This window comes from Coccinella septempunctata, chromosome X, assembly GCF_907165205.1.
Source record: "Coccinella septempunctata chromosome X, icCocSept1.1, whole genome shotgun sequence".
In the NCBI taxonomy this organism is placed as follows: Eukaryota; Metazoa; Arthropoda; class Insecta; order Coleoptera; family Coccinellidae; genus Coccinella; species Coccinella septempunctata.
In genome coordinates, this window is record NC_058198.1 from 21,212,506 (window position 1) to 21,284,594 (window position 72,089).

General features: G+C 38.1%; 3 protein-coding genes and 1 pseudogene across 3 annotated transcripts; all 4 read right to left on the bottom strand.

Moving 5' to 3' along the window:
* Positions 1-2,509: 2,509 nt before the first annotated feature.
* LOC123321293 lies at positions 2,510-5,432 on the bottom strand (annotated as a pseudogene).
* Positions 5,433-18,527: 13,095 nt separating this feature from the next.
* LOC123322357 (uncharacterized protein K02A2.6-like) lies at positions 18,528-23,530 on the bottom strand. The gene is made up of 3 exons (XM_044910301.1): positions 23,470-23,530; positions 22,285-22,377; positions 18,528-19,871 (listed from the first exon to the last, which is right to left on the bottom strand). The coding sequence occupies exons 1-3, from the start codon at positions 23,528-23,530 to the stop codon at positions 19,528-19,530; spliced, it is 498 nt and encodes a 165-aa protein (XP_044766236.1). The 3' UTR covers positions 18,528-19,527.
* A 3,145-nt stretch (positions 23,531-26,675) lies between these two features.
* Positions 26,676-28,564, bottom strand: LOC123322358. Its single transcript, XM_044910302.1, has 2 exons — positions 28,504-28,564; positions 26,676-27,415 (listed from the first exon to the last, which is right to left on the bottom strand). The coding sequence occupies exons 1-2, from the start codon at positions 28,562-28,564 to the stop codon at positions 26,988-26,990; spliced, it is 489 nt and encodes a 162-aa protein (XP_044766237.1). The 3' UTR covers positions 26,676-26,987.
* Positions 28,565-45,025: 16,461 nt separating this feature from the next.
* On the bottom strand, positions 45,026-45,424 carry LOC123322359 (calcium/calmodulin-dependent protein kinase type II delta 1 chain-like). The gene has a single exon (XM_044910303.1). The coding sequence runs from the start codon at positions 45,422-45,424 to the stop codon at positions 45,026-45,028; it is 399 nt and encodes a 132-aa protein (XP_044766238.1).
* Positions 45,425-72,089: the final 26,665 nt, after the last annotated feature.

The window sequence follows — 72,089 nt, forward strand, 5'->3', positions numbered from 1 at the left end:
AAGTTTCTTCCGACTTTTCGAATGAATTATTGTCTCTTTTCCGGCTATAATTGCTTTTATATCCCCTCAGGCGTTCTGCATACAGACTTAACTTTAGCTTCAGAGTGTCGAGGCAGTGGTGAGCTATAACATTCTTCGTCTCTCGTTCTGTGTGTGTCCTGTTTCTATCCATGATCTCTTTGGCAGCTTTCACAACCTTTCTTCCTCGATTCCCGTTCAAGTACTCCGTCAGTCGTCCAATGTCTCTTCTTAGCCTTTCTGTTTTGTGTTGAAGACATTTCTGCCATGGTGGCGCGTGCAATTTGTGTAATTTTGGACCATCATTGTTCGTTCGGCGAATTTTCGGTTTTCGATGTTGTTAGCGTTACACAGTAAAAAGCTAGATGCAGATATTCCAATGAACTTCCGTTCTGAAGGTACTCAGGTAAAACGTCCTTATTCAAGATGTCAATTATAAGTGACAGTTTCTTGGATGTATTGAGTCGGGGAGGTGCTATTCGATGAAGAGGATCTGTTCCTTCCAGTTCGACAAAGTATCTCCTCATGTCAGAGTCTACTTGTCGGTGGAGTTCTTCCCTATCGTCTTGGTGTTCTGGCTCACTTGGGTTGCAAGATGGACATTTCAGCGTCAATTTCTTCTGGGTGTTGTTGCCCAGGCATGTGAATTTCATCAGAGGTGTTGGTGTTGCTTTCTATTGCTGGCGGACGCTGAATTCCTTGTTTAATTGCGTCGATTCGGGCCATTGGTATTAGCTCATTTCTCAGAATTACGCGGTACTGGTCTGCCACTCGTTGTTTAGTGACATTGAGATTTGGGTAGGCGTTGCAGAATTCCTCATGGAGCCTTTTCCTATAGTTGTTCGTGTTCTGCCCTAGTCCCGTGATGGAGTTATATATGTGCAAAATAGTTTCATTCAAGGACGTTGTCCACTTCATGAGCTTTCTAACTAAGCCCGCGTGGGTGATCACTGGCTGAATATCCTGCGCAGCACCTACAGCGGTTCGAGTCGGCAATTGAATTGTACTCGTTGGTTGCTGTTGTTGCTTTGGAACTCTAGCTTCTTTCGCAGCAGGAGCCTGCTTCCTCAACATCCTACCACCGACGTCCCGCATGCTGTCATGTCCAGCGCCGGCTCCAGACATGCCCTGACGATCCCCAGGCAGCGACTTTTTGCTGAGGCTTCTCGTTATCACCATTTTCATGGGGTTGCGCTCCCCTTCCTCGGTTTGAGTAAGGTGTAGAGAAATTGAAGCGGAAAGAGCACCCCTATAAAGGATGTGAAAGAGAGAGGAGAAAGGAATGGGACTGCGGACAGCAGGCGTGGATGGCTGCACCGTCTACGTCGTTAGGATGGCTACCCGACAGGCCATCTACGAGATAGCTGCCACTCAGGCCAGACATAATTATTATTATTATTATTTTTATTATCATTATGTAAAGACAGAATAGACCAACGAAGAATAATTCAAAGTTTGTTGGATTCATTCAAGTTTTAATATTTTCAATATTATCTCTGAATTTTTTCCTGATTCATTTTTTTATTCAGCCCTGAATAAGTGCTTCGATTCACATGTTTCATGATGAAGAGACCGTACATTGAATAGAATCGGACAGAACTTACCGAAGGATCTGCTGCCCAAAGTTTTATTATCTTATGCAACAAATATCTTTAAATAAATTTGATGTTTGTTTTCGTTTTTTGCGGGTCGGAATGTATTCTGAAGTCAATGACATACACTTTTTGATTGATAGGTGTTGTTATACATTTTCTTATACCGGGTGTCCCAGAGCTTTTAGGCCAGCAAGTATCTCAATTACCTGCGAAAAAAAAAAATTGAAAAAAATACTTGTCGTAGGAGACCATACGCTCTTTCATGCAGCATAGCAAAATCCACCCCCTGACAAACAACCCCCGAGAAACCACCCCTAACTTTTGTTTTTCAAATGGCACCCCCATGTTTGTTGTGCTTCAACTTACAGTTTTTTTCATTTCTCATTCAATGATGTATCATGGTAGCTAGAATGGCATGCAGAATTATGGAAAATAAAAATATGAAGGTAAAAGGCATTTTGATATACAACAACAATATCACGACTGATACCAATTTGTTATCCAGATACCGTAGGAATAAAACAAAGCACAAAAAGTTCTAACATTTTATTGACTCTTTTTTTCCAACATCCACTTTTTCTTGTCTCTACAATGTGGACTAATTCGATCAGTCCAATTAACAGTACCCACTAACGAATTCAATTTTATCGAGTGACTATCTTTACAACTACATATTATGATATATCATTGATTGAGAATTAAAAAGAGCTGTCAGTTAAAGCCAAACAAACATGGGGGTGCCATTTGAAAAACAAAAGTTAGGGGTTGTTTCTCAGGGGTTGTTTGTCAGGGGGTGGATTTTGCTATGCTGCATGAAAGAGCGTATGGTCTCCTACGACAAGTATTTTTTTCAATTTTTTTTTTTCCGCAGGTAACTGAGATATCTGCTGGCCTAAAAGCTCTGGGACACCCGGTATATCATTTCGCTAATATTTCTTCTATATAGGTGTTTTTCTCTGACCAAAATGGTAGTATTAAGGAAGTCAAATGTGTGTTCCTCTGTGTGTGCGTGTGTTGTCAGTGCAATCTTGTTTTGTTTCATGTCATATCTATGTTTTCTAAGTCTCTCTTTAAGGTGTTGTCTGGTCTGTCTAATGTATGTGTTATTACAATTTTCACAAGGGATCTGATATACTACTTCTGATTGCCATTCTGTTGAGATTTTGTCCTTGATTTTTCATTAGATGAATCATTATAAAATGCGCATGTGCAGTCCAACTCATTAAAGATCTTTACAATTCTGTATGATAAGTTGGGTATACTTTTATTAATGATGAAAAATCTTTTTTTTCTATCAGGATGGCGGTTAATTTATATTACGATTGATGCTTTTTAATTCAAAAGAACTTATCTTTGTTGAAGGATGAAATAATATAATAATAATATCGAATCAATAGAGTCACAAAAAATAATAAATGCAAAAAATATTCAATTGTCACAAATTAATTTGAAGGACTGAAAATAACTTCATTCTCAAAAAATTCTACTCTGAATTCAATAGAACTAATAACAAAATATACATACAAGAATTATGCGAAAGTGCAATAAATACCCACATTTTTTTTTCTTCTCTGACTTGTTCCCCAATGGAGTGGATACATTTTTTAAATTTTCTCAAACCATTTTATTACCGTAAATGAGGTTCGCTAGCTTTCTCTGAAAAAACTACAGTAACCGGTTGACCGTTCGGCAAATACTGTACTACCAGAATAATGATGAATTACCCCTGAAAATTCTGAGTAATCCTGTAGCAGGTAGCCAAAATTTTGTTGCTCAAATTCAACTCATTATTTATGCACTATGCACAACCTCATTATATTTGGGGAATGACGGATGACGTAGATAATAAAATATCAAAAAAATTTCAAAATTTTCAGTTACTTATTTCCTCGATTATAATTTCTTTGACCATTGGAACAATGTCGTAAGCTCAAATTTTTGAGCTTACGACATTGTCTCCGAATACATTTGTATTCGGAGATCACAAATTCTCACTCACCAAATTAAATTTCTCATTCAATCGAAGAGCACAGTCCTTTAAGAAGCGTTAATAGCATTGTACATACTACATATATTGTACAACCTGTAGATGTATATCATAAACGTGTCCTGATTAAAAGTAGTACAGCAGTATTACTCAACGATAACGTCATCTATTCTATCGAGCTCGCTATTCTCTGAATGTGGATCATTCAATTGTTTTTGGTACAAGAAAGTGTGAATTGATAATAATAATAATAATATAATTTATTGATCCTTTCATACATAACAACTTTATGTGTAGGACAAGTCATTAACAAAAACAATTTATAAATTTTTCCCTAAATCATCACTTGAATATTCATCGATGGTATAATAACATTTTCTTAATAGTAAGGAATTAATTACTAATATAATAATGATTCAAATATAGAATCTCAATGGAAACAGTACCACAGTTAGTAACTTTCACAATGGGTGAAACTTATTAGAATAGTTGTCTACTAAATAAGAAATGGGATCTTCGACCTCGAAGGACACAAAACAAGAGGTCCATGCAATATACTTTCCGACACTTTTTGTTCTCACCCCTAACTCTACGCGGCGATGCAGGGTGAGTCTTAGGGCTGCGCGTTCTCGGCGAGAGCTTCATGATCTTATGGGGCCGTTGCGGTATCATGGGGACGGTGCCGAAAAGTAGATTTTGGCGAATAGTTCCTACGAGCTGCCTCTGGTACTCCAGAACTTCATATGGCGGCCATATCCCGATGGGGTAAAGTGGGAGGGGGACTTGTCAGACAGTGTTCAATCTACGTGCAATAGAAATCTTCCTCACCTGGCACAAGAACTCTGTCCGGGATGTGCTCTATCCTGATGTGAGCCATTATCGCTTCCAAAGAGTTGGTGATCTTTGAGCAGCTCGGCCAAGAACATTGGTGTACGATCCTAGTTATGTTTTTCTTATTTCTCGGCTGTTCATCGAAAAAGAAGTCCATAACAATACCTTCGTCCGACACATTGCTCAAGGACAATTCGGATTTGGGGGGTATCTCTCGAGCGTTGCCGGTGTCGGTTATGATGGGGGAATTGGTGGATCTGTACGAGGCAGAGCTTCTGCAGCTTCCTGGAGAAGAACTTAGCCATTGAAATCCGTTGAAGTTCGGCGAATGTGGAAAACATGAGAGGCTCATCAGGACCAAGGCCGCACTGCACTCATCCATCGTTGAATCCTTTGAGCTGTCGTCGTAGGTACTGCTAGTTCGACGTTTTCGCGATCCTTGATGGTAATTAGATCGAGACACATCTATGGACTGCGATGCGGGTCACCAGCCATAGCTGCCAACCGAGCGAAATCGGTGTCTGTATCTGCCAAACGGGCATACTTCCTTGTCTCCAGCAGCCTTACTTCTTCGAGAGTCGAACTTAACATTATAAAGGGTGTTGGGGGTGAGATTGATACAATTATTGTTCGAAGAGCCGTTAGCCGGAGTCTTCACCGCGTGTATCACCCCCTGTATTTAACGGTAATCATTCACTACAACGGGGTGAAAAAGAGAAAGACAGAACGGATGTATCTCATTTATTATCATCTGTGCCTATAGTCTATCCAAATCCGAGAGGCCAGCGTTAACAAACTGACTAACGCGTGATCTTATTTGAGGTACTCCTCTTATTGGTCAAAGCTTCAGGAACGCCATGTTTGCAGGCGGGAGTAAGAAGCACATTCCGCAGAACCGCATTACGTTTGATTCATTGATTGTATGCGAATTGTTGTGCAGAACTGCAGAGGTCATTCATTGTTTTTTCTTTCGTAAATTTGTTTACAGTTGTAGCAAGTTATTCAAGTTACAAGCATTTGAGATAATGTCAAGTACTGATACTGCTGAGGAATCGCGTGTTGACTTAAGTCCTCCAAAAAAGAGACGTCTGAAACGACACTTGAGTGCCGAGATAAAAGAAATGATACTTATAAAATTGCGATTATTCAAAATGTAGGAATGTGTTGCTGAGAGACTTGGCATTGGAGCTCGAAGTGTTAGGAGAATTATTTCCGAATACATGAATTCCGGTGTTCTATCACAGCCGGAAACAAATCAAAATCGGACCACCAAATGGGAGTCCTTATCAGATTTCGATAAACATGTAATACGGCGAAAAGTTCACGAGTTTTTCTTTCACTGTAGAGAAAGTATTGAAAATAGTTAATAAAGACTCGAACTTGCCAAATTTTAAGAAGAGTACCTTCTCTAATATATTGAAAAAACTGAATTTCAAATATGGACGTCGCCAACGCAACAGTTTTTTAATGGACCGTGACGACATTAAATGTTGAAGAAGAAACTATCTCACGAAAATTAGGGCCTTCCGTGATGAAAACAGGAAGATTTACTACTTGGATGAAACTTGGGTAAATGCCGGTCATACTAAATCCAAAATGTGGACCGATGAAACAGTTACATCTTCTCGGCAAGCGTTACTTGCTGGACTATCTACTGGATAAAAGAATCCGTCTGGTAAGGTCTTGAATTTTGAGTTCAACCCTCGGTTTCATAAAGCTTGATCAGAGAATCAACGATCGATTCACGGATGAACGTCAATTAGTTTTCAGTCGATAAGTTGGTCATAAGCATTCTGAATATCATTCTTGCACCAAATAATAATCTTTTTAATGATTCCTATTTAATGATTCTCAACTGCTACTCCTCCAATATATTCGGAAATATGAAAGTTTCAATGATTTCCTTCGGGAAATCGAATGCCAAATCGTTGATCGAGCAATCAAAGTTTTGTGAAACTTGATGTTAGTACCTTTTTGGTGGCAAACAATTTCAACATTCTTTTTCAAATGAAGTGAATATATTTTTCCAGGCAAAGGGCAAAGAATTATAGTATGTCATATTGACAGTGACACTGGTTTTTTAACTGGAGGACTCTGGACTTTCCAATCCAAAAAAACTGGTTACTACCATGAAGAAATGGATGGTCAGTCCTTCGAGAAGTGTTTCAAGGGTATACTTCCTAAATTGGAGAAAAATCCTGTAGTAGTTTTAGATAATGCTCCTTACCATTCAAGGAAAATGGAAAAAATTCCTAACTCACAATTCAGAAAGAGTGATATCCAACAATGGTTGAGGGAGAAAAATATTGATTTCACCCCTGATCTCATAAAAGCGCAATTTTCGCAGATTGTCAGGCAGAAAAAAAAAACTTTGAAAAATACATCGTGGATGAAACCGCAAAGGCCCAAAATATTACTGTACTTAGATTACCGCCCTACCACTGCGAACTGAACCCTATTGAATTGATTTGGGCCGATGTCAAGAATTTTGTGGCAGATAAAAACACCACATTTAAAATGGCTGACGTCCAAAATCTTTTTCAAAAAGGCTCTATCACGGGTTACTTCCGAAAGATGGAGAAAGTGCGTGGAACATGTCAAACAAAAAGTTGAGGTGGACGTGGACATGTGGAAATTGGATAATATTATGGATGATATAACACCAGTCATCGTCAACTTAAAAGAAAGTTCTGCACCTTCTGACGACACTACGGACTAGTCACTTTTACAAAAAATATTGTTACACATTTATATACATAGTATGTATTAAAGGGGGAACTTTAGATTAATTTTTCATTACTGAGACTCGTACATACATATTTTTCACCGGACCTGGAACACTTAAAAAGTTTCAAAATGTAACGCTCTCGGAATAAAATTTATTAATACACCTCTGCGTTATCACGTTCTTGACGCGTGATCACTGCATGCTGCAATGTTTACGGCTGGCCTCTTGAATTTGGATATACTATAGTACAGAATGACGGTACGGTTTGTATGTTTGTTATTAACGGGACTTCCTATCACAGGTCTTTGACACATAATGGCAGCTTGGGCAGGCCTGGGACGGCTTCCTCCACATTTTCCGGCAGAGTGGTTATTTCTTCGGGGTTGGAGCGGTTCGAAGTTTCTTGTTCATTGGACCCGTTGGAGACAGTGCAGGATCTTTCCTCGTTGTATTGACACATAAACAGTTACGGGAAAGTGTACCCAGTAGGCCGCAACGGCTTCAGAACAGGATGGGCGTTCCCTTTTTTTTTGTTTTTTTTTGTGTAGCAGGGGGAAAATCTGCAAGACAGACGAACCACTCTCATCTCCTGAGGGGAAACAGTGTGGGGTTTCTCACTCTCCTGAGCTCGAGACCCACTAGAAACCCTACTGCTTCTTGAATTTTGGTTCCGGGCATTTGCCTATAAACCGTTCATCTCTTGGTCGGTTTTCTTCTCGCACACTATCGTGCTGGGATTTATGTGTATCCTGTAATTTATTCTCGATTCTCGTTCGATCGAGTCCGCCAATGCATCTGCCTTATCAGTATTGGTATAAGCCATTCCCCTTTCTCCGTGTAGGGGTGGAATTTTAGTCTTTTCACCTCGTAGGTGTTTTTGCATTCTCCATGCAGAATAATCGATTGTATTCAGTTCTTGAACCCTTTTGTTCCATCTGCTTGTTCTTAGATCTTTCAGGGCATTTTTCAAAACTTGGCTATATCGGTTGAGGTTCCTTCTATTTAGATCATTTCTGTTCATCCTATATTTTCTTCTGAGTCTTGGATTTTCTTGTATAAGATCTTTTACTTCCTTAGGCGTATCGCCATGCGGATCACTTGGTGCTGGTCTCTTTACTCTTCTCGTGCTTTTTTCGTAAGCTTTCAATATAATCTCTTCCAGTTTATCAACCGCACATTCCAGATCGTCTGGAGTGCTTATTGTTGGAATTTCTGTTATTTCCGATTGTATTAAATGGCTGTATTTAGTCCAATTGGTATATTCTCTTATTTCCAGCAGTTTTTCTCTTGGTTCTTCTCCAATTGTCAATTCCACGGGATTGTGGTTTGAGGTTCCATCTTCCAAAGTTTCAATCGAGAATTCTTGAGTTATATTTTTCAATATCGCGATATATATTACATCTGGTATTCCTCTTCCAAAAGCAAGATATGTCGGTAGCTCTGGTCCAATAACTATGGCATTTTGTTTTTCGGCGAAATCCTTGAGTTTTTTGCCATTTCTATTCTCTGTTATGCTATTCCATAATGGGGATTTACAGTTGAAATCTCCGATGGAGATTTTCGGGTTTGATCCTTCCAACATTTTAATGGTGAGGCAGAGGATATTTGGATAGTGATTAACGGTAACAAACGTAAAATATATATTTGTTGTGTATATATTGCACCTGGTGACGATATGGCTTATTTGTCGTTTGCGAGGAACCTGGAGTCAAATAGAGACAAGATGGGGGAACAGGATTTGATTCTGATCTGTGGTGATTTTAATTGCCCATCTGTAAAATGGGTAAATCAGTCATTTTCAATCGTGCTTAAGCCTACTGAGGTGGAAAGTAAATTTGCAAATATTGTTGATACCTTCAATTTTCTAGAATTCAAGCAGTTCAATAACATTTTAAATAAAAATAACAGAATATTAGACTTAATTTTGTGCAATAAAAATAGAGTGAATAACATAAGTCATTGTGATACTACACTAGTTAATGAGGATGACCACCATCCAGCTGTTGAGTTTTTATTCGATGTCAATAATTACGAGTATTTAAAAGATACTCCAAGGTATCATTATAATTTTAGAAAGGGCAATTATGATGCTTTAAACTCGGAGCTGTCAAAGATAGATTGGAATGTGGTTTTGGGGGATTCTGATGTTGATGCTAGTGTGGATGTTCTTTACGATATTCTGGATAAATTAATTGTCGAGTATGTACCTAAAACAAAAATAAATAAAAAATTTCCTTCATATTATTCAGAGGAGACAATAAAAGTTATTCATCAAAAAAATAAAATTCATAGAAAATATAAAATTTATAAGGATAAATATGATTATGACCGTTTCAGGCACCTTAGAACTCTTTCAAAAAAACTTATTTCAATAGATTTTTGTCGATATGTAGATACTATTGAACAAGAGCTTCCAAATAACTCAAAAGAATTTTTCAAGTATATTTCGCATAAAAAGGGTCATAGTAGTTTTCCCTCAGTTATGAAATATGGTGACGTTGAAGCCTCAACATCAGAAGATATTTCAGATCTTTTTGCGGATTTTTTTGGTTCCGTTTTTGAACCTTTTTCAGACAATGATGAAAACCGGGATGTTGTGGGGGGCGTCTACACTAGTAATTATTTGTCGAGTGTTTTACTCTCTAGAGCGAATGTAGAAGAATCCCTGAAGTCTTTAAATTGTAATAAAGGTCCAGGCCCTGATGGTATTCCGCCTGTGTTTCTGAATCGGTGCCATGGGTCTATTTCATTGCCGTTGACTATTATCTTCAATCATTCGCTCAGAAGTGGTGTTTTTCCTACTCGTTGGAAGCTCTCAAAGATTGTCCCGATTCACAAGGGTGGCCAAAAAAATTTTGTTCAGAATTACCGACCTATATCTATTTTGTCGACAATTCCTAAGATGTTTGAGTCGTTGGTATATAAATCCATCGCTTATCATGTTAAAAACTTGATTATAGAGAATCAACATGGCTTCATCAAGGGTCGTAGTCTGGAAACCAATCTTGTGAGCTTTCTTGATCACCTTCATGAGGGGATTGAATGCCAAAGTCAAATCGACGTAGTATATACTGATTTCAAGAAGGCGTTTGACAAGGTTAATCATTCAGTATTGTTGCGTCGCTTGGCCGAGGTAGGTGTATGCGGCAGCCTGTTCAGATGGACGAAATCCTACATATTAAATAGATCTCAATTTGTGTGTATAAATGGTCAAAAATCTAGGCAGTTTGTTAGTACATCGGGTGTGCCCCAAGGTTCTCACCTTGGACCCCTCTTTTTCATTGTTTATGTGAACAATATATCATCCTGTTTTCGTTACGCTCAATTTTTACTATATGCAGATGATTTGAAGATATATCTGAGAATAAATAGTGTTGAGGACTGTATTCGGTTTCAGGAGGATCTGGATAGACTATGTGACTTCTGCAGAAAAAATTTTCTATTTTTAAATCTAAAGAAATGTTTTAAAATAACTTTCACAAGGAATAGAAATATCATTGATTTCTTTTATTCGATTGACCAAATTCAGCTGCAGCAGTTTAGTAGTATCCGAGATTTGGGGGTAACGCTAGATAGTAAATTAAATTTCATTGAGCACATAGAAAACATCATCTCATCATCAAATAAAATGCTGGGATTTGTCCTTCGACATGGTAGATCATTTAGGAGAAATAGATCACTACTAACGTTGTTTCATGCCTTTGTGGTGAGTAAGCTCAATTTCGCATCTCCAATCTGGAACCCTCATTACAAATACTACATAAAAAGGTTAGAAAGCGTGCAGCATAAATTTTTGAAACACCTTGCTTTCCGTAATTACTTTCAAATTGATAACCATAATTATGTAGAAGCTCAACAAAGGTTTAATTTGATCAGCTTGGAAGATCGTAGAAAATTAAATGATTTATGTTTGTTGTACAAAATTTCGAATGGTGTCCTCTCGGTCCCTAGCCTTCTGCAGCTGGTGTCATTTAGGGTCCCTGAGAAAAAGTTAAGATCTAAAGAATTGTTTGCAATACCTTTTCGTAGATTGAATGTAACACAGAATTCACCACTATGTAGAGCTATGTCAACTTTTAATTCATTGTCTTTTGATGTCGATATTTTCAATATTTCTCTTGTTCAACTAAAAAATTGTTTGAAGAATAAGTTCATTATGTGTACCTATTAGCTTATTATTGTGTTTTCTCTGCATTCTTCTGGAGTGCGGGAAAACTGTTTTCTTTTCGTGTTACTGGGTTGAGTACTATATATGTAGAATGAGTTAGGTTTATATATTACTGGGACTGTATGATGATCGAATTTTTTTCATTTTTTTTTTGAATTGTGAATACTGTATTGGGTTGAAATACCTGTTTGTATTCTTCTTTTGCATAAATAAATAAACATGTTGTTTATCTCTTCTTCCAATAGATTGTTTTGTGGTGGCTTATACGAAGAGGTTATTTCGACTCTTTGCCGATTTAATTCGGCAACAATCGTCACTTTTTCTGTTTTTCCTTGTGTTTCGTCGGATCTACTTTTAAAGTAGTGTTTCAGATCTGTTCTCACCAATATTGCTACTCCTCCTCCGGTGTTTGTAATTCTGTCACATCTATATGTTTCATAATTCATGAAATTCAGTCTTCTGTTCCGGTTTATTCTTGTTTCCTGTAGGGCTATAATATCAGGTTGTCTTTCTGATATTAGTTGTTCTATCTCGGCTTTCCGAGTGTTGATCCCGTTTATGTTCCACGAGATTATCTTGAGGGATTTCTTCCTAATATCCGTAAGGTCCATTAATTCAGTTTACTAAATAATGCTTGGAGTTTTTTCTCCATTTCCCTCTCAATTTTCAACATTATCTTGTTGAAAATTTTTTCCGTGAAGATATCTAAATCATCGGCTGATTCATATATCTTTTTCTTCTCCTGTTGACTGTTCACAGCCTGTTTCATTGTAAGCTTTTTCTGTCCTTCTATTTTCTGGACGGGTTTTGGAGTCTCCCTCTTCTTTTCCTGCTCTGTAGGTTGGGTCTTCGCTACTTCCTGAATTTTTTCAGAAGTTGTTGTTTTTGTTACCTTCTTTTTCTGTTCAACTGATTTTCGGGAATTTTTCTTTCTGGTCACCAACTTGAACTCGCTACATCCTTTGTAGCTAGCTGGATGGCCCTCTTCTCCACATAAGACGCATGTGGCATTTCTCTCTTCACCTTTTCTGGTGAGTGTGCAGTCATTGCTGCTATGACTTCCTGAGCACTTCACCCATCTCCACGGGAAGGAGCATTTGTTTTGTGCATGTCCGTACCTTTGGCACCTAAAGCACTGGCTTGGACTTTCAGGCCTCTTTTTATGTTCAACCACAATACAGAGGTTGTAGAGTCGCTTCACTTCGAAGATTTCCTTTTTCTGGGTTTTAACCAGGTAGAGAGGTATTGGCTTCTTTGTCTTGTTCGATTCTGGACACCGCAGCGTCTGATATTCCCTGGAATATCAGGTCGTCCTTAATCAACGCAAGATCAGCGTCGATTGGTAAATGCCTAATAACGGCATATATCTCCTTCTCCTCCTCCATCTGGTAGGTTAAAAATTCTTTACCATGCTGCACGAAGAATGTTGTGATTTTTCTAAAATCATCTACGGTTGACGCGATGATTTTTATACCGTCTTTAACTGTAGTTGCACGGTTGTAGTTTATCCTTTTTGTGTAGAGAGCTTTAGATATCTCTACCCAATCTGAGGTGCCCATCATCGTGATGGGTGGAATTTTATCTCTTTTAGGCACTTCCGTTGCCTTCTTGACAGTCTCCTCATCAGAAGAGGAGTTTTTTTTCGCGCGCGTTTAGTTGGGGGCGCGTTCTGGGTTTTAGCAACTTGAGTTGCAAAATTTTTCTTCTTTTCCGGTTCTAGAGCTACTTCCTGTTTGGAGGAATTTTTGGGGACCGCTACCGGCTTGGCAATTTATGCAAATGTGGGGGATTTCTGTGCCGTAATCTGTTTTGCAATTTCAGCAAAACTAGGGGATTGAGGCGCTTCATTCTTGTTAACTTCCTCTCTCAAGAGGCGTATCTCCCCGACCAACTGAGACACGGTTTCAGTCAGTTTATTTATTTGAGCCTTCAACTGCCCATTCTCTTCTTTGAGCCTTACAAGCTCCTCTGCATTTCCATCGCTGAATTCTTCGGTGTCCGTAGCTTCCATGTAGGAGCTCTCATTGTCTGAGACCTCCGACATGGCTTTTTGTCCGTATTGAACTATATGAGATATTTCGGAATAATAATGAATATTGGAAATCCTTTCTACTATGTTACTATTAAGCTATGTGGCTAAATCAAATATTTTTTATACTATCAGAAAAATGAATCGACTCACCAGTGATATCCGTGGAACTAGCGATCTTGGGATCTGGACTCAATACTGAATACACTGAATTTGAACGAATTTCCGCTCTATAACACATACACTTATAGAACTTACAAAAAACTTCGGAAGTTTCGTAGACGAAATCATAAATTCCGCAGCTTCGCCAGTGTACACTTTCACTTTTACGGCGGTTTCACTTTTACGGCACTGTGACACTTCGACTTTCTCGTCCGCTTTCTCTTTTATAGCACTAGGAGCACTGTAGCACGTCTTCTCTTGTCAAGAGATTGACTCGGAATGGTGATGGGCGTTCCGGTACAGGTAGATCGGCTATGTTTCCCTTGGCCACACCTCCAACATATACCTGAGCGGACATCGAGGTATTCCTGTTGGCCCATAGTTCTAACAGTTCTTCTGGACGGTGGTAAGTACTTGTTTTGGGACTGTTGTGTCTGTTCCTTTTTCTGCGCTCCTTCCTTATTGCTGAGGTATCTCTTATTCATCCCTGAATTTCCCCAGGATTCGACGGTGCTGGATTGGGTCCTCTCCCCGGATAGTGTTGTCCTCTGAAATCTTACCGGTTCGGGAGCAGCGAAAGGCCTTTGCTGCTCCCAACGGCAAGGGAACCGGTCTGGGCAATCCTCGGACATCTGGGTGTCCTCTACTTCGGGATCCACAAATCCCAGCTCTTAATCCAGGCGGTGCAGAATCTCCATCTCTATGCTATCCTCCGCCAATGCGGTGGCAGATGGGGAATGATTCGGGGCCTCAACGGTTGGTTACTTCTGGAAAAAGAGATGGGTGAGTGTGGCACTATTTTTGCATGATCGTTATGTGTATCCGTCTCCATCTGTTGCCGCGTTTTCCTCCGAAAATAGAGACCTCGGGCGCCACCTCTAGTTTGAAGTATTGAGGACACTTGGAACCTGTAGGTGGTATCCTACAGGTGTCCAGGAGCTACAGTTAGAGAAGGTTTTGTCCAGGGGTCAGATGTTCGTAACTATCGGAGATGTCCACTATCTCTGAACATGTAAAATCCTTCGGGGACAATAAAATACACAATAATATTGTACAAAACAAGTGTGCGTGATGAGCTGTTTCAAGGTCACATACACACCCCTGCGGTCTCGGAAATCTGGGAAGTCATGCACGCCGTTCCAAGCTCTTACACAACCTCCAAGAATTCGAGCGGAAAAGTAAGGATGTCCAGAGATGCATAATGCGCCGTTTCAAGCTCACACTGTATACTCAGAAACCCATGAAGTTATGCACAACCTCCAAAGATCTCGAGCGGTACAGGATAGGGAAAAATACAGGAATGAGAAAAATTAGACAGAGGTCAATACATTAGTTAACAAGAAAATAAATCAAACCTGAAAGTCCTGCCCATGCGAAACACCCCTGATATTATTAATTACTCAAATGGTCGGTACAACAGTAGCGGTCGGAAGTCGGGTGCGAACACTTTTGCTTCATTGAGCCAGTGTACTAAATCTCTCGAATTTATACCCCACATGGCCTTTTTTTGCCTAATTGTCTAATGAGCAATAATTAACGAATTCCGGGATCCACCATCCCCACCTGTCTTCACGTCGAAGACATCGCGATCTAGGGCCATATGGGTTCACGCTGCCTGCAACCGGTCGGTTTAATCAATTCACTCCGTGGAAATGAGCAAATAATGCACTCAGGAACGAACAAATTTACAGTTTCGTTACAGTTAGTATTTTCTTGACTTCTCTCCATCCTATGTATAGGGTGGGCAAATTTCGATGTTTTAGCACTACAGCTTTTGAACCAGAAGAGATAGACAAAATCTGATCCATTCTCGTTCTCTTTTTCTGAGAAACTAACAAGAGTAGTTGTAATTTTTGGCCACCTTCTTTTGTTTTCGAGTTATAAGCGAAAATTGGAAAAATGGCGATTTTGGAATAAATTTATATCTCCGCTAATACTGATGATAGAGCTCTGAAATTAAAACATTATACAGGCACTTTTTTAAATGGAATCCAGTGGCGTGCTTGCCTTTTTATCAGGATTTTTAATTACGAAGCTATGACCCAAAGTTATGTTTTTTTAAATGGAAACACTAGATTTCTCGGCAATTTTTGGAAAGCTCAATTTTTACTGATTTCAAAAATATATAACATCATATGGTTTGCATCAATATAAATAATAAAAAATGGTCAAAAACCTTTTTTCTCAATATTTCTATGGTTTCAACTTTTGATGAGCACAAAAAAATGTAGCATCTTATTATTACCACAGTCTCGTTCTATTAGTCCTTTCATTTCTATGCTTCTTACTCAATTTCTCCAAGATTCAAATTTTGTGAAAATTGGTAAAAAGCATAGAAAGAATGACATTGCCGGAAGGAGACTGCTCTTATTATAGGAATCTCTATTTTTCTGTGCTCGTCAAAAGTTGAAACCATAGAAATATTGAGAAAAAAAGTTTTTGACCATTTTCTATTATTTATATTGATGCAAACCATATGATGTTATATATTTTTGAAATCAGTAAAAATTAAGTTTTCAAAAAATTGCACAAAAATCTAGTGTTCCAATTTAAAAAAACATAACTTTGGGTCATAGCTTCATAATTGAAAATCCTGCTAAAAAGGCAAACACGCCACTGGATTCTACTTAAAAAAGTGCCTGTAAAATGTTTTAATTTCAGAGCTCTATCATCAGTATTAGCGGAGATATAAATTTATTTGGAAATCGCCAATTTTCCAATTTTTGCTTATAACTCGAAAACAAAAGGAGGTGGCCAAAAATGACAAATACTCTTGTCAGTTTCTCAGAAAAAGAGAACGAGAATGGGGTATCAGATTTTGTCTATCTCCTCTGGTTCAAAAGCTGTAGTGCTAAAACATCGAAATTTGCCCACCCTGTACAGAGAGACGGAGTACCTCATGGCTTGTCGAAGTCTGGCTTCACCCAGATGCGGCGGACGGGAACCTAAAGCGGTGACGAGCTCATGGATCGCCCCTGCCTTCCGGCAAGAGCGCCCTCGCTTTCCGCTCTGGGTCCACTCTGGCCACGTCCATGGCCACGAGCCCTAAGGCCCACAGGTCCACCGCGGTGTTGTACTCCAATACATCGGAGTGCCAGCCAACTCTGTCAGGAGTGGTCGGCACGGTGTTATTTGCTCGGCCACTCCAAAGTCGGCTCGCATAAACCGAGCCCCCTGTCTCAGCACATTGCCGGCTTTCAGATCCCGGTGGACCACGCTCCGCCGATGGCATTCTGCGAGGCCCACAGCGATTTGGCGGACCACCCGGAAGAAGGACGAGGGGCTCCTCCTCGGACCCTCGCGGGCGAGGAAGGTCCCCAAATCCTCCTCACATAACGGCAAGACCAGATACATGTGTGGGGGCTCCACCAACGTCTCGATGAGCGGCAGTATGTTGCGGTGGTCAAAGAGGCCCATGAATTTAGCTTACCTGGCGGCTTCCGGATCCAGGCGGACCTCTTTCACGCCTCGACATTGGCCCTCTTGGCCACGTTCCCTGGCACTTTTAACGCTGCCGAAGCCACCTTCCCCCAGAATGGTCTCGCAGCGGTATTTCTCCATCTGCAACGGTAATCAATATTAATATCAAATATCGACAGAAAACACCGTTCTGGCTGGTCCAGGTGCCGCATCCTCGTTTAGTTAAAAAAAAAAATTTTCTTGGGGCCGGGCAACTTGCGATGCACCGAGACGAACAAATTTACAACCCGGCATGGGACCACTTCCAACGTCTTCTTTAACGGGTGAGTCAACGGTAAAACGACATCGGAAAAGTTCTTTATAAAACGGCGGTACCAGCTAGCAACTTCCGGAAAACGACGCAATTCACAGATGGTTTTCGGCGCTGGGAATGCTACTTTAGAGGAAACTTTATCCGGGTCCAAAAAAAAAAGGTGCTTGGGGGCACGTTTATTCCAAGAAAGAGCATTAAATTGGGTGCTTGAGATACAGGCAATTCATGATTACAGAAAACATAATATAAAATAATATAAAGAAAATAATTAAATATAAAAGTGATTACAGAGCACTATATGCAACAACATCCAACATTTTGTTGTTTACGGAATTACAATCATAATTTATAAGTATCAAGGGAAGGATTAACACATTGAGTAAACCTCATAAACAGGGTTATCGACTGTGAACACTTCAATTGGTCGCACTGAATGGGTCATTATCACTCGTAGGCGCCACAGTACACTGCCACTAGTGGACTACGACCCAGAGGAAGACAAAAGGAGAATGCGAATTTACCGAAGGAGACCAAGAGATCAATTAAAAAGAGATTAAAATAACAACAGAAACTTATTGAAAATTTCAATAAAGTGTCAATCCAATAGAAGATAAACACATAAATCCCAGCACGATAGTGTGCGAGAAGAAAACCGACCAAGAGATGAACGGTTTATAGGCAAATGCCCGGAACCAAAATTCAAGAAGCAGTAGGGTTTTTAGTGGGTCTCGAGCTCAGGAGAGTGAGAAACCCCACACTGTTCCCCTCAGGAGATGAGGGTGGTTCGTCTGTCTTGCAGATTTTCCCCCTGCTACACCAAAAAAAAAGAAAAAAAAAAAAAAAGTACACTGCCACTTGGCACACTTCTCTACCTGCTCGAGCCGCTTCTGTCTCCGTCGATACGCATGTTAGGATTCCATGCCGGTTCATTGTTCACACGACACTCACTTACTGTCTATTGTCCGAAAACACAGTTTGTCACAGATTGAGAGTTTATAGATTATGTAGAACCATGTGATCTTGAATTGGAAAAGGGCAGGGGCGTTTTTTCTCACATAAGTAGCCACAGATATCCTATGTCCAGAGGTCATTTGACGGATTGGCATCTGATAAGATGTTAAAGATTTCTGGGTTTCCTAGAAAGGGAATATCCTTCAAGTTTTGCGGCCAGGTGTACACTTCTTCATGTATGAGTTCTTGGGCACCGGGACAAACGTCACACTCGTCATTGTAATATTCTCCTATATTAGATGCGGGTTCATATTAAAACTGCTTGATGCTTTTATACGTTTATTCTAATTCGTCTCACAATCGACTGACTCCTCTCGACAAGACGACAGGAGTCTTCAAACTCAATACGCATGTACAATATATGACATCTTCCTTTTTCAATTATTTTCATATAATATTTACATTACATACAGTTTTATTGATAATTCAGTATTTAATATCATTCAGGTTTTCTAACCTTCCTACCAAACTTGCTTTTATATATCGTTCGTCTTGTTACCTTCTGACTAGATATATCATCTGGACCTGAGACGAGTTCATGTTCAGAAATATTTTCATTTATTTTACTACTGTGATAACTTGCGGTTAATTTGCAAATAATGATACGAGATTCGATTCAATACTGATTTATTGTGGAACAACGAATACATAGGGAAAACAAATGTCAGAATTTTCATGCGCATCACAACATCTTTACATATACAGGCTGGGCAGTATAACACCCCTGTTCTTATTTCCTAGCTTCATAATTTAAATAAACAAATATTCATACAATTATATCAACATGGATAAATATACACATATATAACATCAATATCCATATATAACCTGTTTCATCACGAAAATAACCATGAAACAACAATATCATGTTTTCATTCCTCATTATTAACTTTTCTAAATCTCAAATTATATCTTTTGACCTCAGAATTTGAATACCCCCCAGTATTCGCTGTTTCTAAAGTGTTACCAGATTCCGGTATACTTTCCTCAACTTGCCCGGTTGAATTATTTTCTAGAACAGTTTCGCCATTGAATTCCCTATTAAAAGAATCATCTTCGCCAGAAGGGCGTATTGGATAGGAATTCAGTGACGATCTAGGAAAAATTTGATCAGAATGTCGTTTAACGTCAGGAGATTTAACCTCATACACAAAATTTCCTTCTTTTTGGACAATTTTACCTTCACGCCAAGTAGGTTTATTTGGTACAGAATAATCCCTAAAATTCACTTCATCTCCTACATCAAAGTCCCTACTTCTACCACCCTATTGCTCTATCTGTTTTAACTTTTTATCATCATATTGTTCATTCCTTTTTGGCAATAATAAATCAAGTCTACGTTTGAGTTTACGACCAAACATTAATTGAGAAGGACTAGAACCAGTTGTGCAATGTTCTGTGTTGCGGTAATCGAATAGAAAACGAGAAATAAACACATTGACATCCAAACCTTCAGAAAATGCCTTAACTAACGCTCTTTTGAAAGTTTTTACTGAGTTTTCGGCCGCTCCATTACTGGATGGATGGTTAGGTGGTGAAAATAGATGTCTAATTCCATTGTTTTTCGTGAAAGTGTTGAACTCAACTGAATCAAAAGATGGACCATTATCTGAAACAATAACATCTAACATCAGGCAACCCGAAGCGTGAAAAAAAGATCTCTAAGCATATTTATAGTTTTGTCAGCAGTGGTCGATGTCATTTCGAATACTTCTAACCATTTACTATAAGAATCAGTTACAATAAAATATTTTCTATTCCTGATTGGACCCAAAAAATCGATATGTAAACGAGACCATGCTTTTCTGTTATTTTGCCAGGGAAACAAAATCGATTTATTAGGACTTTCTCTGAATTTACTGCATATCTTGCATTCCGCGCATAATTTACAAATATCCGCATCTATATTAGGCCAGTAAACATACGATCTCGCTAGAGATTTGCATTTATTCACCCCCATAGTAGTGTGAATTTCATCAAGGATATTTTTACGTAAACATTCAGGAATAATCACACGATATCCCCAAAGGATACATTTATTTTCAATATGTATTTGATCTCTTTTATTCCAGTACGGTAGTAATTCGTTATCATTCACAATGTCCGGCCATCCATGCAAACAAAAACCAAATACTCTGTTCAGAATTGAATCCAACCTAGTTTTCTTCGCTATTTCTTTAAAATTTACCGGTAAATTCTCTTAAATATAGCACAAGTAACCAATTTCATTTACTTTAGTATTTTCAACATTAATTTTTATTGGAAGCTGCGAAAGAGCATCGGCAATTGAGTTATCTTTGGTATTTATAAATTTAATTTTATAATCATAGGCCGATGAAATAACACTCCATCGTTGCATTCTACTTCTGCGAAAATGGGAATACCCTTTTTATCACCAAAAATAGAAATGAGAGGTTTATGGTCTGTGAGTAATGTGAAATGACGACCAAAAAGGTATTGGTGGAATTTTTTCACTCCAAAAATTATTGCCAGTGCCTCTTTGTCAATTTGACTATATTTGCTCTCCGATAGAGACAAAGTTCTTGAAGTGAACGTTATGGGTTTAGTTTAACCATTGGGTAAAATGTGTGAAAGAACAGCCCCTATTCCATAACAGTGATCAGGATGGCTGTTTGAAGTTCCGCATCCGTTTTATTGGCCTTGAAGTACTGTTTAATACGTGTTATATACGTATTCCAGTTCTTCTCCGACACTTTAAATTCCTCGATTTTTCCAAAAGACATGATTTGATATTCACTAGTCCGATTTTACTCAATAATTATTATGATTCAATAAATTTCTTTTTTTTTAATCCTCGTCGCCACTGTGATAACTTGCGGTTAATTTGCAAATAATGATACGAGATTCGATTTAATACTGATTTATTGTGGAACAACGAATACATAGGGAAAACACATGTCAGAATTTTCATGCGCATCACAACATCTTTACATATACAGGCTGGGCAGTATAACAACTACAACTAGGTTCATTGCTTGAACTCGTCCCATCAGTGTGTAAGTTTTCAATAGTTTCTTCCCTTTTTTCCTTTTTACAATTGCCAAAATCTTCATCATCAGTAATATCTAAGTTATAATCAGTGGTGTTTTGTTTCATTGGTTTCAAAAATATTCGGTTTCTTCTTTTTAAACCATTATTGCCAGAGTATTTCACTAGGTAGGAATTATCACCAAAATCTTCAATTACAATAACAGGGGTCCAGATATCCTCCCTGATAAATACCTCCTGATCTGGCAACAATGGTTCCAGTTGTTTTGCACTGGAATCATGATGATATTTCTGATATATTTGTCTTTCCAATAAGTTTTTGCTCTGATTACTATAATTAATATGCATAGGATTGAGCTTTTTTTGCATTATTGGTATAATTCCTCTAGTTTTTCTTCCAAAAAATAGTTCAGATGGAGATAAAATATTGTGACTAATAGGATAATTTCTTATTTCTAAAAATGCTAAATTTAAGTCTGTTTTACTACTGATACATTTCTTCAATGTATTTTTTATTGTCTGAATGGCCCTATCGACCATACCATTTGATTTGGGATAAAGCGGACTAGATGACTAGAGAAGCCAGCAACAAGTTAATATAGATAAAGAATTCTTGAGTCAGAAGTTACCGGTGATTTTGAAGATCTTGAGACTGAAGAGAAGCTTGCTTCTCAGCCTAAAGCTAAAAAACGGAAAAGAGATGAATCTGAAACTGACGATAAGGAATACAGATTGAAATTGTGGGAATATAAAAATATTCTCTACGGCCTTGTTCAATTCAGAGGGATCCATGCAAATTCTAAAATCACCTCCTTTTTTACCTACTAAAACGAGAGAATTAACCCATTCTGTTGGACATTCCTCTTTAATAATTATTTTTTCCTTCTCTAATTTATTTAACCTTTCTTTAAATTTTTTCACAATTGCATTTGGAATCTTACGTGCTGCATGTACAGCAGGAGAAACATTCCTGTCTATCTTAATATTATATTTTCCAGGCATTTTTCCGATACCTTGAAACGAATCAGCAAACTCTTCCGTTGACTCTTCTTTCTCCACACCAGCGACCAACTTAGCAATACCCATTTTTTCTATCGCCTCCAAACCTATAATACAAGGGACATTACATTTTGTAATAAAGAACTTTAATCAATATGAATTGTTTCTGTATAAACAACTCAAATTAACACTAGTATTTCACTAGGTAGGAATTAGCACCAAAATCTTCAATTAATATACCAGGGGTCCAGATATCCTCCCTGATAAATACCTCTTGATCTGGCAACAATGGTTCCAGTTGTTTTGCACTGAAATCATGATGATATTTTTGATATATTTGTCTTTCCAATAAGTTTTTTCTCTGATTACTATAATTAATATGCATAGGATTGAGCTTTTTTTGCATTATTGGTAAAATTCCTCTAGTTTTTCTTCCAAAAAATAGTTCAGATGGAGATAAAATATTGTGACTAATAGGATAATTTCTTATTTCTAAAAGTGCTAAATTTAAGTCTGTTTTGCTATTGATACATTTCTTCATTGTATTTTTTATTGTCTGAATGGCCCTATCGACCATACCATTTGATTTGGGATAAAGCGGACTAGATGTATCGTGGTGAAAATCATAACTTTCTGAAAATTCTCTGAACAATGAATTCTTGAACTGAGGTCCATTATCACTATATACAATCAATGGAATTCCGTATTTTGAAAATACATTCTTTAAGATATTCACAATGGTAATTGATTTCGTAGAAAACAGTTGATGCACTTCAAAAAATTTCGAAAAATAATTTATATGAGCTGGGAAGTCTGCTGAAAGCAGTATCGAGTAGCCAGCAACAAGTTAATATAGATAAAGAATTCTTGAGTCAGAAATTACCGGTGATTTTGAAGATCTTGAGACTGGAGAGAAGCATGCTTCTCAGCCTAAAGCTAAAAAACGGAAAAGAGATTAATCTGAAACTGACGATAAGGAATACAGATTGAAATTGTGGGAATATAAAAATGTTCTCTACGAATGGCCTTGTTCAATTCAGAGGGATCCATGCAAGTTCTAAAATCACCTCCTTTTTTACCTACTACAACGAGAGAATTAACCCATTCTGTTGGACCTTCCTCTTTAATAATTATTTCTTCCTTCTCTAATTTATTTAACCTTTCTTTAAATTTTTTCATAATTGCATTTGGAAACTTACGTGCTGCATGTACAGCAGGAGAAACATTCCTGTCTATCTTAATATTATATTTTTCAGGCATTTTTCCGATACCTTGAAACGAATCAGCAAACTCTTCCGTTGACTCTTCTTTCTCCACACCAGCGACCAACTAAGCAATACCCATTTTTTCTATCGCCTCCAAACCTATAATACAAGGGGCATTACATTTTGTAATAAAGAACTTTAATCAATATGAATTGTTTCTGTATAAACAACTCAAATTAACACTAGTATTTCACTAGGTAGGAATTATCACCAAAATCTTCAATTAAAATACCAGGGGTCCAGATATCCTCCCTGATAAATACCTCTTGATCTGGCAACAATGGTTCCAGTTGTTTTGCACTGAAATCATGATAATATTTTTGACATATTTGTCTTTCCAATAAGTTTTTTCTCTGATTACTATAATTAATATGCATAGGATTGAGCTTTTTTTGCATTATTGGTAAAATTCCTCTAGTTTTTCTTCCAAAAAATAGTTCAGATGGAGATAAAATATTGTGACTAATAGGATAATTTCTTATTTCTAAAAGTGCTAAATTTAGGTCTGTTTTGCTATTGATACATTTCTTCATTGTATTTTTTTATTGTCTGAATGGCCCTATCGACCATACCATTTTATTTAGGATAAAGCGGACTAGATGTATCGTGGTGAAAATCATAACTTTCTGAAAATTCTCTGAACAATGAATTCTTGAACTGAGGTCCATTATCACTATATACAATCAATGGAATTCCGTATTTGGAAAATACATACTTTAATATATTAACAATGGTAATTGATTTCGTAGAAAACAGTTGATGCACTTCAAAAAATTTCGAAAAATAATTTATATGAGCTGGGAAGTCTGCTGAAAGCAGTATCGAGAAGCCAGCAACAAGTTAATATAGATAAAGAATTCTTGAGTCAGAAGTTACCGGTGATTTTGAAGATCTTAAGACTAAAGAGAAGCATGCTTCTCAGCCTAAAGCTAAGAAACGGAAAAGAGACTAATCTGAAACTGACGATAAGGAATACAGATTGAAATTGTGGGAATATAAAAATGTTCTCTACGAACGGCCTTGTTCAATTCAGAGGGATCCATGCAAATTCTAAAATCACCTCCTTTTTTACCTACTACAACGAGAGAATTAACCCATTTTGTTGGACCTTCCTCTTTAATAATTATTTTTTCCTTCTCTAATTTATTTAACCTTTCTTTAAATATTTTCATAATTGCATTTGGAAACTTACGTGCTGCATGTACAGCAGGAGAAATATTCCAGTCTATCTTAATATTATATTTTCCAGGCATTTTTCCGATACCTTGAAACGAATCAGCAAACTCTTCCGTTGACTCTTCTTACTCCACACCAGCGACCAACTTAGCAATACCAATTTTTTCTATCGCCTCCAAACCTATAATACAAGGGGCATCACATTTTGTTATAAAGAACTCAAATCAATATGAATTGTTTCTGTATAAACAACTCAAATTAACACTAGTATTTCACTAGGTAGGAATTATCACCAAAATCCTCAATTAAAATACCAGGGGTCCAGATATCCTCCCTGATAAATACCTCTTGATCTGGCAACAATGGTTCCAGTTGTTTTGCACTGAAATCATGATGATATTTTTGATATATAATATTTGTCTTTCCAATAAGTTTTTTCTCTGATTACTATAATTATTATAATATGCATAGGATTGAGCTTTTTTCGCATTATTGGTAAAATTCCTCTAGTTTTTCTTCCATAAAATAGTTCAGATGGAGATAAAATATTGTGACTAATAGGATAATTTCTTATTTCTAAAAGTGCTAAATTCAAGTCTGTTTTGCTATTGATAAATTTGTTCATTGTATTTTTTATTGTCTGAATGGCCCTATCGACCATACCATTTTATTTAGGATAAAGCGGACTAGATGTATCGTGGTGAAAATCATAACTTTCTGAAAATTCTCTGAACAATGAATTCTTGAACTGAGGTCCATTATCACTATATACAATCAATGGAATTCCGTATTTGGAAAATACATACTTTAATATATTAACAATGGTAATTGATTTCGTAGAAAACAGTTGATGCACTTCAAAAAATTTCGAAAAATAATTTATATGAGCTGGGAAGTCTGCTGAAAGCAGTATCGAGAAGCCAGCAACAAGTTAATATAGATAAAGAATTCTTGAGTCAGAAGTTACCGGTGATTTTGAAGATCTTAAGACTAAAGAGAAGCATGCTTCTCAGCCTAAAGCTAAGAAACGGAAAAGAGACTAATCTGAAACTGACGATAAGGAATACAGATTGAAATTGTGGGAATATAAAAATGTTCTCTACGAACGGCCTTGTTCAATTCAGAGGGATCCATGCAAATTCTAAAATCACCTCCTTTTTTACCTACTACAACGAGAGAATTAACCCATTCTGTTGGACATTCCTCTTTAATAATTATTTTTTCCTTCTCTAATTTATTTAACCTTTCTTTAAATATTTTCATAATTGCATTTGGAAACTTACGTGCTGCATGTACAGCAGGAGAAACATTCCTGTCTATCTTAATATTATATTTTTCAGGCATTTTTCCGATACCTTGAAACGAATCAGCAAACTCTTCCGTTGACTCTTCTTTCTCCACACCAGCGACCAACTTAGCAATACCCATTTTTTCTATCGCCTCCAAACCTATAATACAAGGGGCATTACATTTTGTAATAAAGATCGTTAATCAATATGAATTGTTTCTGTATAAACAACTCAAATTAACACTAGTATTTCACTAGGTAGGAATTATCACCGAAATCTTCAATAAAAATACCAGGGGTCCAGATATCCTCCTTGATAAATACCTCTTGATCTGGCAACAATGGTTCCAGTTGTTTTGCACTGAAATCATGATAATATTTTTGATATATTTGTCTTTCCAATAAGTTTTTCTCTGATTACTATAATTAATATGCATAGGATTGAGCTTTTTTTGCATTATTGGTAAAATTCCTCTAGTTTTTCTTCCAAAAAATAGTTCAGATGGAGATAAAATATTGTGACTAATAGGATAATTTCTTATTTCTAAAAGTGCTAAATTCAAGTCTGTTTTGCTATTGATAAATTTGTTCATTGTATTTTTTATTGTCTGAATGGCCCTATCGACCATACCATTTGATTTGGGATCAAGCGGACTAGATGTATCGTGGTGAAAATCATAACTTTCTGAAAATTCTCTGAACAATGAATTCTGGAACTGAGGTCCATTATCACTATATACAATCAATGGAATTCCGTATTTGGAAAATACATTCTTCAAGATATTAACAATGGTAATTGATTTCGTGGAAAACAGTTGATGCACTTCAAAAAATTTCCAAAAATAATTTATATGAGCTGGGAAGTCTGCTGAAAGCAGTATCGAGAAGCCAGCAACAAGTTAATATAGATAAAGAATTCTTGAGTCAGAAGTTACCGGTGATTTTGAAGATCTTGAGACTGGAGAGAAGCATGCTTCTCAGCTTAAAGCTAAAAAACGGAAAAGAGATGAATCTGAAACTGACGATAAGGAATACAGATTGAAATTGTGGGAATATAAAAATGTTCTCTACGAATGGCCTTGTTCAATTCAGAGGGATCCATGCAAATTCTAAAATCACCTCCTTTTTTACCTACTACAACGAGAGAATTAACCCATTCTGTTGGACCTTCCTCTTTAATAATTATTTTTTCCTTCTCTAATTTATATAACCTTTCATTAAATATTTTCATAATTGCATTTGGAAACTTACGTGCTGCATATACAGCAGGAGAAACATTCCTGTCTATCCTAATATTATATTTTCCAGGCATTTTTCCGATACCTTGAAACGAATCAGCAAACTCTTCCGTTGACTCTTCTTTCTCCACACCAGCGACCAACTTAGCAATACCCATTTTTTCTATCGCCTCCAAACCTATAATACAAGGGACATTACATTTTGTAATAAAGAACTTTAATCAATATGAATTGTTTCTGTATAAACAACTCAAATTAACACTAGTATTTCACTAGGTAGGAATTAGCACCAAAATCTTCAATTAATATACCAGGGGTCCAGATATCCTCCCTGATAAATACCTCTTGATCTGGCAACAATGGTTCCAGTTGTTTTGCACTGAAATCATGATAATATTTTTGATATATTTGTCTTTCCAATAAGTTTTTTCTCTGATTACTATAATTAATATGCATAGGATTGAGCTTTTTTTGCATTATTGGTAAAATTCCTCTAGTTTTTCTTCCAAAAAATAGTTCAGATGGAGATAAAATATTGTGACTAATAGGATAATTTCTTATTTCTAAAAGTGCTAAATTTAAGTCTGTTTTGCTATTGATACATTTCTTCATTGTATTTTTTATTGTCTGAATGGCCCTATCGACCATACCATTTGATTTGGGATAAAGCGGACTAGATGTATCGTGGTGAAAATCATAACTTTCTGAAAATTCTCTGAACAATTCTTGAACTGAGGTCCATTATCACTATATACAATCAATGGAATTCCGTATTTGGAAAATACATTCTTTAAGATATTAACAATGGTAATTGATTTCGTAGAAAACAGTTGATGCACTTCAAAAAATTTCGAAAAATAATTTATATGAGCTGGGAAGTCTGCTGAAAGCAGTATCGAGTAGCCAGCAACAAGTTAATATAGATAAAGAATTCTTGAGTCAGAAATTACCGGTGATTTTGAAGATCTTGAGACTGGAGAGAAGCATGCTTCTCAGCCTAAAGCTAAAAAACGGAAAAGAGATTAATCTGAAACTGACGATAAGGAATACAGATTGAAATTGTGGGAATATAAAAATGTTCTCTACGAATGGCCTTGTTCAATTCAGAGGGATCCATGCAAGTTCTAAAATCACCTCCTTTTTTACCTACTACAACGAGAGAATTAACCCATTCTGTTGGACCTTCCTCTTTAATAATTATTTCTTCCTTCTCTAATTTATTTAACCTTTCTTTAAATTTTTTCATAATTGCATTTGGAAACTTACGTGCTGCATGTACAGCAGGAGAAACATTCCTGTCTATCTTAATATTATATTTTTCAGGCATTTTTCCGATACCTTGAAACGAATCAGCAAACTCTTCCGTTGACTCTTCTTTCTCCACACCAGCGACCAACTAAGCAATACCCATTTTTTCTATCGCCTCCAAACCTATAATACAAGGGGCATTACATTTTGTAATAAAGAACTTTAATCAATATGAATTGTTTCTGTATAAACAACTCAAATTAACACTAGTATTTCACTAGGTAGGAATTATCACCAAAATCTTCAATTAAAATACCAGGGGTCCAGATATCCTCCCTGATAAATACCTCTTGATCTGGCAACAATGGTTCCAGTTGTTTTGCACTGAAATCATGATAATATTTTTGACATATTTGTCTTTCCAATAAGTTTTTTCTCTGATTACTATAATTAATATGCATAGGATTGAGCTTTTTTTGCATTATTGGTAAAATTCCTCTAGTTTTTCTTCCAAAAAATAGTTCAGATGGAGATAAAATATTGTGACTAATAGGATAATTTCTTATTTCTAAAAGTGCTAAATTTAGGTCTGTTTTGCTATTGATACATTTCTTCATTGTATTTTTTATTGTCTGAATGGCCCTATCGACCATACCATTTGATTTGTGATAAAGCGGACTAGATGTATCGTGGTGAAAATCATAACTTTCTGAAAATTCTCTGAACAATGAATTCTTGAACTGAGGTCCATTATCACTATATACAATCAATGGAATTCCGTATTTGGAAAATACATACTTTAATATATTAACAATGGTAATTGATTTCGTAGAAAACAGTTGATGCACTTCAAAAAATTTCGAAAAATAATTTATATGAGCTGGGAAGTCTGCTGAAAGCAGTATCGAGAAGCCAGCAACAAGTTAATATAGATAAAGAATTCTTGAGTCAGAAGTTACCGGTGATTTTGAAGATCTTGAGACTGGAGAGAAGCATGCTTTTCAGCTTAAAGCTAAAAAACGGAAAAGAGATGAATCTGAAACTGACGATAAGGAATACAGATTGAAATTGTGGGAATATAAAAATGTTCTCTACGAATGGCCTTGTTCAATTCAGAGGGATCCATGCAAATTCTAAAATCACCTCCTTTTTTACCTACTACAACGAGAGAATTAACCCATTCTGTTGGACCTTCCTCTTTAATAATTATTTTTTCCTTCTCTAATTTATATAACCTTTCATTAAATATTTTCATAATTGCATTCGGAAACTTACGTGCTGCATATACAGCAGGAGAAACATTCCTGTCTATCCTAATATTATATTTTCCAGGCATTTTTCCGATACCTTGAAACGAATCAGCAAACTCTTCCGTTGACTCTTCTTACTCCACACCAGCGACCAACTTAGCAATACCCATTTTTTCTATCGCCTCCAAACCTATAATACAAGGGGCATTACATTTTGTAATAAAGAACTTTAATCAATATGAATTGTTTCTGTATAAACAACTCAAATTAACACTAGTATTTCACTAGGTAAGAATTATCACCGAAATCTTCAATTAAAATACCAGGGGTCCAGATATCCTCCCTGATAAATACCTCTTGATCTGGCAACAATGGTTCCAGTTGTTTTGCACTGAAATCATGATAATATTTTTGATATATTTGTCTTTCCAATAAGTTTTTTCTCTGATTACTATAATTAATATGCATAGGATTGAGCTTTTTTTGCATTATTGGTAAAATTCCTCTAGTTTTTCTTCCAAAAAATAGTTCAGATGGAGATAAAATATTGTGACTAATAGGATAATTTCTTATTTCTAAAAGTGCTAAATTTAAGTCTGTTTTGCTATTGATACATTTGTTCATTGTATTTTTTATTGTCTGAATGGCCCTATCGACCATACCATTTGATTTGGGATAAAGCGGACTAGATGTATCGTGGTGAAAATCATAACTTTCTGAAAATTCTCTGAACAATGAATTCTTGAACTGAGGTCCATTATCACTATATACAATCAATGGAATTCCGTATTTGGAAAATACATTCTTTAACCCTCTAATACCCAAGTCCGCCTTGAGACTGGTTGCATATAAGTGGATACAAAATTATTCTGCCCATGTCCGCCTTCAGTATAGGTTCATTTTGTGAGAACAGGTGTTAATGTAAATCAGTTAACTATTTGCGAAAAAAAGATGTAGATTACTTAAGCTAATTTGAAACTATACGGAAATAATTATAAAAAAGGAAAAAAAACTTGGGCATTAGAGGGTTAAGATATTAACAATGGTAATTGATTTCGTGGAAAACAGTTGATGCACTTCAAAAAATTTCGAAAAATAATTCATATGAGCTGGGAAGTCTGCTGAAAGCAGTATCGAGAAGCCAGCAACAAGTTAATATAGATAAAGAATTCTTGAGTCAGAAGTTACAGGTGATTTTGAAGATCTTGAGACTGGAGAGAAGCATGCTTCTCAGTTTAAAGCTAAAAAACGGAAAAGAGATGAATCTGAAACTGACGATAAGGAATACAGATTGAAATTGTGGGAATATAAAAATGTTCTCTACGAATGGCCTTGTTCAATTCAGAGGGATCCATGCAAATTCTAAAATCACCTGCTTTTTTACCTACTACAACGAGAGAATCAACCCATTCTGTTGGACCTTCCTCTTTAATGATTATTTTTTCCTTCTCTAATTTATTTAACCTTTCTTCAAATATTTTCATAATTGCATTTGGAAACTTACGTGCTGCATGTACAGCAGGAGAAACATTCCTGTCTATCTTAATATTATATTTTCCAGGTATTTTTCCGATACCTTGAAACGAATCAGCAAACTCTTCCGTTGACTCTTCTTTCTCCACACCAGCGACCAACTTAGCAATACCCATTTTTTCTGTCTCCTCCAAACCTATAATACAAGGGGCATTACATTTTGTAATAAAGAACTTTAATGAATATGAATTGTTTCTGTATAAACAACTCAAATTAACACTAGTATTTCACCAGGTAGGAATTATCACCAAAATCTTCAATTAAAATACCAGGGGTCCAGATATCCTCCCTGATAAATACCTCTTGATCTGGCAACAATGGTTCCAGTTGTTTTGCACTGAAATCATGCTAATATTTTTGATATATAATATTTGTCTTTCCAATAAGTTTTTTCTCTGATTACTATAATTAATATGCATAGGATTGAGCTTTTTTTGCATTATTGGTAAAATTCCTCTAGTTTTTTTTCCAAAAAATAGTTCAGATGGAGATAAAATATTGTGACTAATAGGATAATTTCTTATTTCTAAAAGTGCTAAATTTAAGTCTGTTTTGCTATTGATACATTTGTTCATTGTATTTTTTATTGTCTGAATGACCCTATCGACCATACCATTTGATTTGGGATAAAGCAGACTAGATGTATCGTGGTGGAAATCATAACTTTCTGAAAATTCTCTGAACAATGAATTCTTTTATTTATTTATTTAATACATAAGACTACAAATCATCATTAGAGTGATGTTCTAGTAGAATCATTAAATTTTGAATAAAATCAAATGAAATAAACAAACATTAGGCAAAATGTGTCATTGCAAAATCTTTAACAAATTTATTGAACAATTTGAGAGATTGTTTCCGTTTTACATGTTCAGGTATGTTGTTATATACCATTGCAGCCTGGTAGTAAGGTGAATTTCTGGCTCTATTTGTTCTGATATTATCTAGATGGAAATTGTTAATTTGTCTGGTATGGTAGTTGTGAATATTTAGTCTTTTTTTCGTTTCAGTGTTGAATTTTAGTAGGCCATGCTCGATTTTGTACATTAGTTTGCACTGCTCCACGAATTTTGTGATCTTCATGTTGGGTATCTTCAAGGTGTTATGTAACTCAGTTGTTGGGGTGTCATTTGGTAAATTGTATAGAGCCTTCAAAGCTCGATTTTGCAGTCTTTGAATTCTCTGTAAGTTATTGATTGATGTGTTGGACCATATACTAATCAGGTATGTAAGCACTGAATGAATATTCGAGTAATAAATGGACCTTCTTGCTTTTTCGCTGAGATAGGGACTGACTCTTCTCAATGCTCCAATCAAAGGTGTGAGTTTTCGTGACAAATAATCTATGTGCCCAGTCCATTCCAGTTTTGTATCGATTTTCAATCCAAGGTATGTGTGCAAATTTTTTTGGTTGATTTTTATTCCATTAAGTGTGATGTCAAGTGGCTTTGTGGGCTTATTTTTCTGACAGAAAAGGAGAGCAACTGTTTTGTCCACATTCAAGATGAGTCTATTGTCAGTCAGCCAATCCTGGAATTTCTTTAGATCAGTCTCGATGCGTTGCTGTAAATTGTCTAGATCCCTACCCTCGTAAAACAACGCAGTGTCATCAGCAAACATGTAGTAAAGTGCCTCCAATCCCACGGCTGCGAGATCTTCCACATACAAAAGATACAAAAGTGGACCGATCACTGATCCCTGGGGTACCCCTTTTAAAACCCTTTCCTCTGAGCTTCTTGTTGTTCCTAAGACTGTGTGATGTCTTCTGTTTTTCAAAAATGTTTTTATGAGGGAAAAGGCTTCTCTATTTATTCCCATGTTTTCAAGTTTTCTCAGCAGTAAATCGTGGTCAACCATGTCAAAAGCTTTTCGTAAGTCTATAAACACTACAACTACATAATTTCTACTATCTATGCTAGTACTTATTTTTTGGACTAGATCTGTTGTTGCTCCAAGGGTTGAGCTATTACTCTGAAAGCCATACTGATAGTCAGAGAAATTGAGGTATGAGCAAATTCTTTTTTTAATTACTGTTTCTATAAGTTTGGAGAATATTGAAGTGAGTGCTATAGGGCGGTAGTTGTTAGGGTTGGTCCTTTCTCCCTTTTTGAATATTGGTATTATTTTGCTTTCAAGACATTGTGACGGCATTGTCCCTGTTTTTAGAGAGTTGTTTATGAAATACAAGAGGTATTTGCTTATTACTGGATATAAAAATATCAAATCATTTGCTGTAATCAGGTCGTTCCCAGGAGAAGCATTTTTCTTAAAATTATGTAAAATTCCCTTCAGTTCGTCCTCTGTGCATTTTTTCAGATATATGGACCTATCAGAGCAGTTCAGCTCGATTTCATCTTCAATTGGGCCCCAGCTAGTGTCGGATTCGACATTTATGAAAAATTTATTCAATGTATCCGAAATTTCATTTGGATCTGTGTATTCTTCCCCATCGATTATCAATTTTTGGACGTTATTTTGTCTTTTATTACGTGTGTTAATTAATTCCTTTATAGTGCTCCATAGCTTTGTTGTACATGAGCTTGCATTCATAAATCTTTTACGAAAATATATTTGTTTTGATCTTCTGATTATTTTGAATACTGCCTTCTTGAGTTCAATGAATTTTTCCTTCAAGTTCATGTTTGTAGGGTGTTTTTTAAATTTTACATAAGCTTTATCCCTTTTCCGAACAATCTTCGCTATACTTCTATTGTACCATTGCTTATTTTCAATTTTTTTAAACGTTTTAAGGGTTGTTGCTTCTGTTTTAGCTTGCTTGATTATGCTTATAAAAGTTTCCCCATTGAATTCAGAGTCTAATTTTAAAGTTTTCATATTTTCTTCCACGATATTTTTGAATTTCGATTTATCCAATATTCTTGTAGTAACGGAATTTTTGCAATTTGTGGGTTTTGTGTTAGTTTCCAGTTTCACAACAATTTTTTTATGGTCAGATATAGGGGTGTCGTAAAGTTTATATGATCCGGTTAATTTTTGAGATAAAATAATATGATCAATATTTGTCTTTGATTTTTTTTGTACCCTAGTATAGTGTTTGGTATTTAAAAATTTGTAAGAATTAGATTTAACGATTTCTTTGTAATTAGTTGTCATATTATTATGCTTCTTGATATCTATGTTTATATCCCCTATGATGATGCTATTTCTTCCACTCAGAAGTTGTTCAATCAAGGGAAAGAAATGTTCAATCCGATTTTTTTGGGATCTGTATATTGAGTATAGATTCAGTTTATATCTATTCATTCTTACGCCTACAAAGTTCATAAAACGGTCTTGGTAACTATATATCTCTTCATGTTCAATATTATTTCTTATGAATATTGCTGTGCCTCCTCCCCTAGTATTCCTACAACTGAAGTGTCCTGTATAACCCCCAAATTTAAAAAATCTACAATCGTCTTCGTACAGCCAGGTTTCTGTTAGTATTAGAATTTCTGGATAGTTTTTTTTTTTTATTTAAAGTTTATTGTGCTTCGATTTCTCAGATCATTAGCACTATACGGAACAGTTACATTTCATTTACATATATGTGAAATATATATATAATAGAGTATTCAACAAAAGAGAACTATAAGATAGAATAAAAGATCTAGATTGAATCGATCAAATTTGTATATTGAAGAAATTTGATTGTAGCTTCCAGTTTGTCAGCTTCTGGTCCTAGTGCCTGTTGTAGGGAGTTCATCATACCAGCTTGTTCTCGTTGGAGTTCATAATTGGGGCAGTCTATCAGAATATGGTCGACGGTAATAATTTGATCACATTCGGTGCATACTGGAGCATTCTCTCTGTTAAGCTTATAAGCGTGTGTGAGCCTGGTATAGCCTAGTCGTAATCGTGATATTTTGACTTGGTCAAGGCGGTTATTGGGAAGAGTCATCATTTTGAGTGGATTAGGTTTAATCTGTTTCAGGAACGTACTTTTTTGCTGCCATTCTGATCTCCACAAGCCTTCAACACTACATGTTGCGGTAATTTTTAGATCTTCCTTGGTTTGGGCGCTAAGCATTCTATCTACATTCCTTGATGACCATTTTGCTGCTGCGTCTGCTTGTGTATTTCCATCAATTCCAGTATGCGATGGAGTGTAAATGAAAGTGATATTTATACTTAGATTCTCTAGTTGTTGACGTTGGTGATTTATTTCATTTACCAGAGCATTGTCTGTATATATTTTCTGAAGGGAGCGTATCGCTGATAGAGAATCAGTACAGAGACAGTAGTACCTAGCAGGGGTTTCTTCTTTCAAAATAAAGAGGAGAGCTTGATTTATAGCCATCAGTTCACCAGTGAATATTGAAGTTTCTCCAATACAGAACATCTTCACTATAGTTGGGGTAACCACTGATAGGCCAATATTGTTATTGGCACCATTTTTGGAAGCATCAGTATATAAAAAGATGTTTTCCTTGTATTTGTCTAAGTATCCTGCGAATGTTTTCTGTATTATAGAAAAGTGTATTTCATTCTTTTTGAATTCAGAAAGTTCCAGTTCAACTTTGGGGTTTCTTATCGTCCAAGGTGTTGTATAAGAAACTGACTTCATTATGTCAGGGATTTCATAATATAAATTCGTCACAATTTTTTTGAGTCTTTCGTGAAATGGTGGAATTATGTTCGGGTTTGCAGCATATAACGATGTAAAACGAGTTGACTTTATGATAGAATTATTGCAGTGTTTTGGGTTAGATAGTATTTTCCCTGCATACACGATGGAGGCTATTTGTATCCTGTAGTTAAGAGGCATTTCACCTAGTAGGGCCCAAAGAGGGAAGGTGGGGGTTGTAGGGAATGCACCTACGACGATCCGCAAAGCTTTGCTCTGTATAATCTCAAGAGATTTGAAGTAACTTTTTCTTGCTGTAGAGTGGGCCAATATTCCGTATTCGATTTTAGTACGTATTAAGCATCTATATATTCTTAAAAGACAATTAAGGTCTGCTCCCCAATGTTGTTTTCCCAGGATTTTCAGTAAGTTTAGGTCCTTGTTACAACTTTTCTTGATACTTTCAAAGTGATTCCTCCAGTTCAATTTGCTATCAAAATGGACTCCAAGGTATTTAATATTGTCGGTAAATTGAAGTTCTTTCTCTCCCAAGGTGAGAATTGGATAGGGTATTTTTTTTCGAGTGAATACAATGCATTGAGTTTTTTCTGGTGAAAACTGGAATCCACTTGTGTCAGTCCAAGAAAGTAGAGAGTCCAAAGATTCTTGCAGAAATTTAATAAGCAGATTTATATCAGGTCCTTTTGAGAAGAATGCCAGATCGTCTGCAAATATCAGCGCTTTTACAGGTAACTTGAAGAAGGTCATTATGTCGTTGACTGCTATTAAAAAAGTGTCGTGCTGAGTACGCTTCCTTGGGGGACTCCATTCGCTTGTACCCTTGGGGTTGATATACAGCCACCCAAGCAGACTCTGAATATACGGTCTTTCAGAAAATTTTCGATGAAGCTCAGAATATTTCCTTTTATTTTCCATTCGCGTAGAGTCTTCACTATTTTGTGCTTCCAAACCATTTCAAATGCTTTGTGTAGATCCATGAAGACGGCAACTAAAAGATGTTTGTTCGCGAATGCTTCATGTATCTCAGATTCTAAATAAACGATATTATCTAATGTTGATCTTTGTTTTCTGAATCCATTTTGAAATGGTGATAACAAATCGTGTTTTTCTAAATACCACTGTAGACGTTTATTGATGATTCTTTCCAGTATTTTGCACATAGTACAGGTTAGTGAAATCGGTCTGAATGATTTAGGATCATTTTTATTCTTATTCGGTTTTAGAATTGGGATGATTGTAGCTTCTCTCCAAGTTTCTGGAAACACCTTTTCTTGAAAGATTTTATTATATATATCAAGTAATAATGATTTTCCTATTTTCGGTAAATTTCTAAGGAAAGCATAAGGTAAATTATCATGTCCGGGGCTGGAATCAGGGGTTTGTCCTAATGTGTCTTCTAGTTCCTCATATGTGATTTGCGAGTTCAATTGATTATCCACATCATCTTCACAATTATATGGTTGGTGTTCCTCTTTTTGTTTATGTTCTAGAAATGCCTCCCTGTAGTTGGAGTCGCTAGAGTTACTTTCATAGATGTCTGCAAATTTTTCCGCAATTTCTTCTTTGTTGGATATGACTTTATCGTCAGATATTATATAGGGAATGTCATTGGATACAGCGTTGCTCCTTAATTGTTTGACTTTCCTCCATACCTCCGATGATTTGGTATTAGTAGTGATAGAGGAAACATAGTTTTTCCAGGAGTTTTTTTTGCTTTCTTTAATTATATGGCGAGCTTTAGCTCGTAATTTTTTATATTCTATAAGGTTCTCTACTGTAAAATATCTCTTCAGTTTGTTGAAAGCATGCTTGCTATCCTTAGTTGCTGATTTACATCTTTCGTTCCACCAGGGAACTCTGCGTTTTCTGTTACCTGACCAAGATAGCTTCGGAATCGACTCGTTTGCTGCTTGATTTAGGAGCATAGTGAATTGAGTGATGACATCTTTGATGTTTGCCTTGGGATCAACTGAAGTTATGTGAGCCTCAATGTAGTAAGCATACCTGGTCCAGTCCGCAGAACTCAGATTCCACTTATTAAAGCTCTGTGGTGGTGCGTCAGGAATATTTTTCTGGATTCCAATTTTTAGAGGGATATGATCACTACCGTGTAAGTCATCGAAGGGTTCCCAACTCAGAATGTGTTCTATCGTTGGTTCGCACATTGTAATGTCAATTGCAGAGAATTCGGCAGTGATAGGATTGAACCTTGTACCTATTCCAGTGTTCAAAAGAATGAAGTTATTGTTATCTATGAAAGACTCCAGCTGATTACCTCTTTTGTCTGTTGCAGTGGAGCCCCATATAATATTATGGGCGTTGAAGTCGCCAAGCATTATATGAGGTTTTTTGTTTGTTATCAGATTTTGTAGATCTGCTGACGAAAATGCTTGGCTGTTTGGTATATATAGGTTCATAATTCTGAGTTTCCTCTCGTAATATTGTATTTCAACGTGAACAGCCTCAAGTCTAGTCGTGAGGGGGATATCTGCTGATGTGAAAGACTCCTTGACATATACGGCCACCCCACCGCTAGCACGAGTTGATACTCTATTTTTGTAAAAGCACTGATATCCTTTAAGAGTGAAGTGATAATCGTTTTTAAAGTTGGTCTCTTGTAAGCAAATCACATCTGGAGAGACATTTTTAACAATAAGTTGTAGTTCTTCATATTGGGTTTTAAACCCATTAAGGTTCCACTGAAGGATGAATTGTTTTTATAGAGTGGTGTTGAGATCTGATAAGTTGCTGTCACTGTCCGAGCTTGTAGGCTGTGTCAGTTGGGGGATATTTAGCTGTGTTCTGATTTTCCGTTGTATCCTTGTTATTCGATTTTTGAGACTTCTATGTGTACAATGAGGGTATATTGACGCTAACATTTCAAGTAGTGCTGGTATATCATTCGTAAACTCTTGAGCTATACTCACTGGGTCACTGGATCCAAAGGAGTTTCGCAGGAAGCTGCAGATTTGATTGAAATTTAAAATAAACTGTGAGCTGCTGTCATCTAAGAGTTTCTGGATAGGTTCCATTTGATCTTCGAAGGTTGCTTTTTCGCTACATACTTTGTTTCTCTTATGCTTGTTTGGTTTAGTAAAATCTACTTGATGGATATTCTGGTCCGGTGTACTGGGTGTAATTGGTGTGGATGGGGGTCTCTTGTAACTTTTGGAGTGGTGAGAGGGCTGCTCTTCTTGTGTCATATCTAGGTTTAGTTCAGCAGGGTCTTCGTTAGTGTGGTATGGTGTATGGAACGTTTCTGTCAAGTCCATTGTTTCTTCCCTCGTCTGTTGATTTGATGTCGTGAGGAGGTCATCGTCAGCTGTATCTGTATTTGGTTGGCTTGAAATGGGGCAGTTTTTAGCTATATGGCCAGGCTGTTTGCAGTTAAAACATGTTACTGCGTCAAAACTTAGAAAAATACGTTGCGATATATCATCGTGGTTTATATCTATGAAATCAGGAAGTTCGATAGCATCATTAGGGAATACATATAATTGGCGGCGAAAACTTAAGATGTGTGAAAATTCCTCCCCTGGTATGCCTGCTCTCAAGAAGTTCATAGGTGAGGCGAGTTTATATCCAATTCTCTGTATTTCCGTTTCAAGAACATCATGTGGAATGCACAGATTAACATTGGAGAGTATTATACGTTTTGCTGGGGTGACCAATCTTCTTACTCCTACGTCATTGCCTTGGATTTCAAGAGTATCGTTTGCTGTTATTTTATCAACTAATTCTTTGCTGCTTAGATAAACGCATATTCTGTTATTAGATATCTTAGATATGGCTATAATATTTTTTGCATCCACTATATTTGCAACAGCTCTTGCGTAATCCACTTTATTCAACTCATTTATATGATTCAGGATGATTGCTTGGTCTTTTTTAGGGAACTGAGAATTTTTTAAGACTTGTGAAAATTTTTTACTTGTTTCTACATTTTTCGATGCACCCCTGTACTCAGAAGTGGACATCGTGTTATTCGCCATCGGATGACTCATCAATGTGATGAGATAACGTTGTATCAGGTGTGATCAGATAAGAAGATTGAATTCAACATCTTAAGAATTCCAGATGTTATATAGATAAGACGGTTTATTGATTTTCCACCTATTCAAAGAGTGAAAAATATAAAATAAACTCAGATACTTTTCCAAATTATACAATCAGGAGGTAGAGGAATACTTTTCAATCTTCCCACGCCTTGGAGGTTCAGTTTTAGCACTAGGCACTCAAAACTGCGAAGAGATTTGTTGATTTATTAAGTGAACACTTCAACACACATGTGTACCCTATGAACGCTTGCGATTTACTGATTCTGGATAGTTGTGCTTGCAAATGTAATAATTTAAGTTTTCGTGTTTGTATTTGGTTTTTAAAGATCTTATGTTTAGATAGAGAATTGTAATTAGTTTTTTGTTCCAGTACCATTTAATGATTTTTTCTTTGTTTCTTGGGTTCTCAGTTCATTCAATTGTGACTCTTTATTGATAGGAAGAATTTTACTCGTTTCGGTTTTTCTAAGGTAAACTTTTTCTTCATTAGTCCAAACGAATTTATAATTGAATTGCTTCCGGAACTCTCTAGCTTCTTTAAAAAGGTATTGATTTTCCCTGGTTAGTTCATGATTGATATATAGAGTATTGTCTTCTAGTAAACCAATTTTTTTTGTATTCAAAGTTGTTTTACGTTTTTCACTCATCACAGTTTTTTTGTCTTCGTAATTTTTGAAAGTTATCTTAATCCTAGGTTTTTCTTTATGACCAATTTTTCTACATTCGACATCATCCCTGCTTATATCCTTCTTGAGGAGTTGAATTGTTTTCAATGCTAGTGTTCTCATTTCTTCGTCTGTTTCAATTTTCTTCTCGAATCCGGATATGATTATATTGTTTTTCAGTAATTTTTGTTTCTCATCACTTTTCTCAATTTTGAAATTTTCGAGTTGTTTTTTGAATTCAATATTTTGTTTTTTCAATTCTTCAACTTCCTGTTTAATTTTTGTGACCTCTTGTGTTTGATTGTTTATAGTGCGCCAGATTAAATCCAATTTTTCGGCAATATCCTCAAGTGTTGTGCTTTTTTTACGATTTTTCCTTGCACTCGCCGTATCGTCGGATTCTTCATCATCTTCAGAGTCTGAGTCCAAACCTGTCGATGTTTCCTCCCCTGTTTCACAGTCTTGACACCTGGTACAGTACCAATCCAATTTACCATCTTTCACCTCTTTCAGTTCTTCCTTTTCTAATTTAGTGCATTGTTCATGGAAATATTGCTGGCATATGCCCACACATGGAATTTTGAATTTTGATTTGGGAATTCCCTTCTTGCATTCGCCACATTGGAGTTCCCTTTTTATCGTTGTCTTCTTGTGTTTGGTTTTTTTCTTGGTATTTTTATCTCCCATGTTTACTCTTTTTCCAAGGTAATGAAATTACGCAGGAAACTCGCGTGAACTATTATAATTCTCTTGAATATCGTTTTTGTTTGATTGTTAGATTGTTGAAGTGTGGGATACTATATCCTATTTTTACTTATGAAACGATTTTCGGATTTGATTCACTCGAATTTTCAGAATTTTTACTCTCTAATCTGCTGACACATTCAAACCACATGCGTTCACTTCGAAGGATCGCGTTCTTGAACTGAGGTCCATTATCACTATATACAATCAATGGAATTCCGTATTTGGAAAATACATTCTTCAAGATATTAACAATGGTAATTGATTTCGTGGAAAACAGTTGATGCACTTCAAAAAATTTCCAAAAATAATTTATATGAGCTGGGAAGTCTGCTGAAAGCAGTATCGAGAAGCCAGCAACAAGTTAATATAGATAAAGAATTCTTGAGTCAGAAGTTACCGGTGATTTTGAAGATCTTGAGACTGGAGAGAAGCATGCTTCTCAGCTTAAAGCTAAAAAACGGAAAAGAGATGAATCTGAAACTGACGATAAGGAATACAGATTGAAATTGTGGGAATATAAAAATGTTCTCTACGAATGGCCTTGTTCAATTCAGAGGGATCCATGCAAATTCTAAAATCACCTCCTTTTTTACCTACTACAACGAGAGAATCAACCCATTCTGTTGGACCTTCCTCTTTAATAATTATTTTTTCCTTCTCTAATTTATTTAACCTTTCTTTAAATATTTTCATAATTGCATTTGGAAACTTACGTGCTGCATGTACAGCAGGAGAAACATTCCTGTCTATCTAAATATTATATTTTCCAGGCATTTTTCCGATACCTTGAAACGAATCAGCAAACTCTTCCGTTGACTCTTCTTTCTCCACACCAGCGACCAACTTAGCAATACCCATTTTTTCTGTCGCCTCCAAAGCTATAATACAAGGGGCATTACATTTTGTGATAAAGAACTTTAATGAATATGAATTGTTTCTGTATAAACAACTCAAATTAACACTAGTATTTCACTAGGTAGGAATTATCACCAAATTCTTCAATTAAAATACCAGGGGTCCAGATATCCTCCCTGATAAATACCTCTTGATCTGGCAACAATGGTTCCAGTTGTTTTGCACTGAAATCATGATAATATTTTTGATATATAATATTTGTCTTTCCAATAAGTTTTTTCTCTGATTACTATAATAAATATGCATAGGATTGAGCTTTTTTTGCATTATTGGTAAAATTCCTCTAGTTTTTCTTCCAAAAAATAGTTCAGATGAAGATAAAATATTGTGACTAATAGGATAATTTCTTATTTCTAAAAGTGTTAAATTTAAGTCTGTTTTGCTATTGATACATTTCTTCATTGTATTTTTTATTGTCTGAATGGCCCTATCGACCATACCATTTGATTTGTGATAAAGCGGACTAGATGTATCGTGGTGAAAATCATAACTTTCTGAAAATTCTCTGAACAATGAATTCTTGAAATGAGGTCCATTATCACTATATACAATCAATGGAAATCCGTATTTGGAAAATACATTCTTTAAGATATTAACAATGGTAATTGATTTCGTAGAAAACAGTTGATGCACTTCAAAAAATTTCGAAAAATAATTTATATGAGCTGGGAAGTCTGCTGAAAGCAGTATCGAGAAGCCAGCAACAAGTTAATATAGATAAAGAATTCTTGAGTCAGAAGTTACCGGTGATTTTGAAGATCTTGAGACTGGAGAGAAGCATGCTTTTCAGCTTAAAGCTAAAAAACGGTGAAGAGATGAATCTGAAACTGACGATAAGGAATACAGATTGAAATTGTGGGAATATAAAAATGTTCTCTACGAATGGCCTTGTTCAATTCAGAGGGATCCATGCAAATTCTAAAATCACCTCCTTTTTTACCTACTACAACGAGAGAATTAACCCATTCTGTTGGACCTTCCTCTTTAATAATTATTTTTTCCTTCTCTAATTTATTTAACCTTTCTTTAAATTTTTTCATAATTGCATTTGGAAACTTACGTGCTGCATGTACAGCAGGAGAAACATTCCTGTCTATCTTAATATTATATTTTCCAGGCATTTTTTCGATACCTTGAAACGAATCAGCAAACTCTTCCGTTGACTCTTCTTTCTCCACACCAGCGACCAACTTAGCAATACCCATTTTTTCTATCGCCTCCAAACCTATAATACAAGGGGCATTACATTTTGTAATAAAGAACTTTAATGAATATGAATTGTTTCTGTATAAACAACTCAAATTAACACTAGTATTTCACTAGGTAGGAATTATCACCAAAATCTTCAATTAAAATACCAGGGGTCCAGATATCCTCCCTGATAATTACCTCTTGATATGGTAACAATGGTTCCAGTTGTTTTGCACTGAAATCATGATAATATTTTTGATATATTTGTCTTTCCAATAAGTTTTGTTCTCTGATTACTATAATTATTATAATATGCATAGGATTGAGCTTTTTTCGCATTATTGGTAAAATTCCTCTAGTTTTTCTTCCAAAAAATATAATAGTTCAGATGGAGATAAAATATTGTGACTAATAGGATAATTTCTTATTTCTAAAAGTGCTAAATTTAAATCTGTTTTGCTCTTGATACATTCCTTCATTGTATTTTCTATTGTCTGAATGGCCCTATCGACCATACCATTTGATTTGGGATAAAGCGGACTAGATGTATCGTAGTGAAAATCATAACTTTCTGAAAATTCTCTGAACAATGAATTCTTGAACTGAGGTCCATTATCACTATATACAATCAATGGAATTCCGTATTTGGAAAATACATTCTTTAAGATATTAACAATGGTAATTGATTTCGTAGAAAACAGTTGATGCACTTCAAAAAATTTCGAAAAATAATCTATTAATATAAGATATGATGTATCATTCAAGTCAAACAAATCCAATCCTATTTTCTCCCAAGGAAATGCTGGAACCTGGTGTGGAGAAAGTGGCTGCTTCTGATTATTCCTTGAATAACGCATGCATGTTTCACAAGATCCGACAAGATTTTCTATATCGCGATTAATTCCGATCCAATATACAACATCTTTTGCTCTCAATCTCTATCAAAGATAAGGGCAAAGGAAATGGATGAAGAGGGTGTGTCTGAAGAGGAAGAAGATGAAACAGAAGTGAATATGGGGAATGACTCTGATTCGAATCTGGACTCTTCAGATGAATCAGATGCAGATAAACATTCAGGCTGAAATGGAAAGAAAATCTTGCTAAAAAGGCACAAGAGGCTTTCTTAGAGAGACAAAGTATATCCAAAAATTGGATGAAATTAGTTTATGGGGTTTTCGAGCTGAAGACTGAGAGAATTCAAGAAGATTCAACAGATGTGAGAAAAAAATAACTATGAGCTGGGAAGTCTACTGAAAGCAGTATCGAGAAGCCAGCAACAAGTTATTATAGATAAAGAATTCTTGAGTCAGAAGTTACAGGTGAGAGAATTCAAGAAGATTCAACAGATGTGCCGGTTTAATCAATTCACTCCGCGGAACTGAGCAAATAATGCACTCAGGAACGAACAAATTTACAGTTTCGTTACAGTTAGTATTTTCTTGACTTCTCTCCATTCTATGTACGGAGGACCTCATGGCTTGTCTAAGTCTGGCTTCACCCAGATGCGGCGGACGGTACCGGACGGGAACCTAAAGCGGTGACGAGCTCGTGGACCGCCCCTGCCTTCCGACAGGAGCGCCCTCACTTTCCGCTTTAGGCTCCGGGTCCACTCTGGGGGTTGCGGTGCGGTGGCGGTGCCGTGGCCACGTCCATGGCCACGAGCCCTAAAGCGCACAGGTCCACCGCGGTGTTGTACGGTTCCCGGCGGAGTTGTTTCGGACTCCAATACATCGGAGTGCCAGCCAACTCTGTCAGGAGTGGTCGGCACGGTGTTATTTGCTCGGCCACTCCAAAGTCGGCTAGCATAAACGGAGCCCCCTGTCTCAGTACATTGCCGGGTTTCAGATCCCGGTGGACCACGCTCTGCCGATGGCATTCTGCGAGGCCCACAGCGATTTGGCGGACCACCCGGAAGAAGGACGAGGGGCTCCTCCTCGGACCCTCGCGGGCGAGGAAGGTCCCCAAATCCTCCTCACATAATGGCAAGACCATGTAAAGGAACGGGGCTCCACCAATGTCTCGATGAGCGGTAATACGTGACGGTGGTCAAAGAGGCCCATGAATTCCGCTTCCTGGCGGCTAACGGATCCAGGCGGACCTCCTTGACGGCTCGACGTTGGTCCTCTTGACCACGTTCCCTGGCACTATAAACGCGGCCAAAGCCGCCTTCCCCCAGAATGGCCTCTAAACAGTATTTCTCCATCCTGTAACGGTAATCAATATTAGTACAAATATTCATAGACAGCACGGTTCTGGCTGGTCCGGGTGCCGCATCCTCATTTAGTAAAAAAAATTTTGTTTCTCTAAAGGCCGGGCAACTTGCGATGCACCGAGACGAACAAATTTACAACCCGGCATGGGGCCACTTCCAACGTCTTCTTTAACGGGTGAGTCAACGGTGAAACGACATCGGAAAAGTTCTTTATAAAACGGCGGTACCATCTAGCAACTCCCAAAAAACGACGCAATTCACGGATGGTTTTCGGCACAGGGAATGCTACTATAGAGGAAACTTTATCCGGGTCAAAAAAAAAAGGGTGCCTGAGGGCAGGTTTATTCCACCAAAGAGCACCAAATTGGTTGCTTGAGATACAGGCAATTCATGATTACAGTAAACATAATATGAAATGATATAAAGAAAATAATTGAATATAAAAGTGATTACAGAGCACTATATGAAACAACATCCAACATTTGTTTACGAAATTACAATCATAATTCATAAGTATCAGTTAATAGAAAAACAATGAAAGGATTAACACATTGAGTAAACCTCATAAACAGGGTTATCGATTGTGAACACTTCAATTGGTCGCACTGAATGGGTCATTATCACTTATGTGTCAATCACTCGAAGGCGCCACAGTACACTGCCACTTGGCACACTTCTCTACCTGCTCGAGCCGCTTCTGTCTCCGTCGATAAGCAGGTATTTATTTAGGCGGCATTGTTAGGATTCTATGCCGGTTCATTGTTCACACGACACAGACTTATTGTCTATTGTCCGAAAACACAGTTTGTCACAGATTGAGAGTTTATAGATTATGTAGAACCATGTGATCTTGAAATGGAAAAGGGCAGAGGCGTTTTTTTTCACATAAGTAGCCACATATATCCTATGTCCAGAGGTCATTCGACGGATTGGCATCTGATAAGATGTTAAAGATTTCTGGGTTTCCTAGAAAGGGAATATCCTCCAAGTTTTGCGGCCAGGTGTACACTTCTTCATGTATGAGTTCTTGGGCACCGGGACAAACGTCACACTCGTCATTGTAATATTCTCCTATATTAGATGCGGGTTCATATTAAAACTGCTTGATGCTTTTATACGTTTATTCTAATTCGTCTCACAATCGACTGACTCCTCTCGACAAGACGACAGGAGTCTTCAAACTCAATACGCATGTACAATATATGACATCTTCCTTTTTCAATTATTTTCATATAATATTTACATTACATACAGTTTTATTGATAATTCAGTATTTAATATCATTCAGGTTTTCATCTGATAAAATGTTAAAGATTTCTGGGTTTCCTAGAAAGGGAATATCCTCCAAGTTTGGCGGCCAGGTGTACACTTCTTCATGTAGGAGTTCTTGGGCACTCAGGTATTTCGGACAGTCCAATATCCTGTGTCGCGGGTCATCGGGTCGACCGGGACAAACGTCACACTCGTCATTATCGCTTTTTCCAATCCGCGTATCCCAAAATCGGCAGAAGTGCTCCGCGGTAGATTAGTTGCATAGCGGCCTCGGATCTCTGTCCCCAGTTCCTGCTAGCCTTTTTTCTGATAGCCATGCAGATACGCCTCGCTTTTGTTACCGAATATGCCGCGTTTCTTTCAAAATTCAGCTACGGATCAATTATTACACCCAGGTATTTGTATTTGTTTACTTTCTTGATTATGGAACCATCAATGTTTATCCGAATGTTCCTGTGGAGCACTCGCGGCGGCGATTTGTTCAGCATGACTACTGTTTTGTCTTCCGATATCCGGAGTTTGTTGGAACGGGCCCAAGCGACTATTACGTTCATGGTGTCTTGCGCGTTTCTTAAAATCCTGCCTACAATTGCCTTCTATGACTATGACGAAATCGTCTGCATATGCCAGTATTGGGACCCCTTCCCCTTTCGTCTAGCGTCAGGTCCCAGAGGATCGGCCCTAGTACAGAGCCCTACCGACATCTTTTCGTGTTGCGTTTCCGTACCGTACACTTCTTATGGGTGTAGACAACCTCGCGATCCGACAGGTAGCTTTTAATAAGTGCAATCAGCCTGGTGCAGCGCATTTTGTTTCCGGATAACCGCAGGCCACCATACAATAACAAAAGCACCTTTGACGTCCACAAATATTGACATGACGTATTTCGCGTCGGAATTCTTTATTTTGTCCCGATATCGAATCAGCGCATCGGTCGTGGATCTTCCAGAGACAAAACCGTACTGATCGTCACTATGTAGCAGGATGAAGGTTCTTTGGATTTTCAATTTAATTAGTTTCTCCAGAGATTTTCCATATTCCGGTAGAAAAACATTCGGCCTGTAATTATTCACACTGCCAGTGTCACCGTTCGGATTTTTAAGTAAAATTATTATTGCAATATTGGACGTACGAAACGGTGCATCAGTTTTACCACTTTGCCCTTTATAGCATCAATGCCTGGGGCTTCATTCGGATGGATCTTTTCTATTATTGTGTCAATATCTTCCCCGCTGAAGGCATCTTCATCCGGTTGCGTATCGCAGGGGGCCATTGAGTCAAAGTCTCGCTGCTCCATGTTTTGGATATTGTTGTTTTCGTCGGGATTGTCGTCCGGGAGTAGAGCGTTTACAATGTGTGCCATTGTGCTCTCTGGCGTCAGGGTGATTGTGTCATCTTCACGTTTAAAGGAACTGAGTGCACCAGTACGATGAAACTTTTCAGCCGCGATCTCGTAGACTACGCCCCAGGGATTCTGCTTCAGGTCATTTTCCTCGAAGTTGACCAACTTCGCTCCCGTGCCTGATGGAGCTTCTTATTAAAACGACGCTTCATTTCCACCTTTTTGTTATGCAGATATGTCGCATATTCATTAAACATGTGACGACCTCCTGTCTCCATCTGTTGCCGTCTTCCTCTCCGAAGATAGAAACCTCGGGCGCCACCTCTAGTTTAAAGTGTTGAGGACACTCGGAACCTGTAGGTGGTATCCCACAGGTGACCAGGAGCTACAGTCAGAGAAGGTTATGTCCAGGGGTCAGATGTTCATGAAGTTCGGACAGTCCCCTATCTCTGAAATATCTTAGAAAATCTATTCGGGCGAGAAATGAAACACAATAAACATGAAACTTCTATTCAATATCTTCTATATTCTATATACATAATGATGTCCAACAGGGTATAGGGTGAGTAAGCGGTGCAGAAGCAGAAGCGGATGTAACGTGCTTTTAATGTAGAAACTCAGTTCGAGACGGATGAATGAAAGCATGATGAGTGAGCAAAGTAAGAATCGGAGTTAGAATGAAGCAAGAGCGTAAGTGAAAACAATGCAAGTAAACTCAACGTTGCGTGCAAGCGGCGGGTAGTTACATGGGCAAAACCAGTTATCGTAAGCTAGGCTGGTGTTAAGAATGTCTGCGGCTTGCCATACTTTAGTGGACCGAAGGAAAACTAAGCCACGGAGCAAGGACGACGAACACACCCGCAAAGGTGCCCTCGGAATCCAAGGTGTTCCGAAATCGCGGGGGCTGTACCCACCCCCGTAACCCCGGTGGGTGGCCTAGTTGAAAGGAGATCATACCGGACAGTGGTGTAGGATGGGCCATTTGAAGCTAATGCATAATCTCCAAGAACTCGGGTGGTACGGTTAGGGAAAGGCGGGGTAAAAAGGGGTCACAAAGGAACATACCCGGCAGGTGTGTAGGATGATCGGTTTGAAGTTAACATCGTACACTCCCGCACACTCGGAATTCCAAGAGAGATGCAGGCCGTTTCAAGCTAATGCATGGCCTCTAGGAACCCGGGCGGTACGGTGGAAGGATGACACCCCATTGCCATCCAATAACCCAAACAGAACTTAAAAATCTGACAAAAAAATTGAAAAATAAAAATAGCAGTGGTGATAATGACATTCCAACAAGTCTGGTAAAGGCCTCAATCGATGAGATAATAGACCCTATAACATATATATTGAACAACTCGTATAGTGTATTCCCTGAAAGCCTTGCATTGACAAAACCAATTTTCAAGAAAGGAGATAGGGGTGCTCTTGAAAACTATAGACCAATAAGTCTCCTGTCATCCTTCTCAAAAATTCCTGAAATAATGATGGCAGAAAGACTAATACAATTTCTAGAAAAATGCAACATACTAAGTAAGAATCAGATATCGATTGAAATTTATTTTGGGAGGATTTTGCATCTCTTCATAAACTTTTTAGGGTTTTCACTCCCAATCTCTGAAACAAAATCAAATAAAAATGAAATCAACGATTTGCTCCTGACAAATTAGTGCAAGAATTTACGCATGAGCAAATCGTTGATTTCATTTTTAATTGATTTTGTTTCAGAGATTGGGAGTGAAAACCCTAATAAGTAAGAATCAATATGGATTTATCGAAGGCAAATCGACAAATACTGCCATTTTCTACTTCATCAGGAAAATAGTGGATTCTCTTGAGGAGAAAGTAAACATCCTCGGACTATTTTTGGATATCTCAAAGGCATATGACAGCGTCGACCACGATATACTGTTGGAAATATTGGAACAATATGGAATTAGAGGACAGCTACTGCAATGATTCAGATCATATTTAACACAACGTGAACAAAGAGTGTTGATAACAGAAAGAGGTGAAGAAATAAAATCAAACAAAGGTAGCATCAAGCAGGGTATAGTCAACACTAATTATACTGAAGAATTAAAAAATTATGAAACAACTTTCAAACTTCAGAGAACCATGAAATTTCTTGGAATAACATTGAAACACATAGAAAAAACAAATAACAGCCTAAAGTCAGTGTGCTACACAATCAGAGTATTGTCCAGATACCTGAACGTGGAACTATTGAGAACTGTTTATTTCGCAAATTTCGAATCCAAAATGAGATATGGTATAATCTTTTATGGATGAAATACAAATATGGAAAAAATCTTTAGAACTCAGAAAAAAGTCCTAAGAATCATACTTGGACTCAGATACCGGGAATCTTGTAGAGGACTATTCAGGGAAAATAAAATCCGCACATCATATGCTGTATACATTCAATAATGCTCGAATTTCTTTATTTTATTTTCCTTACAAGTGAGCTCAAGACATTTTCCTCAAGAGTTAGGAACATTTTTTTTTCTACCAGAAATCCATTTTACTAAACAGATCAGATTTTATTTGGTTAATTCATATGGAATGACAGTAGTTATTGTGCATGTTGTTACCATGGTTATCTCATCGTTAGCCTTCGGGAGACGACAGAATTCAATTCACCCTTAAACATTTGCGTGCGAGAAAGTGACTTTTTGCAACTTTCAATGCGTGCGGGAAAAGAGTTGAACGCGCACGCTTCTAGAAAAATGAAATAACTCCTGATGAAGTAAAAATGCTCCAAGGTAATTGAGATTTCCGTAGAATCAAAAAAGTTAGTCTATTAAGAAATGTCTTGAAAAAAGTCATCGTGTTAAATTTAAAATTTTGTTTTATTTTCATTATATACCTGATAATCATACAATAATGAATATGTACATACATTAAAACCACTTCACACAAGCCAAACTAATGTCCATCAATTGCGGGATCTAAATAATATTCACAGAAATATATTAACATAAATTAAAAAATTATTATATATACAAACTTTCATTGCTTCACGAAGCCTTCTGGCGCCAAATTGTTTATTTTAATGTTTAATTTTACATTTAAGGATACCCAACCTAATGCCTCGCATTTTTTATATTTTCCATATCAGCTATCGAGAGGCGATCAATAACCATATCCACAAAAACTGATGGTAATTTCCACTTCCACATTGTGTTCAATATTTCTGCACATTGGGTCATCAAATCCAACCTCCTTTTTCCTTTTGTAAACTTGTGAAGAATGTCTGGGGCATAAATTGGATAAGAACTATCACCGAATGTCTTCGGTGATACAGTTGTTATTGGCGTACAGTGGTATTTGTTTTATACTTTTATTCAGAAGTGTCTAATAAGTTACGTTGGTATTCTCTATTTTGATGGATTTGAGCATGTCTGTTTCTTGATAACATGTTCTCAAATAATTGCTTGCCTCCTCCCGTTCGTTCAAGATTTCCTTCAGATTTTGGTGAGTTTCAGTTCCCTTGGAAACTTGCAAGGCTATATTTGAGAATAATCCTGCACATTTCGTCCTCTATTTCAGTGCTTGAAATATAAGGTAGGAGAAGAATAGCATCATCTGTAGTTATCTCCAGATGGGCACCGTTTCTCAGAAATAACAAAGCCATTGGTTCAATTTTTTTTCAAGGTGAGATAGAGTGGTGTGCTTCCTCGGAAATCTTTGGTCTCCAAGTCAAATTCTCTATCCAGGAAAAACTCCACTACTGCTGCAGCCTCAGCTGCTGCTTCTTTTGATCGAGACACTAATGTATGCATCGATGTATAACCTTTAACGGTTCTCGATTATAAGGAGTTGTATTCCATACATTTCTCAATGATCTCCTTATTTTGTGGATTGCAATAACAAGCATAATAAAGAGGAGTTTTTCTTTCCACATCTGTATTTTCCATGCTTCCTCCAGGTTCAATAAGTAAATTTATGAATTCTATTCTCTGGTAGCTTACAGCCCGATGAAGTGGGGTTTCTTTGTATCGTAGTTGCGCTTTTGACATCGGCATTCATTGCCAATATTTTTTTCGATGTTTTGAAAAATCCTCTCGCGATGGCAATATGAAATGCCGTCGATAAACCGTGTTGCTTGTTGATGTCTCTAATGAAATTCAACATAAAATTGAACATATTGTTATGTAAAAAAGAAGAGGAATTCATTGGAACTGTTTTTCAAAGAAAAATACATTTTTCGGAAACACTAGACATGGAAAGTTCTAAATTCATTCATATTATATAGTGTATAACACAGTTGAAATAAGATCCAATTCGTTACAAAATTTAAATTCGAATATATCCGAAACGAATGGATTAATTTTGAAACATTGAATATGCTGAACTCAGAAGAGAATTTCTTTCCAAATGAGCTATCTATTATCCCAGTTTCCTTAAAATCGGCGTCTCAACAATGGAAAATAACAAGGGAAATGGTTTCAAATACCCAAAGGCGTTTTTACGATAATTAGTATCAGTATCATTTTCTGCTACCAACTGTAGCGAACAATGCTTTCGAGTTTGTTGATAGTGCACGAAATTTAGGGTTGATTCTGGATGATTCGCTGAGGTTTCGCGAGCATGTGGAGTAGTTGTTCGGAGAGCTTTTGGAGCTTTAAGAGCGTTATATCCGCAAAGATCTTATTTACCTATCTGTACCAAAAAACTTCTGTATGAGAGTCTGGTCTTATCTAATTTCAATTATTGCTCTCCTGTGTACAGTTTATGTTTGGATCAGGTCCCTCTCCGTCGAATTCAACGTGACCAGAACAACTAACTGTATAAGGTTTATTTTCGGGATTAGAAAATTTGATCATGTATCCCATAAGTTAGTTGAGTTGAGTTGGCTTCTTGTGAGACTTCGCTTTAAGTTTCATGATCTTTGTACATTCCATAAAATAATTGTGAATAGAAAACCTTCTTATCTCTTCAATAGGTTGCAATATAGAACTGATGTTCTGATGTTCACAATGTTAACATTAGACAAAGAGGTTTGCTTAATGGCCTCACCATCGAACCTCCACCTTTCAGAGAAATTTTAGATACAACATCTATAAATTGTACAACCGATTTCGTCCAATCTTCCAGACACCTGAGGAGATTCGTTATGACTGATCTACCAGGTAAAAAGCCATGTTGGTTCTCCGGAATTTTGTTATTTCTTATAGCAACATTGAGAATCTCAGATGTTATCATTCTTTCGCATACTTTTGAAGCTACAGATACTAGGCTTATGGGTCTGTAATTAGAAGAAGATGTCTTACAACCTTTCCTGAAAATCGGTGTAACCGATGCGTTGAGCCATTCTCTTGGTAAAGTTGATGTGGCAAAAGAACTGCTGAATACCAAAGAGAAGGGCAGAGCAAGATATTGAGCATAGTTCCTCAAGACGTAAGGCGATATCCCGTCGGGACCAGGAGCAGACGAGACATCCAAATTCATCAAATGTTTCTCGACATCATCTCTAGAAAAATATATCTCCTCCAAATTGTCTATAGATCTGGGCAATGGTATCGTCGGGAGCGGACCAGGAGGTTCCTCAGTGAAAGACGAGGCGAAAGCATCCGCCAAAACCTCGACAGAATGTTTGTTGTCCGCGCATAATTCACCAGCAGCATCGCGCACTATTGGAGCAGAGACCTTTGTTTTAAGGGAGTTACGCACATACTTATAATTTTTTTTTGCCATTTGAAGTATTCAAAAGTGAAGCTTCGTATTTCTGCATTACTTGAGTGAGCCTGGCTCTCAGATCTTTAGAATACGCTCTATGTTTATCATAATCGTTATCAGTTCTGCTGCGTCTATACCGTTGCCAGAGAGTTCTCTTCAATCGGATCATCCTTTGAAGATCAGGAGTGATCCATGGTTTCGATGGAAAGACAGTGTTCTCCACAACGCGGGTGTGCTTGGATAGGAACGAGTGTAATATTTCAGAGAAGGTCTTTCACATATCGTCGACTGACTGATCCCGAAACACTGAGTCCCAGTCAACTCACTGGAGGTCAGGATTAAGCTCAGGAAAACTTATGATGTTTCTTGTTTTCGTTTGTCTCAGAGTAGGCACAGATGGCGTAAACTGAATGTAGAAGCCAATGTTGCATGATCAGACAGTCCAAAAGGAGGATGATGCGAAATCTCGGAGAGGAGACCTTCATCGTTCACCAAAACAAGATCCAGAAGTGAAGGATTCTGATTGCGTCGGTACTGAGTGGGTCTGTCCACTAGCTGTTGTAAGTTTGAGTCCAATAACATGGTACATAAATTATACGAGGGCGAGCCGGAGGAAGGCAAACCAGAAGGCGACAGAGGCCATTTCACATCGGGACAGTTGAAGTCCCCGACGATCAGCAAAGGCGCATTGCAGTTTGATAAATTTCTCATATAATCAAATAAGCAGTTGTCATATTGTGATGGACGAGGTCAGTAGATGCATCCGAATTTCAGCGAGAAAGTTGTGCTAGACATAGCTAGAAAAACATTGTCAACTCCTTTTGTTGGTAGAGAATTTGCTGTGATCGAGAAATTAGCGCATATGGAGGAGTGAACATAAATACAAACTCCACCATGACCCACTGTAGTAACACTGTCACCCCTGAAGATGGAGTATTCGGGAATAGCGTACAGGGCATCAGGAATGGTAGGCTGGAGCCAAGTCTCAGTGAGAAATATTAGGAGAGGCCTATTCACTCTCACAAAGGTTAACACCTCATTGAACTTTGAATGAAGAGATTGTATGTTAGTATAGATGAAACTCCATTCTGTGAGTGAAGAAGATGTACTACCTAGTTTTTTTGAGCAGAAGAAGGTGATGGAATCTTAACAATTGTAGGCTCACTACGTATGTACTGATAGTAATATCCACCTCCCCCCATCCTGCCTCGCCCGCAGTTCGTCCCGCAAATTCTTCAACTGTTTCCTCTGCAGAGGAGTCATATCGTTCGAGATTTTCACCTTGTTGAAATCACGGTGCCCCACCAAAACTTTTTTACTTCTCAGAATCCTTGTGACAACCTGTGGGTTAAAAAATCCTATCTTCCAAACATCAGCACCAGGACTGGTAGCATCAACAATCAATCTCGAACAACCGAATCGACGCACCGACCAAGAAGACCACAATCCCCACCCTGATCATCGGAGGAAACAATTCCTCGGACGATAATATTATGCGTGCGTTCCACTCTCTCCAAAAGTTCGGATGTTGATGAAGCGTTGCTAGTGGTGGTACCGCTTGATTCTCCCAACTTATTCAAGGCTTCCGACAAAACTGCAATCCTGGAATCAACTGAGTCGCAAAAAGAAGTGAGATTCCGAATTTTATTCGTATTTTCCTCGATAGAATTTTTGTGATCCAAAAATGTGGTCGAATGTAGCGCAAGCGTTTCATTGATTGAGTCAAACTTTGTTTGAAGTGCAGTCTGAGCTGTCTTGTTCTCACCAATATCAGCGGTAATGTTAAACTGAGATTCCTACAGCGAATTCAGATCGGACGATATTGTAGCAAGAGCCTGCATAAGATCCTGAAAATATTTCATTGTAATCGGTTGATCCAGACTCTGAGCAGAGCCGGAAATCTGACTTGAACTAGAATGGCTACGGAGTCTTCCCTTTGCCACACAGGACTGACATTTCCATTGGTTTTGAGAGGTTTTCAAGTATTCCAAATCGTTAACTTTCAAATTACTGCATGTCGCATGGAAAACCTTTTTGCAGACATAGCATCTCAAGGAATCCGCGTCGGCAACAGAGTCGGAGCATGAAGAACAGACAGGCATTTCGAAACAACAAGCAAGTAAAATGTGAGCTAGGAAATATTTAATTGAAATAGAAGTGAAAAAGGGAAATAACAACAAAGGTGACTCGCTTCACTCTCACGGGCCTATATGAGAGACTATTAAATAGACGAAGACAGGTAGACCGCGAATCGAAGGAGAAAGGTGAATCTGGAAAAAAACAAAGGAAAATTTATTCTCACAAACGAAGTACCTCGCAGCTCAATCGAACAGTGAGAATTATCAAAAACGTACCCTAATCAGTGGAATTATGGTACTGAACAAATAAAAACAACGTTCTTACGTTCATCCGCACGTCGCGAAACTGGTTTCAAGCGTGATCGAGCTAGTGGGGGTACAGAAATACGCAATGAAAGCAGATCAACAATATGAGAGGTAACCTACAAATTTCTCAGCAATAAATTCAAAGATTTTCAAACTTTTTTGGCAATCCCTTGCAGATATATATTTTCGCAGGTGAATAACACTACTCACATTCACTGCTAACTGCGATTTTTTTAGACATATACGGGTCGAAAATTCAGTAAAAACACCAGAAAATCTAGTGCTAAGGTTTACACTGCATCTGACACATATTAATAATATGTTATTATGAAAAATTTTCCAAATTGAGTCGAAAACCGAAATAAGTAATGATAAAATGTTCCATTAAAAAAATTATACAACTATCATTCTCAACAACTTTGGGAGCTGCCCTGTATTTATCAATTCATCAAAAATCTGTACATATCTAAAACTTTTATGTGAGACATGTATTGATACCTTCAATATATTTTGAAATAATTGACCGTTCTGGTCATTTTTCCTAACTCTGCTTATACATGGTCCTGCAACAAGCGCCCTCCGGCACATATCTTCGCACAAAGTTATTTTTTTTCACCACCTAGCGGTACGAGCTCTACGAATTGAAAAAAAAATGGATCACACAGGGTGTTCAGTTTTGTCTTGGCGGGCCACAACTTTGTTTCTTCTTAGGGCAACCTATGTTTTTATGAATTATTCTGTTTTTAAATCGAGAGTATAGGATATTTTTTATTCGCTTTTTTTCGAAATATTCGGCAGTTTTCGATATTTTCAGCATAATAGGTATTTCCATTCAATATTCGTCACTCATATTATCTGGAAATATGAAGTAAGTATTTACTGCGGAATTTTAATAAAATTGATTTTCGATCAAATTTTGATGGATAGCGCCGATAGCGGCTTTCACAAGGAGCATATCAAAAATGGACCTGAGATGTACAAGGTGACAGCGTCTACCGTAGATCCATAAAATGCATTTGGCATTTCTTATGTCGAGTGAGAAAAAACACCATCCTGTGTGACCGGATGTGGAGTTCGTATTGCTAGTTGGTGAAGAAAAAATGAATATATGGGTGAGGAGTGCTTTTTGCCGAAACCTGCACAAACATAGTTAGGTAAAATGAACAGTACGGTCAATTATTTCAGAATGTACAGAGGGTATCAAAACATGTTGCACATAAAAATTTTAGATCTGTTAAAAATCTTCATAGCTGTGATGAATATAGGATCGCTCACAATGTTGTGGAGAATGATAGTTAAATGTATTGCTTAAATGGAACATCCTGTATATTCTAACTTAATCTGGTTTTCAACTAAATTTCAAGAAAATTTTATCAACCATATTTTATACCTAAATGAATTCGTTTTCTAGATATCATGAGTTACTTAACACTATATAAATTTCAAGAAACAATGTAATAAAGTAACTTTAAACAAATGTGTTATGCGTTTGAGAATCATGGTAAAATGGCTCCATTTTTCAATGAGTATTGAAAATGTCTCTGGTTATTTGTCTCTGGTTATCAGTACAATAGAAGTGATATCCGGATCTGCTCACAGGCGTAGTTCAGTAATCGTCAGGTAGGCGCTCCTTCCATGAAGTGGTTCTCTCCGATCCATGATCCATACTCTGCAATCTGCGTTACGCTCCGTGATAGGTGTCGTCCCTGGCTTTGGACCCAAGTGCGTGTGATCTTTGATCCGATTGTTGGTAGACATTTGACATAACCTATTCCGTGGCACTCTGACTATGATGTCTGTCGTTGGTTTTGTGTTATCTTTCAGAAACAACGTGCTTTTAGTGAATTGAAATTATTCCTACACGTCCCAAATTTGAAGTCGGAAACTTCTGCAGAAGATTTGGAAAATTTTTTAAATCGAAATTTCTCTTACGTTAAGTGTGAGAAGTTAACTTCTAGGTACCCTGATTCATATTCTTCATTCAAGGTACTCATATTGATTTCCGAATATGAAAAGGCTCTAGATGGTGTAAACTGGCCAAATAAAGTGAATGTGAATCTTTTTTTTCATCGAAGAAGAGCGGCTCAAAATCCAATGGATTAAATTCCAGTCCGAAGGTTTCTGGTGTGGGTACTTTCAAGATTCTTCAGTTGAACCTACAGTGTGTTTCGAATAAATTCGACAATTAAGAGGTTCTTGTAAATGAAATAAGACCTGAAGTGTTGAGTTTGGTGGAACACTGGTGCAACGTGGACAGTCTGAACTCTGCGGGAATTCTGGGGTATGTACAGGCTGATTTTTTTGCCGAAGTCACAGGCAACGTGGTGGTTCGATGATATTTACCAAGTCGGGTTCGAAAGTGAAAAAGTTGTCGATCTCGAAATTTTCTGTTGAGATGCATGTTGAAATTTCTGGTGTAACAGTTTCATTAGAAAATAACCGTTTAGGCATTATAACTGTGCACAGACCCTGCTCGGGTAATTTTGAGTTATTCCTTGAGAAACTATTTTGTACACTTCAGAGTTGTTTCAACGATTTTGATGATGTTTTTCTGTGCGGAGATTTTAATGTGAACTATTTGAATATGAATTGTCCGAGTACAAAATTGTTTATCGAATTACTAGATTGTTTTAACATAACTGTTACATCTAAAGAGCCTACCGGAGTTTTCACTAATATTAGAGGCTATACTTCTGTTTCTAAAGTGGACTACATCATAACTAATTTCGAATCAGTTCGTAATTGTGAGACTGTTGTTTTTGAACCTAATCTAAGCGATCATAGAGCACTATCACTTGAATTGAAAACTGCTCTTGGACAGATGCAAACATCGAAATCCCAAATTATCAGGGAATTGAGTGAGGACAATCTTAACAGTTTAGTTAACTGTTTGTGTGAATGCGTTTTTTCCGATATGTTTCTTGAAATGAATGTGAACAAATGTTTTGAAACCTTTAAAGACGCACTTCAGTATTGTTTAGATTTCTGTTGTCCCCTGAGGAGGATTACTTCCGTACCGAAAAAAACTAAATAGATTACTCCGGAAATTGTCCAAAGCAAAAAAAAATCTTCTGAATTTATATTGGCTTCATTCAATTGCGAGAACAACTGAAACTTACAATAAGTATAAAAATGCGAAATACTTATTATACATAATGTCCTCTCAAAATCGACTAAACTTAAATATCACTCCTCTCTTATAGCAAATTCTGTAAACCGGAATAAAACGGTATGGAATGTTGTCAATACATATACCTCACCTCTAATATAATAACTTTATTAGATCTACATGCTCCATTCAAAATTTCTAAAAATTATTCACCTTGGCTAACCGATACTTTGCGAGATATGATCAAGACCAGAAACCAGTTACTATCTAAATTTAAGAGATCGGGAGAGATTTCCGACTGGAATATGTACAAACGACTGAGAAATATTATAATATCACTGCGGCTGTCAAAAAAGAAAAAAAGGCTTATTATAGCAAGTACATTAATTACAGCGGAAATCCCAAAACTACTTGGACACATCTGAAGAAAATGGGTATTGTTCAGCAAAAAAATAAAGTGCTCAGCGCTTCTCTTGCCGATGTTGACCGTATTAATGAACATTTCATTAACTCTGTTCCTGACCTGTCCCCCGATGACGATCTATTGTCTTTTTATGCTGACCGAGATAACTGTTCTGCTTCTTGCCTATTCAGATTCCGTACTGTTGATGAGATTGAAGTTTTGGAATCCATCAAATCAATCAAGAGTAAAGCTGTTGGTTATGATGGCATAAATATACTTACCCTCCACTTGTGTGTACCTCATATACTTCCACATATCACTCATATCCTGAATTGTTGTCTGAAAAAATCCGTCTTTCCCAGCCAGTGGAAAAGAGCAGTTGTTCTACCTGTGCCAAAGGTGTCTAATCCAAGGAACTTGAACAATTTACGACCTATAAGCATTTTGCCAACATTGTCCAAAATTTTAGAGAAGATCATGTGCAAACAACTCTGGTCACATTTGAATTCTAATAAGATTATTCCTCCCACCCAGTCTGGTTTTCGAAAAAATCACAGCTGTACCACGGCTTTGCTGAACATCACCGATGACATAATTAGGGCAACTGATGAGGGTAAACTCACTATTCTCGCACTTTTAGACTACTCTAAGGCATTTGACAGTCTCGATCACAAACTGTTAGCAGCAATATTGGCACATGTTGGATTTTGTGATGCTTCGGTTCTCCTTCTTGTTTCTTATCTCGCTGAACGTTATCAAGTAGTTTCTTACAATGGCAATTTATCATTTTCTCTCAAAATTCAGAGGGATGTACCACAGGGGTCGATTCTTGGACCGATATTGTTCCTTATCTACATTTCACAGTTTGAAAAGTTTATTCGATTTTGTTTCATTCATAATTATGCCGATGATACTCAGCTGTATATATCCTTCTTTTTAAATGAATCTTCTCAGGCAATTTCAGCTCTGAACTACGAATTAAATGTTATCAGGGAATTGTCTCATCGGCACTGCCTGCAGCTCAATCTGAATAAGACCGTTGCCATGTTGTTTGGGAGAAAAGGTGACAGGATCAGATTTTTGGATGGGGGTTATTCGATAATGGTCGGTTCAGATATCGTCAATTTATGCGACAAGGCTGAAGATTTGGGAGTCTGGATTGATGTAGATATGCGATTTACGGACCATGTGTCTGCTTGTTTGCAAAAGGCATATGGTAACTTGAGAGTTATTTATAGAAATAGGTCAACTTTGACCCAAAATATTAGAATTCTGCTATGTGAGTCCCTGGTTCTTTCTCACCTTAATTTTGCTGACAGTGTTTATGGTCCCTGTTTGAGCTTCTCTGACAAGCAGAGGATACAGAAACTTCAGAACTCCTGTCTGCGTCTCATATTCGGAATACGAAAATTTGACAGAATTAGCCATACTCTACGTTTTGTCAGCTGGCTCAATATGGAGAACAGACGATGTCTTCATGCTACATTATTGTTCATGAAGATATTAATTGGCCGAACTCCCCCGTACCTCTACAATAAGATTACTTTCCGCTCTGATGTTCACAACTTGAATATACGTTTTAAAGGAACCCTTACACTGCCTATATTTAGAACACAATCATTTCGTAGATGTTATTCATACTATGTTACGCGGTGCGTCAATAATTTATCTACTGAAGTCAGGGCGTTTAGTAATCTGAGTCGTCTACGAGCCTTGGTACTCAGCAAGCTTTTGGTTCAACAAAACGCTGTTTTCACGGATTGATGTGTGTAGGAATCGTTTCACTTAAAATTGTTTTTTTTACGTTTGGGTGGTTTCACTACTCGCTTTTATTCTTAATAATTGTTATGAGCTATATGTTGTTACACTTTTTTTCCTCAATTGGAAGCAATGAATCGAGGGGTTAGATCGAACAGTGCGCTGGATGAAGCGTACTGGATCTCGCCTTTTCAATTTCTTTTTACCTCATATTGTATTTGATTGATTATTTCTAATTCATGAAATTGAATAAAGACCTTTATTATTATTATGACTTTAGCCTTGCGGCTTTCACACTCCTCTCCAGAGGAAAATTCACTTATCCCAGATATCTCAGATATCAAAAGGATTAAGCTCTGTTGGAGCCCTTTCCAGGTTTTCGGGCTCGTGGTGTTGGTCGGGTTCGGGTCGCTCCTCGGCTCCCTGCTGTAGGTTGGATTCCTGCTCCGTCCGCACTTCCTGTCGGAGCAGACGGTGTTCCTCTGAATTTCCCATGTACTTGCGTACAGTTCTCGCCGTTCCCAGCAGTACCGCCTTCTGCATCACTCTATAGATATTTTCGTCCAGCTGAAGTTTCCTCAAGTTCTCTAGTAGTTTCTTCGGTATCAGGCCTGTAGATGATATGACAATAGGGATGGTCTTGACATCTTTCAGCTTCCACTGTCTCCTGGTTTGCTCCTCGAGATCTCTGTACTTTGAAATTTTTTCAGTGTGCCTATCTAGAAGATTGTTATTATTCGGAATCGCCACATCGATGAAAAGTGCTGTGTCCTCATCCTTATTGAGCAATATGAGGTCTGGTCTATTGTGGGTTATTTTCCGGTCTGTGAGAACCGTGCGATCCCAATAGAGCTTGTGATGTTCATTTTCCAATACAGCATCCGGATGGTAATTGTAATAAGAAACCTTTTTCGAACTTAGAAGTTGGTGTTTTAGTGCCAATTCTTGGTGAAGAATCTTCGCAACGGCATCATGTCTATTTTTGTACTCCGTGCCCGCGAACTTCTGACATCCCCCGGTGATGTGCTGGATATTTTCATGTGTCGCACAGCCATAACGACAGCTATCATCCGCCACTGAGGCATCCTTGGCGATATATTTCATGTAGTTCCTTGTTGGAATCACCTGATCCTGGATGGCAAGCATGAAGCCCTCTGTCTCAGGAAACAACCTTCCGGAAGTCAACCAGTAGTTCGACGCAGATATGTCGACGTAATCATGGTTGACCTCGTTCTGGTGCCTCCCATGCAAAGGTTTGCCAATCAGTTTCTGCATTTTACTTTCTGCAGAGTGTTCGACGGTTTCCAAGTGGTCCTGCTGTAGCTTTAACGGTGTAGAAGTATCAGCAACACAAACTACTCGATGGAGTTCTGACGAAGCAGCCTTGCTCAGAAAATATTTTCGAAGTCCTTCAATTTCCTGGGTCATACGGTTGGACAAATCAACAATTCCTCTACCCCCAAGATGTCGTGGCAGCTCGGTCCGTTCTATTGAGCTTTTTGGGTGATGTTTATTGTGTTTAGTGAGCATCGTCCTTATTTTTCTTTGTAAGGCTGCTAAATCGGTGGTGGTCCAAGAGATGATACCGAATGAGTAGCTCAGCGCCGAGCAAGCGTAGGTATTGATAGCTTTTATCAGATTCTTGCTGTTAAGGCCAGTTCTCATTATCCTTCTCAATCTTCGGGTGAACTCCTCCGTTAGTTCTTTCTTCATCTGGCTCTGGTTGATTTTTCTTGCCTGTTTTATGCCCAGATACTTGTATGTGTCTCCTTCCTTCAATGCTTCAATTTCTGCACCTTCCCTGAGTTTGAACGTACCATCTTCTATTTTCCCTCTCGTTATGTTGAGCAGTCGACATTTTTCTAATCCAAACTTCATTTTGATGTCTTCCGAGAATCCTTCCACCATTTTCAGCATCTGTTGCATTTGTTTTTTGGTAGATGCGAAGAGTTTCAAATCGTCCATGTAAAGGAGATGATTCAGTTTCATCATAGTTCTACTGCCGCTTTTGATGGCAAATCCGTAGTCCGTAGAGTTCAATCTATGAGACAAGGGATTCAGAGCCATGCAGAACCACAGAGGGCTCAGCGAATCCCCTTGGAAAATTCCGCGTCTTATTGGAATAGGTCCTGTCGTAATGGAGCCATCTGCTGCTTTCATTTGAAGACTAGTACGCCAGGTTGACATAGCGTTTTTCAGGAACTTAACAATATTGGGATCCACCTTGTAAATGTTCAAGATAGTCAAGAGCCATTCGTGAGGTATGGAATCGAATGCTTTCTTGTAGTCTATGTACGCAGCGTAAAGATTCCTTTGCTTGGAGAACGCTTGATTGCAGATAACTGAATCAATTATTTGCTGTTCTTTGCACCCTCTGCTCTCTTTGGTGCATCCTTTTTGTTGCATGGCGATGATGTTATTCCTTTCGCAATGGTTGTGAATTCGATTTGAAATGCACGATGTGATTAATTTGTACATCGTTGGAAGACATGTGATTGGTCGGTATTTGGATGGGTCTTCTGTATTCCTTTGGCCTTTAGGTAACAGGTACGTTGTGCCATGTGTAAGGAATATTGGCATTCTTTCAGGATTTTCAATGACATCATTTATTGCGGAGGTCAATTTGTCATGCATGATCCAAAGTTTCTTGATCCAGAAGTTCTGTAATCCATCAGGCCCAGGTGTTTTCCAGTTGTGTAGTCCTCTGATAGCTGATTTTACTTCTTCAATTGTGATTATGTCATGTTGCATCGGCTCATATTTTACAGCTTCAGACTTTTCATCTTCAATCCATCCGGTATCTCCATTGAACTGAGGTTTCGTTGATAATTGTTCGGTCCAGAATTGTTCAATGGCTTCTTTTGGTGGTAACTTTCCATTTTCTCCATCAGACGATGTGAGTGACCGGTAGAAAGTTTCTTCCGACTTTTCGAATGAATTGTTGTCTCTTTTCCGGCTATAATTGCTTTTATATCTTCTCAGGCGTTCTGCATACAGACTTAGCTTTTGTTTCAGAGTGTCGAGGCAGTGGTGAGCTGTAGCATTCTCCGTCTCTCGTTCTGTGTGTGTTCTGTTTCTATCCATGATTTCTTTGGCAGCTTTCACAACCTTCCTTCCGCGATTCCCGTTCACGTACTCCGTCAGTCGTCCAATGTCTCTTCTTAGTCTCTCTGTTTTGTGTTGAAGACGTTTCTGCCATGGTGGCGCATATAATTTGTGTAATTTTGGACCATCGTTGTTCGTTCGGTGAATTTTTGCCCCTATGGTTTTAGCCGCCGTTAGCGCTGCACAGTAAAAAACTAGATGAAGATATTCCAATGAACTTCCATTCTGTAGGTACTCAGGTAAAACGTCCTTATTCAAGATGTCGATTATGAGTGACAGTTTCTTGGATGTATTGAGTCGGGGAGGTGCTATTCGATGAAGAGGATCTGTTCCTTCCAATTCGGCAAAGTATCTCCTCATCTCAGAGTCAATTTGTCGGTGGAGCTCTTCCCTATCGTCCTGGTGTTCTGCCTCACTTGGGTTGCAAGATGGACTTTCAGCGTCAATTTCTTCTGGCTGTTGTTGCCCAGGCATGTGAATCTCATCAGAGGTGTTGGTGTCGCTCTCTGTTACTGGCGGACGCTGAAGTTCTTGTTTAATTGCGTCGATTCTGGTCATTGGTATTAGTTCATTTCTCAGAATTACGCGGTACTGGTCTGCCACTCGTTGTTCAGTGACATTGAGATTTGGGTAGGCGTTGCAGAATTCCTCATGGAGCCTTTTCCTATAGTTGTTCGTGTTCTGCCCTAGTCCCGTGATGGAGTTATATATGCGCACAATAGTTTCATTCATGGACGTTGTCCACTTCATGCGCTTTCTAACTAACCCCGCTTGGGTGAGCACTGGCTGAATATCCTGCGCAGCACCTTCAGCGGTTCGAGTCGGCAATTGAATTGGACTCGTTGGTTGCTGTTGTTGCTTTGGAGCTGTAGCTTCTTTTGCAGCAGGAGCTCGCTTCCTCAACATCCTGCCACCGACGTCCCGCATGCTGTCATGTCCAGCGCCGGCTCCAGACATGCCCTGACGATCCCCAGGCAGCGACTTGTTTCCGAGGCTTCTCGTAATCACCATTTCCATGGGTTTGTGCTCCCCTTTCTCGGTTTGGGTGAGGGGTAGAGAAATGGGAGCAGAAAGAGCACCCCCATAAAGGATGTGAAAGAGAGAGGATAAAGGAATGGGACTGCGGACAGCAGGCGTGGCTGGCTGCACCGTCTACGTCGTTACGATGGCTACCCGGCAGGCCATCTACTTGATAGCTGCCAGGCAGGCCAGACATTATTATTATTATTATTATTATACTGGAGGACTCGAGAAAGTAATTAATTTCATTAACATTGATGTTGACGGTATATAATATGAAGAACCTAACAACGTAGCTGAATTATTCGGTGAGTATTTCTCCTCAGTGGCAAATAAAAATTTGGACACCTTTTATGGTGATGACATATCTCTCTGCTGTACTGCCTCTCCGCCTCTTGTGTGTAATTTCTACTTTCAACCAGTTTTAAGTTTTTTTTTTAACTGAAGTAAAAAGAGCTGGATCTAAATCAGAAGTCACCACGTTAAAGACTGAATCTACAGAGCGAAAAGTCAAAAGTCGAAGTACTGAAGTGAACAAGCAAAAGTTAAAAAGTGACCGTCGCGGGGGAAAATTTGCTTTTATAGGCAAATCCCTTCTCACGGTAAAAATATGAAAATTCCAGAATGTGACAAGAATGAAAAACGTCGTCAGCTCCGGTTTATCGCATATCAATAGAAGGAAAACGTCGAAATCTTCAACGGCATGTAAGAAAAACAACGTTAAACACATATAAACGGTTTTTTACATTTACTCTGCCTATCGGAATGAACGTACTGAATATTCGAGAATTAAAATATTTTCAAAGTCGGAAATGTAAAACGAAAGGAATGCACTAAAATGAATTCCAATGTACCTCAGAAAACTGGAGTTCATTACACCCCCCTTATTCCGGAAGAAATTAACTTACGATGAAATAGTGAGTTCAATTTCACGACTCTATCTACCCCTAGAAATAATGACCTTACTTTCGCGCGCGTCACCTATAAGTGCATGTGACCAGACTCACAAGTGAAGTGACATTGTGATTCAATTACCTATTCCTCTCTATGGTTGGCAGTGGTAGTTCCAATGCGCACGCAGAAACGTCAGCGTCACTCATTTCGGCGCAGGTCTCCGCCATTTTGTCAAAGACTTTGTTCAACGTTCCGTGCGTGGATGTTCAATTATTATAGTGGAAAATCTTCTTTCTCCATGTGGAAATCCATCTTCATCGCTGGTCGGAAACGTGCCATGTTTCATCCCTCCGGTGAGTACCCAATTTAACTGTGGTTCTATCGTGGTTTTGTAGGTTAACCAGGATTCGTGGGAGCTGCAACAGGTGGAGAGCCTCCGACAGTTCGACGTGGGGGCTCAATGGACTGGTTTGCCCCTTCCGACCTGGCTACACGGACGTTGGGACTCTCGGAGCCGGCATGAGACTTGCAGGTGGGTAATTTCTAACAATAAACTCTCCGATCTTCATCGTTCCTCGTGGTCCACCTTTCTTCTTGAAACGATTTTTCTCTGCTTTCTGTTTTCAGGTAGACGGTGTTTTCTTCAGGTAGACAGTGTTAAATTGACATTACAATAATTTCGGTTCGGTTCAGAATAGAAATTGGTTAGATCTATTGGATTAATAGACGGATATACTCAGTTGTAATGTGAAACAGTATCCTTTATTGGTATTCCTTACATAAATATCAGATTTTTCAGACAGTTTTAACAGGTTTGATTCATATTTAATTGCATGTTGAACGGATGAAAATCTGTAGATACAATATTTCGGTCAACGGTGGTGCATCTACGGAATTTGAACGGAATTATCGGTTATTACTATGTTTAGTAACGGGCTTCAGATTTATGTGATTTCTCCTTGCTATTGTCCTTGGCTTCACGGAGTTCCCGACATCTTGGACAGGCACGGAGGGCTAATTCCCTACTGGTTGGCATGCGGAACCTGTTCAACTTCTTTCGGGGTGGTTCAGATTGGGTGGATGCGCTGGGTATATCACACTGGACGGCAGCCTCTCTTTGACGGTGATGAGAATGACAAGGACAATTTCTAGTTAGTGTACCCAGCAGGCCGCAACTGCTGCAGAAGAGAATAGAATTACCGGTGCAGTGGGTTCTACTGTGCTCCCCTTGGCCACATCTCCAACACATATTAGGTCGAAGCTCCAAGTAAACATTGGGTCCCATTGTGCCAACTGTACGTACTCTGGCTGGCAAGTCTTTCTTGGTTGTTACTTGAGCTGGACGGATATTATGTCGATGGATGTCATGTTGACGATTATCCGGTTGATGGCTATTCGTTTGTTTGGAAATCTTCTCCTTGTTTATAAAATAACGTTTATCTTGCTTACAAGTGTTTCTCTTTTCAGCTGGGATGTCTATCTGCATCGCACTCTGCCTTTGAGTTCGAACAGCCGCCTGTTGTGGTTCCTGCTTCCTGGACGGTGATGGGGAACGGTCAGTGACAGCTGTAGAGGTGTTCGGTTTGGGGAGACCAAATGCTTTGAGTGCTCCCAGCGGCAACGGCACGGGACGAGGAGGAGATTCCGGTTCCTGGTCTTTGAATGGATCGACAAAGCCCAGCTCCTCGTCAAGTCGGTCCAGGAAGTCTGAGTCGCTCATGTTGCAGCCGTCTAACGGTAGTCTGAAAAGAGGTAAGATCATTAATACTTGGTATTTCTTATGTATTTCTATACGGTGAACACACGGTTTGACTGGCGCAATTTTTTTTTCAGGAAGATTATGTAACGTTTTCTTCGCTTGATTAAAACGTCCAACTTATTAAAATTATTTATTTACACTTATAAACTTTTAAACTAACTATGACACAACTATTTATTTCCACTCGTATTTATTTCCACTAGTCGCTTGCACTGCGAACTACAACTGTCTTGTACTTGTGCTTGCCTACCTGCTCCTCCGCTGGGCTTATATAGGCGCCGGAAACATTCAGGTACCTTCGCGGCGCACACCAGGATCCGCATACCAGTCCCCTGAAATACCACCTCCAGCATGCTTCGCACAACTCGCCAATTTAGCTGGTCCAATCCACAACCGAGCTTGGGAACAGCTAATTTCCTAACCCCAAAGCGTTGAAGGTCCTCTTTCAAGCTATGCAGTGCCGTCCATAGATTCTGATAGGTTGGCTTCTGATAGGAATGTTGCTTTGTGACTAAGTAATAAATGAACCGACCTTCAGCCTTCAATTTCAAAACCTTTCCGATTCTTGGCTGCTGTCGCAATAGTTGTTCCTGACGTCCAAATTTATTTCTGAATACTCCTGCTATTCTTTTGCTCATACGAAGGTCCTCCGCTACGCAATGAGCGAGAGAGTATTCCTCAGACACGGTAAAGAGATCTTGACCTACTTCCTGTGTAACGCCGAACCGTGCAACGCGTGTCTCACCATAACAATCCATAAACTTCTGGTAATCGCTGCTACCTTGCATCGGGGCTTCCACAAGACGTACGTCTTCTTTGTACTGCGCGTACGGGGCTAATCGGTTGAAATGGACAACCTTTGGTTTTCCTCTGGGGAGCTTCCTTATCCGGTAAACTACATCATTTATCCTCTTGATTACTTCATACGGTCCCTCCCACTGCCTCTGCAGTTTTGGTGAAAAACCTTTCCTCCTTTGTGGATTATGTAGCCACACCAGATCTCCAGCGTTGAATCCACCTTCAATAGCCTTGATGTCGTAGCGCATTTTCATTCGGTCACTTGCTTGCTGCATTTGATTGCGCACCTTGCCATGAATGTAATCCAGCTTGTTCCTTAATTTACTAACGTAGTCCTTCCCGGCTACGTCTTCTCCAGGCTTACATCCAAACTCTAAGTCGCAAGGCAGCCTTATTTCTCGGCCGAATAATATACTGGATGGGGTTTCCTTGGTAGATTCTTGAACCGAAGTTCTATATGCCATGGTGAATAGATGTAAATATTCATCCCAATCCCGCTGGTGATCAGAAACTACTTTTGTTTTGTGAATTCCCAATTTGCTGCATACTTCTTGGAATAACTTCGATTCAAAATTTCGGCCTTGATCACAATGCAGCTCCAGAGGTATTCCAAATCTGCAGAAGAATTCTCTGACCAATTTATCAGCTACCGTACTTGCCTCTTGATTAGGAATACCGTAGGCTTTCACCCATTTCGTGAAATAGTCCATCGCTACCAAAATGTACTTGTTTCCATGTTCTGTTTCGGGAAAGGGGCCAGCGATGTCGATAGCTACTCGTTCCATGGGGGATCCGACGTTATATTGCCTCATTTGTGCTTTTCCTTTACCATAAGGTCCGTTAGCAGCAGCACAAACCTTGCATCTTCTACACCAATCTTTAATGTCCCTCTTACAATTTAGCCAATAAAATCGCTGCCTGACTTTTTCCAACGTCTTGGTTATCCCGAAATGTCCACCTGAAGTTCCATTATGTAGTCTGGTCAGAATGTCTGTCACACGGCTCTTTGGCACAATCAACTGAAGTCTCTGCTCAGTTCCATCTTCATTTTCCCAACAACGTTTCAGAAGACCTCCATCAATCTTCAACGTTTCCCATTGTGCCCAATACGACTTTACATTCTGGCTCAGTCTGGATACTTCTTCCCAAGTAGGTCGTCTACCGCTCTTCTTCCAACCCAGGATTACTTTCAAGTCGTTATCTTCCTCTTGTGCTCTTTGAATTTCTTCAGGTAGCCAGTCGTCTTCGATTACGGTGGTCCGACTTAAATCGATCTTTTCTTCCAGGCGCGAACAATGGCTGGAATTCTGGGGACACTCAATGGTTTTGGTCGAGCCATTGTCTACCACAGCGACTCCTTTTATTTTCCCAGCTGTAGCCCTTTCAAATTCTGGACGATTTTGCTTGAAATGCCTCCTTTCGTTGCAGTTCCAGCACACAGCATCCTTTTTCCCAGCAAGCAATATTCTGCGGACTTTTTCTCTGACAATCTCCTCAACAGATCGATCTGTTTCTTGCTCTTGTCTTAGACGAATGTCTCCCCTATGCGACGCTTGCTTCGCTGCTTCGATTTCCAAAGCCTGGGCTAAGGCATCATCTACGGTTCTAGGGCGTGCTAGTCTCAGGGCTTGTTGTATTTCACTATCCTTTATCCCATCCACGAATGTCTGGATTGATAGCTGTTCCAGGAAGCTATCTGGAGCAGAGGGATAAGCCAGCCTGACTAATCTCGCCACATCAGCTTCAAACTCCTGGAGATTTTCCCCTGTTTTCTGCACTCGGTTCTTTATTTGTGCATGGTATACTTGTTGTAAATGAGCATCACCATATCTCATCTGAAGTTTCGATGTTTTCGATGTGACTCTCCGGGATCGTCTGCAGAATGTTGAATGCCTCTCGTAGAGCTATAATTAATGCCGTGGCTTTTTCGTTGTCGTTCCAATTGTTCACCAGGGCAGCAGCTTCAAACTGTTTTTGATATGTCGACCAGGGTATTTTTCCATCAAAAGTTGGAGGCTTGATCTTCATTCTACTACCTTCGCCGTCATTTTCCGCTTTCGCTGTGCTGTAGGGTGTTGAAGCCAGAATATCTGTTCTGTTTGACGTTCTTTTCAAGGAATCTATCAATTTGGAATGATGTTCAATTATTCCTGCCATTTCTTCCAATTTTCCATTAACGTCGTCATAAACTTTGTCAAACTTTTCGTCAACCCTTTCATCAACTTTGTCAAACTTTTCATCAACTCTTTCATAAACTTCGTCAAATTTTTCGTTCACTATATCAAACTTCTCGTCTACTTCATCAAATTTGTCATTTATGGTTTCCAGTTTCTTATCCAATTTATCTGTAAGTTGACTCACCACATCGTTAGAATTTTCCCTAATCTGGTCCATTTTCTCGTTCAATTTCTCATCAATTTTCTCATTCAATCTTCGAGAATTTTCTTCATTTTGGACCATTTGTTCATTCAACTTACAAGAATTCTCGTCCATTTTCTCATTTAATTTTCTCAAAAAGTCCATTACCGCTTGAGTCTCCATCGCGTTCTGCAGTCTTGTGGTCACTGGCGTGAACTCCAAATATCCAAAATTATTTATTTAATTCGAGCGATGTTGAACCGCACACTTGACACCAATGTAACGTTTTCTTCGCTTGATTAAAACGTCCAACTTATTAAAATTATTTATTTACACTTATAAACTTATAAACTAATCATGACACAACTATTTATTTCCACTCGTATTTATTTCCACTAGTCGCCTGCACTGCGAACTATAACTGTCTTGTACTTGTGCTTGCCTACCTGCTCCTCCGCTGGGCTTATATAGGCGCCGGAAACATCAGGTACCTTCGCGGTTGTTCTGGAAGCTCTCGATCGCTCTGGTTCTCGAAAGGTCCGACCGCAAGGGCCGGACTGGTGA

Coding starts and splice junctions, on each gene's coding strand:
- LOC123322357 (XM_044910301.1), bottom strand. CDS start 23,530: ATGCCTGAAAAATATAATATTAAGATAGACAGGAATGTTTCTCCTGCT. Junction 22,378..23,469: donor TCCTGCTGTACATGCAGCAC/GTAAGTTTCCAA, acceptor CTTGTATTATAG/GTTTGGAGGCGATAGAAAAA. Junction 19,872..22,284: donor GTTTGCTGATTCGTTTCAAG/GTATCGGAAAAA, acceptor TTATTGTTTCAG/ATAATGGTCCATCTTTTGAT.
- LOC123322358 (XM_044910302.1), bottom strand. CDS start 28,564: ATGCCTGAAAAATATAATATTAAGATAGACAGGAATGTTTCTCCTGCT. Junction 27,416..28,503: donor TCCTGCTGTACATGCAGCAC/GTAAGTTTCCAA, acceptor CTTGTATTATAG/GTTTGGAGGCGATAGAAAAA.
- LOC123322359 (XM_044910303.1), bottom strand. CDS start 45,424: ATGGTCTTGCCATTATGTGAGGAGGATTTGGGGACCTTCCTCGCCCGC.